We start from the raw sequence: 60,948 nt of genomic DNA, 5'->3' as shown, positions 1-60,948 counted from the left end.
ATGACAAGCGGCCCCCTTTGGGAGCTGTGCATGTGTCAGGCCTACCTCTAATTCTGTGACAACAGCAGAAACACAGAGTGAGCTCTGGCTCCTGCCCACTTTTTATCAAATTATTTAACTTACCATGACACTTCCCACTCAACCATGATGCAGACCTCTGCAGAGCTCTCAAACTCAACAAGCAGGCCTTACTAGATGCTCAACCACAAAGTAGATCTCAGAAGAGCTTCCCAACTGACAAACAGGCCCTACTAGATGCTCAACCATGATGCAGACCTCCATAGAGCTTTCCAACTTTACAAGCAGGACTTACTAAATGCTCGACCATAATGTAGATCTCCGTAGAGCTTTCCAGCTCTAAAACAGGCCTTACTAGATGCTCAACCATAACAGAGACCTCCGTAGAGCTTACAAACTCTACCACCAGGCCTTCCAAGATATCCCTAGATAACTTTCTGTTGCCCAGTCTCTCCACGGTATGTAAAAATACCCTTCAAATCACTACCACCCCACCCCACAGATAACCGGACTCCAACCTCACCTGCTTGTTCTTGTAAACAACATAACGCATCTCTGACAGTGGATGCAGACAACTTTGCTCAAAACTTTGTGATGGAAAGATTTATATTTGTTGTTCAGGTGAGTCTTCACCATACAAAAATATTCTAAATGAGACCATCAATCTGCACTCCAGAAGGAATACCACTTGCCACAAGGGGAACGGACACGTAGTGAAATGAGGAAATAACCAAAAAATAACGCTGCACTAACATGTGTGTGCGTGCCTGCGTGTGTCTCGGTGTTCAACCAAATGTGTGAACAAATGTTTACCATCTCAATCGATATGAAAGAAGACGTGACGGGATCAAATGAGTCAGAGAATTCGAAGTTTTATTTAGGCGGCTGATAAAGACACTCTAAGTTTTAAAAAAAAGAATTTTTAAAAAGAATCAAGACAAGCAAAAGTGATTTTTGTTCCAAAGCTCTAACAACCGTAACAGTAACATAACCGGGAAGAGAGGACAGTCCAAAAAGAACAAAAAAAATTAAAGGAAGAATTGAGAGAACGCTTTGTTTCTTCACCAGAGGGCTGAGGCGGCTTGCAGGCTAGCTAAATTAAATTTTTAACAGAATTAACAATATATGAACAGAAGCAAACGCTGGGAGAGACATGTGCACAGGAAGAGCAGAATTAACAGTTCAAACGGAGAGTGACTCCCATGAATACTACTATGAATTACAGCTACGTCAATAGATTTATTGTAATATTAAAAGAAAGAACTGGTATTAAAATCCAGGGAACACAAAGATTCACACCCACTTGTTTCACTCTACAGAGGCGAGCGATTCGTCCACCTAAGAAAAAAAAGCAAAAACTTAGCTAGCAAAAAATAAACCAAAAAAGGACAAGCAGTATCTAGAAGTCGGAACAGGTTTTTCGGCCGTTTCGATTTTTTTTAGAGGACTGTTTGTTTTGTTCGTTTTCGAGTTGCGTTTCGGTGTCGGAGCTTTATCCTATGAGGCGTTGCCGGTTCCCTTTTCGGTCGGGACGGGGCTGTGTTGTGATGCGGGTGGTCGATCGGGCGGGCGGTCGTTGCAATGTGTTTGGCTGGTTGGTCGGTCGGTCGATCTGCCCACCAGTTTGAGAGACAGCTCTGTCGTGTCGCTTAAACAGACAAAAAACCTCCCCAACCTCCTTAACTTATACCCCACCCAGCAGCACTGGGTCCTGACTCCAACACACTCACCACACACATGCCATGTATACCAAATCAAATACACACCCACGCCTCTCCAATCTGAACACTCGTTTCTTACAGGGCACGTATGAATCCTCCAAGGTATGGCTGGAGGGAGGGAGGACAGGCAGAGAAACACAGGGAGAAACATGACTTAGTGAATTTCTGTTGTGTTAAGACGGTTCAGAAAGGGAGGGTGGTAAGAGCTGGGGTTGGTTGAAAATAGTAATTATCATCTTACGTGCTACAGCTCCTCAGTCGACAGGCTTCGGGCAGGAGGCTATAAAAACAAGGAGCCACAAGGAAACCTCCCACGAGCAGCCACACCATTCAGCATCCATGTACCAAGAGTTAGTGCAACTGCCACCCTTCTAGCCAAATTTCCTTTCCCCTATTGTAACGTGACCATGTTATGCACGACCTCAACTATTGAAAAACCACTTCCAACTGGATACATTTTTCATGCCACGTATAAAAAATATTAATCTTACCCTAAATAGAGTCCCCTTCAACATCAATACAGTAAATAAGTCAAATATCCTCATTCGCTCCAAACTAGCATGCAAAGACACATTCTACAGCCTCATCTAGAAATAACATACTGAAAAATAAAAATTATCCAAAGGCTGATTTGGTCAGCAAAAAAACAACAAAAAAAAAACCTTTACATATGAAGTTAATGTGTGCTGTGTTTAACTCCTGATATCCTCCTTCTGCCCCTACAGCTTAATGAGAATCTACAGTATTAGTTTCATTACCTGTTATCCTAAAATGCTCTATTTACAATTACAAATTTTTAACCGTCGCTTTCCCTGCTCCACCCACCTTTTCCTGACATGCTGCCCTTTACCCTAAGCCCACCAACTGATTACCCCTCACACGGCCCTTCTCAAAAGGTGCTTTCAGTAGCCCCTGCTGAAACCGTTGCTGTACTTGTCGTCAAAGTAATCATCTTTGTCAAACCCTGACCCGAGGGAATAGCGCTGATGGTACAAGGAGGAGGAGGAGGATGAGGGTGGAGGAGGAGGGGGCACCATGCTGCCACTGCCACTTCGGGCGTAGCTGCGGGCATAGCTGGCAGAAGAAGGTGGTGGTGGAGGAGGGGGGAGGAGGGCCCGTCGGCTCCCCAAGGGGCTCCGCTCGCGGTAGTATCTGGCCGTGAGGGGTGGCGAGAGAGGGCGCTGGGGAGGTGGGGGCAGACGGCGGTCGTAGCCGTCCCGCTCGTAGTAGCGCGAGGAGGCGGCGTAAGGGTCATAGCGGACACCCCTCTCGTAGAGCTCACGCTCGTAGTAACCACGGGGAGGGGGGGGGAGGGAGAGGGGGAGGGGGAAGGCGCCCGCGGGGAGGGTAGTAGTCTCCAGGTGGGGGCCGAGGGGGCAGGTAGTGAGGGTGGTGGTGCGGGTGGGGTGGATAGTGCAGGGGAGGGGGCGGGAAGTCCTCCCCCCGGCCGTCTTTGGCCTGGTTGCTGCGGGACAGGGAGACGAAGATTTTCTGGCCTTCGATCTTTGAGTGGTTGAGCTCTGAGATGGCCTCCAGGGCCTCGTTCTCCCGCTGCATGTGGACGAAGGCATAGTTTTTGACAATGTCGCACTCCACCACCTTGCCGTACTGCTGGAACAGTTCCTTAATCTTGCTGGCAGTCACGCCCTCGGGCACGTTCCCCACGTAGATCTTGGTGGCATTGCGCACCTTGGTGGTGGCGTACTCCACGGTGATGCGGGACCCGTTGAGCTCGTGCTTGTGCAGGGCGGAGACCGCCTTCTGAGCCGCCTCCTCCTCCTCCATGTGCACAAAGCCATAGTTCTTCAGGATGTCGCAGTCCGACACCTCGCCATACTTCTCGAACAGTGCACGCAGCTCCTGCTCAGTGGTCGAGGAGTTCACGTTGCCCACAAAGATCTTCACCATCTCTGTCCCAGTTCTGATAACAAGGGGATGAGTGTGTGCGAGATAAAAGCGTGCAGTGTGATGTCCCGCTCTCTTCTCTCCCGGCTTATACCCCAAGGCCTGGGTGTGTGCTTTTTAAAAAAGTGTCCACAGCTCCTGCCAAGAGGAAAAATAAGAGAGACGTTTTGAACAATTATTTTTTACACCCAAATGCATCAATACAAGCATATTGTTTACAGCTAATCGTATTATGCATGCAACTTCTTCACTGCACTGAAATGAAACAAACTCAAAGTAAAAATACACAAAATATCTGCTGAATGAAGGCTAATGTCAGAATTCTAGTCAATATACTCCTCATAAATGTGTCTTTAGTCACTCAATATATTAACTAGTCTGCACTTTACAGAAATAAACTCATTATCTGTGACTTACCAGCACTGTAAAAATCATTCAAGATACTGGCCACACATTCAAGACCTTAAAACTTTTAATATAATTTAAACAGTGCCTATATAAACTCTTACTCAGATGACAAATAAAACTTAAAAAAAAAACAGCAGTTAAAAGCAACTTTCGCACGTTACTTAAAACATAAAGCTAGCTAACCTAAGTAGAGAGGTAGTTACATTTCTGTCAACTTAGCTAGCAAAGCAAGTAACTAGCTAGTTCGTGCTAACTAACTAGCTAACGTCAGCATTTATCATACTTTTCAAACAAGATGGCACAATGTCTGGTAGCTGTCAATCAACTTAGCCATCACCTAAATTCTAAACCCACCGCAAGAGCCGGGCGTGTTAAAGAAAATGAGCTTTAACGTTACAGCAAACATGCAGCGTAAAACGAAACCACTAACCTTAGCTAGCAAGACTAGCCATCTACCATTTGTCAGAAGCGAAACAAAAGTTGCCCGCCACCAATAAGTAGGTACTTCTTTATCTGACAGGCCAGCTTTTTATTTACATGTTCACAATTTGCAACAAAAACCAGTGTTCTGGCTACATGGCAAGTTTGTTAGCTAGCTAGCTACACCTCACAAATCTAAACACGTCATTCCGCATACACCACACCAGTCAGCTGGCCACCTTCACAACGTAGCTTGGTAACGTTAATACATGCGACGTGTCGCGAAAACAACACATTAGCATGAGACAGCTATTATGTTAGTTAGACAACTTACTATCATATTTGACCAAGCTAGCTAGCTATCTGGCTATCTCCCAAAACAGGGCAGAAGAACGTTTAACGTCATACTGTAACGTTAGGCCTCAGTGAGAATGAATGAAGTAAATGTATTGATAGTCAGGCTAGCTTGAGCTAGCAGGGTAGCTAGCCACCATAGCTTTGTCCATTACATTTCCGAGTTCACATTTTAGCTAGAGTCAGGTAACAATAACACAAAACTAAACAAAGGAGAGTGGTCCATTTTCTCTAGTTAGCAAGGTACATGATACAGCGTTAGCTCAGACTGTATATAAAATTGAGAACACAAATACAACGTCACCTCTTGTTAATTCAGTTTGGCCTGGCAATTTCCTGGAATCCTCTGTCAAAAAAAAAACTGAAACTCCCACAGAAGTCATCCGTTCAGCTCAATCGAACACACGCCATCATTTTGTTTCAAAGGGTAAGGCGGATCATAATCCTGGTCCATAAATGAAGCGGAGACGAAACATTTAATGCGTGCAATTTAATTGGTTATCAGCAGAGATGTATGGGTTTTCATTGGTTTTCACTGTGAGGATTCGAAACGTGTGGGTTGTCATCATGTTAGCATCTGATATTGAAGCCACAAGACGCCATATTTGAGGTTTCGCGGTGCTCTGTCTACAACATAGGTGTGCACGTAAATCAGTCAGCAGTTGGTCAAGTTCGCAGGGATGTTATTTATTGTACACCGCTTGTAATACAATTTATATGCTAAGTGGCATTTTTCCACGGTGTCTGCCAATATGGTGACGTAACCAGATTATACTCTCTAAACAAGACTGGTGATGTAGATGCAATGTTTTAATATTGTTATGAAAGTGATGCTTTCCATAAACATAAAGTGAAAATGTCAGTGAAATAGGAAACAGTTGACACAAAATAACTTTACAAATGGCTTGCAGCCACCTTGCAACTTTGATTGTTTTATACAAATTGGATATCATGTCATTTATACTGTAAATGCTATGTATTCTTCATGCCACCCTCTGACTATCCAAGAGAGGATAGTGTGGCACACATGTGACAAGCACATGGAGATCTCCTTGCATTACCTTTGTACATATGAAGTTAAATAATGTATCAAGCTAACTTGATACATTTCATTAGCTAGTTACATAGCTAACTAGCTAATGAAATTATAGAACTATGTTTTACAATATATCTGCACATACACTATATGGATAAAAGTATATGGACCATTACACCAACAGGGACTGTAATGACATTGTCTTCAAATACATATACTTTAATATGGAGTTGGTCCCCCTTTTGCAGCTATAACAGCTTCCACTCTTCTTGGAAGGCTTTCCACAAGATTTTGGAGTGTTTCTGTGGGAATTTGTGCCCATTCATTCTGTAGAGCATTTATGAGGTCAGGCACGGATGTTGGACGAGAAGGCCTGGCTCGCAATCTCCGTTCCAGTTCATCCCAAAGGTGCTCGATGGGGTTGAGGTCAGGGCTCTGTGCGGGCCAGTCAAGTTCTTCCACACCGAACTTATCAAACCATGTCTCTATAGTACCTGCGTGAAGTTGGCACCCCAAGTATTTAAAAAGTTTGAAATGGTATTATTGTTCGTTTGTGCTACGTTTGTGCCATAAAAATTTTCGTTTGTGCTGCTATGGTTTTTTAGATATAACAAATTATATTGCATGTGCTGTGACGTCACCCAGCACCCCAACCTCCTCCGAATTGCTCCAAAACGGTCTCGTTCGTTTGTGCTATGTTTGTGCCGGTTTGTGCCGTAAAAATTTTCGTTTGTGCTGCTATGGATTTGTAGATATGAACATTGCATTTTTGGGCGATGACGTCACCCAGCACCCCAACCTTCTCCGAATTGCTCCAAAATGGTCTCGTTCGTTTGTGCTACGTTTGTGCCGTAAAATTATTCATTTGTGCTGCTCTGGATTTGTAGATATAAACATTATATTTTTGTGCGATGACATCATCCAGCACCCCATGCTTCTCCGAATTGCTCCAAAATGGTCTCGTTCGTTTGTACTATGTAACTAACGTTAAGCAGCTAATTAGCAAATGCAACTCAGGCCTTGTAAGTAATTAGCTGGCTTAAAAAACAGCTACAAGTGCTTGTCATTTTTAAGTGTTGGATATTTCCAAATAGCGCTGCAACGTAAGTTTACTGGGATCCCATGTAATGTTATTGCTCTTGGCATTGAAGCGCTCTGTGTAGGCCTATCGGGAAATAATGTAATGTAAGTTTTTTCAGGGCACCAACCAGCAAAACGTTGAACAGTAGAACCCACTTTCTTCGTTATGGAGAAAGCAGTGTTCTGGAAGTTGTCACAGAATTTTTGCCATGAAGTACAGTGTTTATCCAAAGCATGACCACACGAACGAAAATTATCATGGCACAAACCGGCACAAACGTAGCAGAAACTAACGCGACCATTTAGGAGCAATTCGGACAAGGTTGGGGTGCTGGGTGACCTCATCGCCCAAAAATACAATGTTTATATCTACAAATCCATAGAAGCACAAACGAACGAGACCATTTTGGAGTAATTCGGAGAAGGTTGGGGTGCTGGGTGACGTCACAGCACATACAATATAATTTGTTGTATGTGCCTCCTGTGCTGTTGGGCCTTTTTGTAGACCCCGTCCGCATGTTGTGTGAAGGACAGGTGGTGGTCAATCTCAGCGCCCAGGTACTTAGAGATCTCGACCTGTTCCACCACCTGCCCCTCTAGCCTGAGTGGTCCAGAGAGAGGGTGTGGGGTGTCAGGTGCCCGGCGCCCCCCACAGCACAGCTCTTTGATCTTACTGATGTTCAGTTCCAGGGAGCTCTCCTGGAAGTAGAGGACCATAGTGTCCACATACTGCCAGTATGTTTGTGTTTACTGTATTAAAAGCAGATGAAAAGTCCATGAATAAAATCCTGACATATGAGTTTGGAGAGTCGAGGTGCCTAGCCACTGTATCTAGAAGAGTTAGGCTGCAATCCTCATCTCCCCATTTCGCCTTGTAGGCAAACTGGAGCGAGTCCAGACTCTCACCCACCGTGGTGGTGAGTGCCACAGGCCTGAAATCATTCATGGCTTTGGCATGGGGCTTTTTGGGAGCAGGGATGGTTGTCTCCTTCCATGCCCTGGGGATGAAGCTAGAGTTCAGGAACAGCTGGAAAAGCTGTGCCACCACACCTCCCAGCTGAGCTGCACACTCCTTCAGTACGTGGCCCTTGAGCCTGTCCGGTCCAGGAACTTTCCTCGGATGTAGCTTGGAGAGGATGGAAACGACCTTCCACTCCCCAACACTGATTGGTGCAGGGGCATAGCTGGTGTTGGTCGGGGTCCAGTCCTCCATAGGGTCAGTCCTATTGAACCTGGTGTAGAAGGTGTTCAACTGCTCTGCGAAGGAGGCGGGGGCTGGGCACTATATCTTGGCTGCTTTCTGAGCTCTGCCCATCATGCTGTTAAGACCTTGCCACACGTCCCTCGCATTTCCCCTGGTGAACCTCTCCTAATACATTTTCTGAAAGAAACCACTGCTTAACCGCTACAAGCATTGGACTTTCTTACTCAAAATGCTAACATGAAAATGAGGCATAATTACAGGCCAGAGAGTTAAAATGAGATAAGACAAGAAGCTCTGAGAGGATCAGATAATTGGTCCTTGGATTAAATCAAACTCAAAAGATTAAATCTTTTAATCATATTGCCTTCATGGTGCTTTACATATTTTTAGAGAAAACTTTAAATGTCATTTTGTATGTCTAAGTGATCATACTCAAGTTACTTTTTAAAAAATTTACCTCTAATTTTTAGGAATTTTGAAATGTTACCCATTTTCAGAGACGTACTGAACACATTCAACACAAACTACAGATTCCTATCATAAACACCCAGTTGAATTGGAGCATTCGGAGATGCCATAGGTATGCTGGCAGCCGGGGTAGCCATGCCCTGATTGGGGACGCAGTTCTGGGTCACTCCAAAGTTAAGAGCAGCACTTGGGCAGGTCATGGACGTGGTAAAATGTACAGTGACGCGTGGAAAATGTGAATTGTTATCACAGATTAATTGCGTGAGACCGGAGTACTAGTTGAATTGCAGTTGATTTCATGTAACACTAGAGGGAGCACCTGTGTCGGTTTTATGAGATGAGATGAGATAGAACGTTATTGATCCCACAGCGGAGAAATTCACATGTCACAGCAGCATTACGACAGAGGTAAAAAGGCAAGAGTGGCAAAGTGCAATAAGGTAAAAAATACAAAAGAAAATACAAAGAAATATATATATATATATATATATATATATATATATATATATATATATAGTCAAGAACCAATAAAATAGTAAATAAATGTACATTAAAAGTAAAAATGAGCACTGAACGCAACCTATATATTAGCAGGAAAGTAGAAAATTGAGAACTACAGGACACGTGTGCAACCAGAAAAGATGTGCAAAAAAAAGTGATGGTGTTTATTGCCCAATGGTATTATTAAACAGTCTGACTACAGTTGGGATGAATGACCTGCGGTAGCGTTCCTTCTTACACCGTTTTGCTGAAAGATAGTACTGTCTTCATACGTAGATAATGACCTTTAAACCAGTTTCAGTTCAACAGCAGGGTTATAGATAATAAAAACAACAAATTTAAAAGTGTAGTTCAAGAAACAATAGCTCTGTAATAGGTATTACAGAGAATATGAAGAGGTACACTTGAGGTAGTTCTGCCTGATCTCAAGAAATGTGATGCTTGTGCACAATCAAAGCCAGTAGCCAAAACCAGTAGCCTCAGTAACTCTGAGTCTGCTGCAACTTTTGAACACTTTGAAAATGACTGTACATGGCAATAGTCCCTTTAGATATCTGTTTTTTGGACTGTTACCCACATACTCTTAGAGAGATACGCAATATACTGATGAGGACATCACAGTATCACGGTCTGTTGCATGGCAGACAGAACATGTGGTGCTTCACTGATGCCACATACATATGTTTTTGTGTGTTTGCTCCAGATATATGAAGTGGTTTTGCTTTTGTCAATCCCCAGTTGTCCCACCACGGCAGCCGCTGCAGGAGCCCAATATTGTATACATTCAGAATATTTCCCATTTTTGTTCGGATGCTAATGCTAATCATTGGCTGCTCTGCTGTTGTTACTTGCAGTTTTGTCTTAGTTGGGAGTGAGACTGAAGTTTTCTTCTCCCTTATCAAATGTCTTCTTATACGCAAGATGTTTTCTTATTCACCATTGGCGTATTTGTCCAGGTCTTAGTCAAACACTTGCCGTTTATTTTCAGAATCATTATGGCATTGAGTTCTAAGATACAAATTAAACCCATGTAAACACTTAAGTCATGTAATTTGCATTTTTAACCAACTAACCGTTGATCACAAGAGGAAGTTGCAAAAGGAATTCTTTTTTCATAAAGTTGTATTTACAGTGCAATGTCACATATCAATTTATTAAATCATCTCCAAAGCACAAGTGTTAAAAATCAGGAACAATCAGGAAGGTATTCATTCAGACCTCTTGAATCCACTCCCATGGTCCAGTGCACATAGAGGGGAGAGTGATGTAGCTGGTCCCACCAACCCCTTTCACAGCTGGTTAATCTCATCACCTGCAAAAAGAACACAACAGGACCACATCATTGCAGTGGTAGACAGATCTTGTTATTAAACATTGTTAATTGCTCATGGGGGAAATTAGTTTCTCAAAACAGAACAAATATAAAAACTTGCAAGAACAGGAGAACAATAAACACAAGTCTGTAAATACAGTACAGCAGAAGGGCAGAGCAACCATGAGCACAGGACTAAAATACAATATAGTACAGTATAAATGACAACCAATTAAAGCATTGACCTTAATTGCATGAATGTATGTGTTCTTTGCCTTTACTAAGGTATGAATCCCCACAGAAAAGCCATTAATGTTTATTTATGAAACAACAAGGAAAGCTAATCTGATTTTTTTTGTTCATCTATGAAAGATGGCATACCAATCAAAGTGTCATACAAGATGCAGAATACTTTTTGCAGCCTCTGTCTCTTTGAATTTAACGACCTGACTGTGTGTACTGGGAAGTGAAGGCATACAGGAATTTAAACATGAAAGAGTTCAGAGATATCAAAAATGTGGATTTAAAAAAAAAACACAGGGAGTAGACAAAGAAATAGAGAGACCAAGTGAGCGAAATAACTAAATCGTGTTTCATTTTTAATATCAATACTGATTACCATGTTTCCACTTTAAAAGATGTTTTAAATCAACACTTTAATATGTGTGTTTTGAAAATAACATCTAACAGATTTTGAAATAAGTTAAATAGTTGGTGCCCAAATTGTATGGTGCATCAGTCACAGAAATGGTAGGATTATTTGATGTGTCAAGGAGAACGGTGTCGAAAGTCATGATGGCATCTTGTGGTAATCATGGAGTTTGATTATTAATCTGCATGGTAGAATTACGGTCGAGGAATACAAAGACCTTATAGACGACCAGATGGACCTTAAGGTACATTGTTTCCCCAACATGTTCCCATATTCCAACACAATAAAGCCCCCATACACACTGGTAAGCAGATTCAGATGTGGTTTTGTGAACACCAGGATGAAGTCAAGCACTTCTTCATATCCTCCCCAATCGCAAGATCTAAACATCAAGAACCTTTATGGGAAGCTCTGACACAGTGTTAGTGTGGAGTAGATTTCTACCTCCTTCACCTCTCATAAACCTGGAGGCTTTAGTTCGTGATGAATGGTCCAATATCCCAGTATAAATAGTTCAATACTTGTATTGAATACTTGAAGGAAAAGGGTAGCCAAACTTATTGTTAGTTAATAAACATTCATACATTATTTGGTGTTTCCATTATTTTGTCTATACTCTGCATATATAGAGTCATCACAAATAGTATGAGATGTGAGAAGCTTTGACAAATGTCACGGCATGTATTTTTTAATATTAATACAAGAAATCACATTTCTGTTTGTTTTTTTTTTGGACTTTAAACATTGTTACTGTATTACAAACACAAGCTATCCTAAATGACTTACATAATTCAGTTTATTATATAATGTATCCCATACATTATATATGTTTTATGTATTATAGTATAATGTATGGGTGTGGTGGTTGCATGCACATCCTGAGGTACTGAACATCTGACAGCCATTTCCTCTGCAGCAGCTGAAGCTGGCATTATATATGTTGTGCAGATGGTGAGTCATTGATGGAAGGCTGGACACTGGCCATTCAGTACTTACCCTGGGCACAGGGGGAGCTGTACTCACTCACCGCCTCATCAGCTAAAAATAAAGGAAAATGTCTCATTAGTAAAGGGTTCTGCCTTTTCCATACTGTGATGAACTCAAGAAGTAAGAGAATAGAACAATGTGATTAAACAACACAGCAGAAATTCACAATCATCTGGGTTTGACACTGAAAATTCTTGTTTGAAAAGCATTGCCAAGACGATCACATTTGAGGAGTATCCAATCAATTGACATGAACTTGCTCAAAGGAGTTTGTAACTAAAATATTTGTAGCTTGTGTGCAAGTGTATTTTATGAAGTTGAAGTTTTTCCGTCACATGAAAGACTACCTTGTTAGGAATAAGAAGTCATTGCAGGGTGTGCATGGTCTTAAATTATGCTCAGTCCTGTATGTAGGAAATGTTAGACAGTCAGTGTGAGTGTTAAAGCAGGAGAGCTGCAGGGAGTGCAGGTGCCGGTGTCTTACTTTTCTTGTAGTAGTCATAAACCTTCACCACAGCAGGCTTCAAGTTCCTCACCGGTACATCCTCCACTATGGTCAGATTATACTGCTTGGGCTCCATCCTCTTCAGCTGGGAGAAAGGCAAACACTATTAATCATTGTTCCCCAAAGCATACAATCAGTGGTGTTTAGTCATCAGACTCATTGAATTCAGTAACTGTAAATATCCCATTATTTTACTGAGATGGATCAAAAGGATATTGCACACTTTATTCAGATTGATGAGATACATGGGAAGACAGATGGCACAAATCTTGTGCTGTATCATGACTGGCTATTGTTAAGTGAGGAGGCTTTGGAACACAGTTTGGAAACTGGGTTCAGAATTCAGCAGTACTCACAGCACCGAATGAATGACATTACCAGATCACACTGCTTTGAGTTTGCAGACTTACCTCATCTAGATAGATGATCACATGGCCTTCTTCCTCTTCAACACGTTTGACAGCGGGATCAGCTTTCAGCTGCAGGAATGAACCACAGAAACATGGTTCAGTTATATGTCTGAGTGCATGCTCTTCAGACACTTCCCAGTACTTTCATCCCACTCATGATATTTCTTTTCTTCTCATTCCCTTAATGCTTCAGGACAACACCTGTCTTACTTACCTCACCTCTCAGCAAGGTGCTGCTGTATTTCTGGAATTCTTTGAATGATTACAGGGAAAAAGACATGAGTCTTCTAAATGTGTTAACAAACTTAATATCAAAGCCCAACTGTCTCCAATTGTAAGTTATATATTTAGTTTACAATATGGCATAAAATTGTGTATTTCAAAGAGGAAATGATGAATGCATCATAAAATATCTGCCATTTTTCCTATGTGTTGATACCTCTACACACACACCTATGTGTTGATACCTCTACACAAAGAGTGTTTCTCTGAGAGAGACTCACAGGGGTGAGAGAGCTCTTTTCCAGGAAAAATCCAGACAGGAGGCGGACGCTGATGATCACCATGTTGGTCTCTTCCCGCCTGCCGTTGTACCTGTTCCACAAAGTCAATTCTGCTGAATTCTCACTCTCTCATTTCTCATCTATTTATGTCTGCTTATATTTTTTCTATTTTTTCTATTTTATAACTTAAAGACAGTCACTCTGAAATGCAAAAGAGACACTGAAACATCTGACATCCGCATACACACGTAACCAAGACCGCTTATAAAGGTCCTGCACAATCTCAAAATACAGACACATCACAAAGCAAACCATACAAAGAAACTGACACACCTGACATCCGCATACAAACAGAACCAAAGCCCACCTGACAGCCACAGTCACCACCAGGGACGGCCTCCGTGTGCTGCTGCAGTTCCCTGCTGCTGTGGCCGTGATGGTGAAGGAGGAGGAGTCTGGAGGAGGGGGGATGTGGTAGCTCAGAGCGATCTGAAAGGCAGAGACATGTTTGAGGGACAATGAACCTACTGAGATGTCCTGTCTGTCACAACAGGCATGGGACACCTGAGACAGGAAGCTGCAGCTGTGAACTACTGACAGGATTAGTGACAGGCCTAGTCTAGTCTGAGGGAAATCTGGTGTGTTGGACACAGCACTGAGGATCAGGATGTGTGAGGTAACTGCAGTACAGGGTGGAGCCACCATACAGCTCAGTACTGACCTGCACAGACACACAGGACTCGCCCTCTGCCTTGATGCTGTAGACTCCAGGCACCTCCTGCAGCTGCTCTTCCTGGTACAGCAGCCTGTTGTGCTGATCCACACTGAACTGCTGCTTATAGCTGCCTGTAGAGGCCACTGTCACTGTGCTGGCACCTCCCAGACTGAAGGTGGCAGCACCGTACAGCGTCAGAGCCTGCAAAGCCACCACTGTGTCCTGAAGAAGGAAAGAGAGGATAAACAGAAAGAAAAAAACAGGCAATGGGGAAAAGAGGGAGGAAGAACGGGCAAATAATCAAAGTGAAACTCCTGTGTACTTTGAACTGAACAGCAGAGGAGATACAAAAAATGCAGAAACACTGCAAAAGACAGCCAGAGAATCCAGAGATTTGGAAACTTAAGCAAGTCAGCAGAAATGAGACACATTACGTGAAATGAGGTTCAGGTAAAGAAAGGGAGATGGACAAAAAGAGAGGTCTGGGGACCTGTGTGGAGGAGAAGCCTCCATAGGAGTTCTGCTGCTGGACCAGCCAGCGGACGATGGTGGAGGAGTAGCTCAGGTCAAATCCAGGGAGGGGAGGCCCAGTGAGGAGGGCCAGAAGAACATAGGAGGTCATCTCCACCGACAGTGAGTCTATCTCAGAAGCCTCAGTGTGCTCCCAGTGTTGTCCATCTCCTAAAACAGCAGACACAGGTAAAGCCACATCCATCTACTGTTCCCTCTCTGTACACATATCCCTTACACTCATACCTGAACACACAAACACACTGGTGTAAGCTCTGTAGTAACTACCAAACTTTTCATACTCTTCGTTTGTTCCCATTTTAGACATTACTTTGATTCAACTGTTTTTATGCTGCTCTTCCTTCTACAGTCCTTCTTGGAATCAGCAGTTGCACATTAGATTTCACTGCGACAACCTCTGTGGTTATGCAGGAACAGTGATACATCCACACACAAGCCAATGGCTGTTTTTCACAGGCACTACTCTGATGATGTTATCTAAACAACTCAAGTGCCTCTGTTGAACTGAACTCAAGTGCCTAACGAATCACAGTTTGCTTGAGAGTGCACTCTCAAGCAAACTTAGAGCACCGTGTCAGCTGAGCCAGCTGATTTTGAATGGGGAATGCAAACTGCACTCCACAGAAATTAGCTACAGGATTATAAGTATGGTGCATTCCTGATAATGTAACTGAACAATGATCTTCATAACTACAAAGAAATTAAAATTTGCAAATAACAATTAGCATGATTGTAAACAAAATTTCCTTTGCTCTCTGAAGCTATGAACTTTAATTATTCAAGTTGCAAAGGTGGTGAATTTTTAGATAATATCCATGTTTATGTTCTAGGTATGTGCATCTTTGAAAAGAGAACTGCAAAACAATAATCACAATTAGAAAGCAATGAAATATTAAAAGCAAGTGTTGGTGACTACTGAAAACATTGAAATACTGTTAGCTGTAATTCTCATAAGCAGAGCTACCTGTGGTCTTGGCCACTCTGTCCAGCTGGCCAATCAGACGCATCTTCATATCATGGTCTCCGGCCAGGGAGAAGGTGTAGGAGAGCAGGGCAGTGGCGTAGGTGCTGTTGAGCTGATCTGAGGCCAGTTTCAGACATGACAGGCTCCTCCGCACCATGGGGTCCTGATACACACAGGATATGTACCACACAATAAAAAATAACATGACTAAATATAATGGAAAATGTATGATGCCACATATACTGCTATACCATTGTATATAAAGATATACATACGGAAGTATATAGATATAGAGCATATGTTTGACAATATATGGATCATTGCTGATTTCATTAAATAAATAAATCTCTATATACATATATCAGGACTAAAATCCATGATACATATTTAATACATTTCTCTGCCCACATTTTTAAATATGTTATATTTTACACTTACAGCAAGTATAAAGGATACGCTATGTAGTGTATACGACCTGACTCACACCACTCCTGTGCCACTGTTCATAGAACCGGGTTCGTAGAACCTTGTGCATACTAATATTTAAAAGAAAAGTTCTGTTCTAGAAATCTGATCATTTGATTTATATACAGCCTCATTATCTTGGTCCAGGTGAGAGCCATAGACACTGGAGACCCTCAGTAAACTGTGGTTGCCATGTCGATGGTTTCTTGTGTGTACTCACTGTGACATTCCTGTCCAGCTCAAGGAGAGCCGCTGTGACATAGGCGGTCAACATCACCTCATCACTGACTCCGCCCTGTCAACACAGTTTCCATAGAAACATATCATTAAGTACGATCCAAGGAATATTTCAGAATGGACAGATTCTACATGTATAGCTGAATGACACAAGAAGTGAGATGTCAAAAAATTATGTCTATTTCACGTCTGTATGATTACTTTGTCTTTATATACATTATGTTGAACAAATCCTTGTCTGCAATCTTGTACAGTTAATAAACAACAATAAACCTTACAAAATCACAACCAGGAAGCATATCTGACGCACCAAGCAGATGATATCAAGCCTAAGTTATGCCTTATGAGGGTTCAGCAAACACAGGATTTCAGTAAGAGGTCAGATGTGTACAGGAGACACATGCAGAGAGGCTAAACATGATGAGGCTGCTCACAGAGGTTTGTAAAGGAACTAAAGACTTGTCTGTGTGTGTGTGTGTGTGTGTGTGTGTCTGTGTGTGTGTGTGTGTGTGTGAGAGTGTGTGAGTGTGTGAGTGTATGTATGTCTATGTCTGCTCATCTGTTCCCTCTCACCTTCATCCCATTGTGGAAGAGTTTCCCCACAGACCTGATGCAGCCATCCGGCTTTTGATGACGGCTGAGCCATGCTTTGGCGCTGGTGATGTGTTCTGGGTCGATAAAGATGTACGGCCTCGCGCCTCCAAAAGACTTCATCACAAACGCGGTCAGCCTGGACACACAGGCACAGGATCTCAGGCCTAAATCCCCTGGCTGAGGCGGCAGGTTTGAGTAGAGTTTTTGGCTGCCTGAGGGGCTGGGAAATGGCTGAAAAATCCACTGCCGGTTTTTCAATCCCCCTCCCTTTTTGGACCACCATGTTTGGTATCGCTAGTTGCACATGAGGCATGTCTGACTGGGATAACCTCTGCTGTCTCACTGGAGATCTGAAGGTAATGAACGCAATCCCTCCAATACAGTCACATGCCTGCAGCAACTATTTTTAATCTCTTAGTGGACCACTGCAAGGGAAATGCCAATTAGATGATAGACAGGTATTCATTAATGTTCATGATCTAAGCCACTCATAGGGAAATACAGGTGTGATGTGGTGCAACAATGGTGGTGTCACAGTGAAGGGTTCAGTGAAGTCTCCTCGCATCTCTTAGTACAGGTGAGGATGCAGGTGAGGAGCAGTGAAGATTATCCATCCTCTGGGTGGGGGGAGGAGTGAGACAGCAGGACACTCAGACTGACCAGGTGTTCCCTGAGGGGTCACCCTGTCCAAAGGCACTGTAGGAGCCGTCTCTGTGCTTGTAGTTCAGCTCCCGCTGATAACCTGCAGGAGAAGGTGAGCACAGAGAAAGTGGAACCTCCCTTTGACATACAGTATAGAGGCAGGAGGGCATCTGCCAACACTGCCGATGTAGTTGTAGCACAGCTGCGTTTTCTCAAAGGGAACCAGCCAATTTCAATTCTTACATTAAATATGCATGAGTTACAAATACAAATTCTGAGAACTTGTGTGTGTGAACATTTCCTGTACAACCTTAATGAAAAAAAAAAGTGTAAAATCTGTAACTAAGATGCAACTCTAGTGATCCCTCACCCATACAATAGCCCAGGGGTGGCCAACCCTCTCCTGGAAAGCCACATGTCCTGTATGTTTTAGATCTCTCCCTGCTCCAACACAGCTGATTCAAATGATCAGTTTGTTATTCACGAGCTTCAGGAGTTCATAACAAGTTGATCATTTGATCCAGGAGAGGGTTGGCCACCCCTGCAATAGCCAATGAGATGCCTGCTCTCTGGCCCCACCCCCTACTCACCACTCTCCAGGAAGGTGATGGCTTTGGCCCTGATCTCCGGTGTCAGTTGTCCGGTGCTCTCCAGGTATCTGAGGATGAAGATGTTGGGGGCGAAGCGCAGCATGTTCTGCTCTCCACAGCCGTACGGCATGGCCAACAAGCCATCCAGGTTCCTCATAGCGCGCCCCATCAGGTCTCCTGTTTGAGAGGCCACAACCACAATCAACACACACAGTGACTACAACACTGTTAGCACGTACACAGTGCCAACAAAACTCTATTTATGTCTGGTACTTATCCTTCTGGTATTTATCACTTCTACACCTTAGCAGCTTCACTAATCCAGATCTGATTGTGCATATGTGGAAATAGGCCTTGATTAAAAAACCAGGAGGAAGAAGAGATTTCTCACCCAATACTGAGAGAAAGGCCTTGGCAGAGCCCTCCACAAAGACTTCTGGAGCTCCAGAGAAATGACCTTCTCCACAGCGCCCTCTGGAGGACACAGGGATGACAGGCAGACTGAACAATGCCCATTTCCACATTAACTAATGTATTGTAGGACAACAGAGCCTGTAACAACAGCAGGAAACTAATGGTCTTCATTACAGGGTGATTCCATTAATGATAAAAACCCTGTGGCCTCATTAACTTTCAGTAAAACAATCCAAGGCAGTGAATCACAAAGGAAACAGATTTTGAAGTTTAAATTGCATTTTATACTTCTACATTTCACAGTGCATATGAAAAAAATCAAATACAAAAATGCCAAGTGGCAATTTTTTTCTAATGGTCAATATATTTTGACAAACAATAAAACTTGAAAATGTCCCTAATGTGTTATATTGCATTACTGGGTGAGGGAGAGGAAAGAGGTGTGACCTTTAGGGCACAGCAGGGCATTGTGGCTGATGGTCTGCTCTGTGCCCTCAGGCTGAAACAGAGAGAGATCAGTTATAATGAACTCTATCAAACAGTAACATGGACAAATATGAAACCCCAGATATAAGGAATATATTCTTCATATGGGTTGGAACCTCACAACATACTGTATTTCAGTTTTACAATATTTTGCCCATATCTATAAAACTGGCATTTAGTGATTAATATGTATGTAAAGCATGCAGCCTCCAGCTGATTACCTTGCTTAACCAAGTGCACTGCTGCCTCCATTACATAAGCAGATAAATGGCTGTGTAGTGCAACAGGGTGGCCTCTCACCTCCACCAGCAGCTTTCGGACCACAGTGTCGATTTGTCCCCTCTCAGGCACAGTGACCACCTCATTGCCACACAGGTCCTCGGTACTCAGGGCCCCTGCACTGGCTTTAATGCTCAACCTCACCTTGGAGAGCACAGACACAGCCTCACTTACAAACACACACGGCACCTCTCACTCACATCACTTCTGTTGGAAGATAAAGATTTCTGTGTTTAGAGGTAATATAAAAGCTGGCTGAGATGTTACAGAGGGTGAATGTTCCCCCAATGTGCCATGCTGGGGGGTCATACAGTACAGGGGGGCTCAGTGACTCACCCAGAGCGGTTGGGGTGAGGACCCAGCTGAATGTGTCACTCTCCTCTCCACAGAGACACCGCCTGTACTGGCAGCCATCACATGGCTGAGCTGTGAACTGCGCGATTCCGCCAGGACTGATCGCACCTGAGAACACAGATACACACACGCTTTACTACATAAGTCAACACCAGACTTGAGAGACCAACTGACAACTTGTGCAATTGTTTTTATGAGGTATTCAAATGAAGGCATTAGCATGCACATGGTCAAAAAAGAGAGGTGTAGTAAAGCTCAAGGGAAACAGGAGGAATATGTGAGAGGTGAACTTCAGGAAGCCAGGCCTCTTCTTCCAGATCTCAAACTCATTGTTCCCTCGCTTTAATGCAATGTCATTAAACAGAGTCATGCGGTTTCTTTCATAGTCAAAATAAAATTGGGATTTTACAAAGTTGATGTGATCCTGGGAATTGCATCCTGCCTGATGACAGTCACCTGAGATTCGATCCTTACTAGGACACATGAGATGAACTTTTCACACCTGGACAACTCAACGTTTCAGACATTTTTTACTGAGTACCTTAGGATGACTATTGAAGGGAATGGTGGCAGCGAACTGAGCAGTGTCTCACCATGATGCATTTGGAGAGGTAGTTGAAGACCGTGGCCTTCAGTGTGAACACCTCCCCACGGATGATGGAGTACGGCAGTGTCAGGCTCAGGAAGAAAGGCTGGAAGGCCGTGAGGCCCGTGTTGGCGGCCAGGCCGAATCCAGCTGAGGAGGTGCAGAATGCGTTTGCCACCCATTTAGTGATGGTGTCTGGGACAGTGTGCTCCACCCTCACTGAGCCCGAATCTCTGCATGGAGGAAGAAGAGGGGAACCCAGTGTATCAGGAAATACAGATCATAGCAGACAGGACTTTAACACTGTCAAGAAACAAACTACAAGTACCATGAGCTAATGTGCTAACTTCCCACAGAACAGCAACTATGAAAACCTTAGGCATGTTTAGATCTACTTTGCTACTTTAGTTCTGAATAGATTCACTGATCGTCTTAAACTATACACATTTAGGTCCCAATGCATTTACCAGTGCTGTGTGTGTGTATGCGTGAAAATCCCTTTTTAAGCTTTTTCTGCTGTTGTTTATGGAGCAGTACTGCTTTATGGAGCAGTATCTGCTGAAAATAACTTGTTATTCAGTGAGAAGAGTTAGACTCAGGTGAAAATATTTTAGAGTGGATCAAAATATTTTAGAGCTCTGTGCAAATGTCTGTCCTGGGGCCTGTCTGATTAAATTTAGGAGAGATGAAGTGTTTGCGATATTCACCCCACTGGTACCAGCTCCCAGATCCATGTCTCGGGGAAGAAGGTACGAATGGTTTCCTTTGGCAGCTCATTCCAGATACCTGGAGCTGCAGCTTCTCCTATGACCAATCAGTCAATCCACACATCCATTGATCAAATAATCCATCAAGACTTCTTGATTTCTATTGCTAAATGGATGTCAATGACAGATCAATAAACCTGCGTTTAGAACTGCCATTGAATTAATGACAAAACATTTGTGGGCAGTCTCAGAAAAGGGAAAAAAAAACAACCGTCAGATTTGGGGCTTTTGTAAAAAATAAACCTGAAACCTGACTCTAGGACTGAGGCCACACAAACAGTCATGCACCAGCAAAACCACAGTAGCAGTGTACATTTTCAATGCTGCTATAGTAAGCACAACTACATGCCACTAACGTTGATGGCTTTCTTTTTTAAAGTATTAGTGGTTAACTCAATCATTTTAAAACTATAGACCAAAACCTACAAGGTAAAGCTAAAATAAACTACTCTGATGGTGTTTCTAAACAGGTGTTTGGGGGACATTAACAGAATCCATTTCTCATTAAAATCAATGGTATGGGACAAGAGGATCTGAATAAAAACATGACATTAAAAGGATGGCGAGATTTTATCTGTAATCATCTATGCATTTGTGTTACAGTTTATATTTGCTTAAAGTTAAAAACGGATATACTACCTTTTGGAGCACGGCATTTTTTGATATCTAAATTGGTCAGGGTCTTAATGCCAACTGCCTGAAATACAAGGATGACAAAAGCAAAATTTATGACTACAATGGATGATGAAAAGTGTTGTTTTTATGGAGATCAGGTTGTACAGTAGTCAACTACAGGTATCAATGACCTCTTTAAAATAGGTTATAAATAGTCTGAGCAGGTCAGGTTATGCATCAGGAGTCACCTTTGACTCAACCACTGACAGCAAGAAAGGTCACCACTGTTGATTAAACTCTCCCTGTCATTCTGTAAACCTCATATGACACAAATATCAGCCTAATTCAAAGGATTTAATTCCAGTCACTCAAGTGGGGATAATTTCCTAATCCAAAGGATTTAAAGAGAACCAAATGAACATGTTTTGCCTGTCTTTACATCTTTCTGTTTAGCAGCCCTCTCCTGGGTGACTGATGCCAGGTTTACAGAGCTGCATTCCTTATACTCACAGCTGCATGATTCTTGCAGTCTTTCTATTTTTGACAAGTTACAAGCTACACAGCAGTGTTTGTGTCATGTTTTCCTTCTTTTAATGGCACAAAATGCTGTAAAATTGAACATTAGGGATGCAAAGTGTGCAAAGTGATCTTGAGACTCATATTCATATAAACCAAAGATAACCATTGTTGAAACTGGGCCCATACCATAAAGACGGTGTGGACATCATCTTTCAATTCCTCATTGTTATAACTCCGTTTCTTCCTTACTCCTGCTGGACCTTCTTCCTCAGGCCTCAGCCTGGAATGGCAGTCAAAGTAGTTCCATTCAAGCACCTGATATGGGTAGCCCTGTAGCCTCTGGACAGGCAGTTTGTCATACACCTGAGGGGTGGAGAGTACCAGAAGACGGGGAGTAATATTTATACACTAATTATTATACGTTTGTATAGTAAAATAAAGCTGTGTATGTGTAAAGTTCGTTTTGTGAAGCTTGTGTAGTCACAGTAACACACATCCATCTTGGGTGCATTTGCTTGTCTGTTATTCACTAAATCATCTATGTTATGATGTAAGAGAGATTTCCTTAAACAGGATAACTGAAAAGTAAAGCGAGAGAGTGGGGCACACTCCTTCCCTTATGACTACAGTTTTGCTTCTGTCGCTGTTACACAAGTTGGGTCAACACTCCATGATGAGGTGAAAAGGCACAAACAGCAGGTCTCTTTGGGAAGTATCCCAGGTTGTGGCAGTGATTGAGCGGGGCCGCTCGGGGTCTAGTCTCACCGCCTTTGCGTTGAGCTCCTCCTCTGGCTTCTTCAGGAGGACGCTCTGGTCGATGGCCCTCAGGGAGCACAGAGACCCCGGCTGGGCCTGCAGCTCCAGGGACGTCTTCTCCCCAGGGAGCTGCTGGGGGGAGGAGAACTGGAGAGACACCTGCAACAAAACCATCAAACGGTTATTAAGCCCCATATAGGACCTGTGGATAAAACAAGAATGAAGCAGTACTGTTTAACAGCTGTGACTGCTATACTGCCATTTTCAGACCTTAGTGGTAAAAGGTCGTTACCACCATTACTTTGGTGAATAGCTGGTCAGTGGGTAAGTGACTAAGAAAGGAGTACTATCATTTCTACAACCCCTGACTTAAGAGAGCAAACCAGGAACTGTGTAGGTTCTACCGCTACATTCCTGGGACATTGCCATCAAGTGGCAAAATACGGTACTGCTAGTATTTAGAGGGAGCTGGTGAGGGAGTGACTGAATGAATGATAGACTCTTCCAATTCCTGTGCTGCTTCTTCACATCACAAAAAAGTAAAATGTGTGTGACAGTAGTTTCATGTTGTGTGAAACAAGTTAAAAGGAACTACAGCAGGCAGCTGACAGCTAGGCAACGTTACAAATGTCACCCACCCACACTGTCCACATTTCACAATACCCTGCTCCTGTCTCACCCTACTGTCCCACCAAAAATCAGTGCATCAGCAAACAGAGAATGGTAGACATGGCAGGGCGGCCTCAATGTTCTGTTATAAAATGTATCTACAGCTCAGGGTTTTTCACCTTCTTAGTAGCAGTGACTTTTGATCTATTCTCAGTGCTGTGATGCAACTTTCCCACTCTCCCTGCAGAGGAAGTGCTGGTTACCTTGTTCCTGAAGCACAACTGGATGGGGAAGTCGGAGCTGTCTGCCACAATCTCACCCACAGGCAACACCGTGTACACCACCACCTGGGCATAAGGGACCAGCTCTGCCATCTGCTGCAGTGTTAAGGACAGCTCCCCTTTCTTTACTGAAACAAACACCACCAGCACAAATAATTAGTGTATGGAGTTAGACCTCTAGCCAACTACCACATCAACAACTTCCTTTCACAATGTGTGTGCATAATGGAAAATTGCTGCTTTATGCATCTCAGAAACACATTGTAGCCAAAGAGCACATTTGTTTTCCAGAGTGTGTCACCTTCTCCATCGGTCAATGTCACTGTAGAACGGCCATGCTGCACCATGCTCCCTTTGGACAGGACCTGGGTAACAAAGGAGGGCTCACCTGGAGTCAGGTAAACTGCTCCCCATTTATAGAGGTCTAAGAATGTCCTGACACCTTCGAAAACAACTTTATTTCTATATGTGACAGTGTGACATGTGCATGGAGGTCAATTAATTTAAAAGCAGATACAAAAATGAAGGAATAACTTTACTACATGACTGCCTAGTCCTGCTTCAAACTACTTTGCATGTCAGTGCAAATGAGTACTGCAGCAGCAATGGCAGTAAGCTTACCACAAACCAGCCTCTACACATTTAGTCTTGGCTCTGCCTTTCAGAAGGGGCTCACACTGAGGTTCAGTGTAAGGCACACACTGGAGATGAGAACTCACCAGGTAGAAAAAGTCCAGGTTTTTCTGCTCACTAAGCTCTTCCTCTCGAATGACATAATGCACCAGGAGCTGACCATCCTCATCACATGGAAGCTTCTCTTTTGCCTGCTTGATCTTCAGAAAGCTCTTACTCCTTGAATAAAATGCTCTAGCCATATGGAACGTAGACCTTGACCTCAGTAAATCGTATACATAATCCGATGCTCTCGGTGGCCAGTCTTCATCATAACGTGCCTGTACTCAAGAGGAGCACAAATAGAGGAAGACACTCATTCACAAAAGACCAGTCCACAATGCACCAGGACACCATTTGTTCTCATCTACAACGTAAACCATGAAAGCAAAGGACTGACATGAAGATGGATAAATTCAATCCCTGAAGGAATTTTCTCCAGTGAGAAGTGGGCCACACCCTCGTTGTCAGTTGTCACTGTCAATTTTTTGTTGTGATGTCCGTAACTCACAAAGAGGTACACAGGTTTGTTGGGGACAGGGGAGTCTGCATTTTTTACAATGATCTGAAAGAAATGTCACACACATATAGACAGAGAGAAGCCATTCAGAGTCAAGTGACACTATATCTGTCACTGTGTGATTTCCCTCCCATTCAGTAGGGAAGTACAATCAAAACCCATAATGTGGGATGATGTCACCTCATCAAGAGAGGGAGGACACTTGGATCAACATTTGTGCAATGCTAAACAACAGCAGATTACAGTTCACTGCATTAAAATGAGTATGAACATGAAATCAATCCCAGCATGTTGGCCCTGGTGAAGAAATCAAATGAACTGCTAAAGGATTACGCATACCATTAACAACAAAAAAGTATCTAAGAGTATAAAAACACTTAAAAACAGTTAATGGAGTACAATATAACATTTTTGCATTAAAGCACACAATTTAAAACATCTGAACAACCAAAACCCAGTTTTATAATACACTGTTATACATAATAAATTATGATGAGACCCTAAGTATGTTACGCTAAGCTTGGATGAAACAAAGTAAAATATGTTTGCATGTAGGCTACTACAACCGCTGGGAAAAGCGGTATATTCAAATATAGGTATATTATCAAACTAAAACTTCCTGATTCCTGTTAGGTTCAAACCTGAGGCGCACATTGTAGTATTTGCTGTTTTTGGCACTTTTCTTCAATTCATTATTGGGATCCAGAATCTAGAAAAGTCTTCTCACAAAACACTCTCAGGATACACTGTTAATTACAGTATTCTGTGGATATTTCCCCTGCATCAGACAACTGCAACCACCTGAATTTCACCTTCCATGAGAGTGAGTAATGGTTTCCAAGTCCATTCTTGTTTGCTGGCAGTGCAACATACTTACTTTAATTCTGCTTTTAACTAGTTACTATGTGGAGAAGCCTCCAACTTTATTGTAATTGCACACATGATGTCATAAAGCTAACATCATGCTCACATATGAACTCTGAAAGAGAACTGTGTAAGATTTATATAGATTGTGTGAGAGTATCAAAAAATACCAGAAACCGCCTGATGGTGCCTGATATTTGTCAGACAGCCAGAGATCGTCTCTTGCAGAAAGTTAGGAAGTTAACTGGCACATATATTGGTGTACACATTAATGGGACATACTGCAGTAAGAAGACTTTCTTTACCTTTCCCCCGTATTCTTCTCCTGGCCTGAAAGATGAAGGGGCATCAAGAAACTCAACAGAAATTGTCTTTGTTGTAAGTTTTATACCACCACTGCTCTTCGAAACGACACCTAAAAATGAAACAGCCACCGAGGTCACTAGCCTCAGCTCATCACTGGCCTCAGCTCATCATTTCACATCTATGTCCTTTTTTGATAGTTAAGGAAGATATTTCATCTTTCAATTATTTTTTGTTTGTTCATCAAGAGTAATAGTGAGATATCCTTAAATCTCAGAAAGATCATTAAGAGCTTTTTCACCTAAACATGTTTGTTCAGTGAAGAAAGGCTTTGATGTCTTTATGGGAAATAGTGTGTTTGGTTAATTACCAACAATTAGTTATGGGTTGTAGATTGGGCTACAGGAAAGCACATATTCAGAATTGAATTCAAGTGAATAAACTCCATCAACACTCACCTGTCCCATCTTCTTCTATCTCAGCCTCTATGGTATAGCGGTCAGGACGATGTGAATGCCAATGAAACTGTGTCACATTGATAGTTGTCATAGCACATCCTGTCTTGTCAGTCTGGATCAAAAAATCACAAACTGGCAGGAGTCAGACAGGTTCAGTCAAAAAAAATCTAAAGATACAGCCTGCAATTCAGTATGTGTCTGGATAGGAGGCAGTCCCGGACCTGTCCAAATAGTGCACTTGTGCATGGTAAACAGACATGAGCATAGAATTTTTTAAGTTGAAGACTGGCTTGCAAAAACTGCTGCAATTAACTGAACCACACACAAAATATAGCTTGGAGCAACATGTATTCATAAGGTAACTAAACATGACAGTCTATACAAACTCATTTAAGGGGACTCCTCCTCATTTAGGTTCATGACACTGAAAGGGTTCATTCAGCTTCATGGCAGCGTATCTTAAACTATTGCTGCACAACATTAAGCTTGAAATGTGCAAATTTAGACTATTATTGTACAACATTGAGCCTAAACTATGCAAAACTATTACTCGGCAGCATTAGGCTTAAACCACCCAATCCTCAACTATGGCTCTACAGCATTAGACTTAGTGCAATGCATTGCAATGACTTAAATCAGTGCAAGGAAAGACCTACAATAGCAATGCTGTTACTGCAGTATACATTTGGTCAATTCATGGGGCACCCTTATCACCTTGTGATCCTGTCCCTTATATATGGTAAAACCATGAATGGGATTAATTTACTGCTTGGGTTAAATAAATAAATATTTGGATTTTAAAATGTTGCATATGCTACTTCTAAGGTTAAGGTAGTGATGCAGGCATCATGCTTTCTTCCAAAGAATGGCCATCATCATAAAACATCACACCCACTTGCAATGACCTTCTCACCCTTGTGGTACTGTGCTCCATGCAAACAGTAGTGAAATCCTGATATGGCCAGAGGACGTGAAAAAAAGGCGTCCAGCACACCTTTGCCCTCACTGAGCCCAGGACAGGCTTCCCGTAGGTGTACCTGGTCAGAAACATAAAACCACCAACCTGAGAGCTATGATACTATTTACATACCTGGACAACCATGCGGGGCGGTTCTGAGAGAACACCGAGGCAAGCATATGACTGGACTTACTGTAACAAGCATTGACTAATGAGCATTGTGAAGGCCATCAACCTGGCCTGTACTATACCTAATCACATTCTTGGGGGAGGATTTTCAAGTACAGTAATAAGGCTCAACATTCTGGAATCAGTAAAGATCTCTGGCTGCTGAAATATTGAAAATGGTTTATTTAGAAGGCATGTTTCGACCTGTGGGCATATTGGGCATATAGAGAAAGTCTTCTAACCATTATTGTTTTTTTTTCCTGGATCCTGTGTCTTCTCTGTTTGAAATATCAGTACCTGTTTAGACCCCCTTATGGACGAGCCTTTGAACACTTAACATCACTTACTTCCCACAAATCTTTGCTGTCACTTCTATATCCAAAGCAGTTATCATATCAGGGAGGTGGACTTTCACCTCAAACTTGGGTAGGACTAAAAGAAAGAGGATAAAAACAATAAGCCTCAGTGCTTTCCATGACCAAAATATATCTGTTCAGGGAAATCATTTTGAACATGTATGGAACATGGAAAAAAGCAATGTTTGCTGTGTGACAATCATAATCCCAACCATCAAGCCCTATGACTGGAGTTAAAAAATGTGAAATAATACGGGGCTGGTTGACATCAAAACACCAGGTGACATTTTAAGCTTCTGCAAATCATTGAGTACATCTGTTCCAGCAAAACTCAGTGGAGGTCACACAAAACTGTGTCCTAACCATATTCTATGATCTCAAAAGTGTGGGTAGTTTTATGGCCCCTCTCAGGCCAGGTGGTGATGGTGTAAACACCCTGCTTGGCCTCAGTGGTTGTGGGGTGGGACAGGTCCAGAATGCCACTGGTGGTGGACTGGTTCAACCACTGGGCGATGCGGTTCCTTTCAGGGCCCTGTAATAGGATGAGAGAGAGGCAGAGATGCAAGGATTTGGTAAGCGCATAAAAAACATAAAGACTCTTTACACATTGTTTACTGTTGTACCAGACTTCTAGGTGTTGAAAGCATGCATGTCAAAAGGATGTACAAAGGTGTAGACTGAAAATTACTGAAGATACTTTACCTGCAACTCCAAAGTCCAATACTGTGAAGAAAAGGAAATAAATGTTTTACTGTTTTACCATTCAGATTCATGCTTGTCACAAAGACCTTGATGTATTTGTTCAGAGGTTCTGACCAAACAGGGTCTGTCTGACTGAACTCTGACCACCAGCACAATTGCTGAGGAAGACATTTTATAACAGTGAGACAAATGACATTTTTTTTTTTAAATTTACACATACTCTGAGTTTTGCTAAATATCTGTCATGACTTTACTGTTGCCATACTATCGTTGTTGGACCCCATGCCCTGCCTCTGTTTCTTCACACACAACCTTACCATCTGATTGTGAGACACTAAGCTGGAATCCAGAGAGACGACACGGAACCGGACTGCCGAAAAAGACAAACAGAGTAAAGTCTACTGTGGAGGAAGTTTTCACTCCATTTGTACAAATAACACGGAAAATATGTGTAAAAATATGTAAGAAAAAGACAGAATACATAACTTAATGTGACTGTTCCATGTGTTTTTTTTTCCTAATTACACTCAAACAGCACTCAAATTTGTCATCATAATATTTCATGCACTCTGCATCAGGGTAGTGCCATCTGCTGAATTACTTGCAAAGTGATAGTTGATTTTATTATCAATCTGTTTTTGATAGTGGTCTACTCTAAAGAACTGTCTGAACAAAAGAGTTTCTCTGACAGTAATCAAGTGCTAACAGAGAGATCAACGGTTGAAAATGACCTGTCTGTCCTGGGTTGTAGATGGGCTTGTCTGTTTGTATAATGGTGAGGTAGACAGGTGGTTTGATCAAGATTTTGGTGTCCTTGCTCAGAGCCTTCTCCCCCCAATGGAGGGCAGCATGAATTGTTGCGACGGTAGCAGTGACAACAGGGGGAACCTGGGAGGGAGGGAGAGGGGAAATGTAATGGGGGGTGGGGTATTCAGAGAGCTGGGTCAATTTCAGATTCATAATAATAATAATAATAAAACCAGAAGCCATTACGTTATAAATCCAGTTCTTGTATGCTACACTGCCAGACACAATAAAAGCTGGCAAAATGCACCTCAGTCATATCTCTGTCACACCACACCAGCTGCCTCCAGCTACGCCTATGTGTCTCTTCTGTGTCAAAGGCTGAAGGCAAATTGAGTGGATCTGAACGACTGAAAATTAATAGTCTGAGACAGTGGGAAAATTATTTGGATAATTTAATCTAATTTCCTGTATATGAATCCGCTTCCTAATTTACATTGAAAGAGTCCTGAAATTCAAGGCAAGCAATACAAGACCAAGAAGCAAACCTGGAACTGCACGCAACGATGGAACTTTTCTGTGACCGATTCCTTCAAAAGAGTGATGTTGTCAGCACCCTTCATTTCCAGAGTAACTATAAAGGTGAGGGGTTCCTTCATAAAATGGATTTGCGCACATAATGTCTCAGTGCTGCCCCCTACTGCTTGGGAGGTCAGTGTCACCAGATAAATACTAGAATGAAAAGAAAGAGACAGCAAGGAGGGTAAGGTGCAGGGAAGTATACACATATCCCCACACGAGTGAAATTTTCCTAGATGAACCAAAAAATAATTATCAGATCTCAAAACCCTGTCAGGACAATAAAAAGGAAGAATTATGCACTACACAATTTTACCAGTTGTGAACAGCAGTTTCCTTTCTAGCTAAAGCAGCCTTGTTTTAGACAGGTGAAATGAATTCAAAAACACTGTATTAGTGAAGGGGTTCTGTAGCTAAATATGTGCTGCATCCAAAAATAGAAGAATTTGTTGCTTGCTTGATAGTTTACAGTCAAAGACACACTATGTTTGTATTTGCCCTGAGCTGTTAACTGCCAAGCTAGACCTCCATGTTAATGTTCTGAGTTTGTAATTTGAGTACTTAAACATCACAAAACCCACACCTAGTTAATTTAAATGAGAAAGGCTTTCAACTATTTTGGCATTGCAAGTGAAAAAACATGAATGTGTGTCTCTTGAAAACAGATCTAGCCAACAATAATATCATTATCATTGTTACATTCCTTGTGTTCCTCAGTGTAATTATTATGAGTAGTGGTTGCAGTATTGATGTCAATGTAAGCACCAAAGAAACAGCACCATAAACCACACTGTGGCTACCTTCGTCTACATGGCAAAAGATCAGTTAACAAAGCAAACTGAGTTAACCAGGCCCTGGCTAATGGATCCACTTACGGTTTATCAGCACCTCTGGACGTGGCACTGTGAAGAAGCAGGCAGGCAGTTAACAGCAGACACAGCATGCTGAGGACCTGGGATCAGCCACAGATGGAGGTGTAGTGATGGACCTCTACCTGTCCTCCACCATCTCTCAGTTTCTCTCTCTCTCTGTCACGAGAGAGGGACGGGCAAATGGCTGCGCATATGTATAATTTATACTGTCAGAAAGGCCCACCTCAGTGTCGCATGACACCTACAGATTTGGTGAGGTATTAATTGAGAAAAAATGTCAAGATAGAGATAGAGAGAAGGAGGGGTGGTGTTTCCAGTCACTCGTAATGAGCTACAGCAAGGCTGTTCCCACAAATAAACACTCAGATGAGATGTTCTGGAGAGAGCAAACCTGTGAAATATTTTACCAACTGCAGCCCCAGCTAGCCAAGGTATTAACCAACTATGAACCTTAAACTGTAAACACAGATTAAATCAAACCATTAAACTGCAGTGTTCTGGAGTGTGTTGAATTATAATCATGAACTTACTTGTATTTGTACATCTAGCATATATTTTATAATTCAATATTGTGCAATATGTATTTGGTAACAATTACTAGTGTTCTACTAGATCAAGTGAGTTTCATTCTTGATAGCTTCAACTACTGTTAACACTAATTGGCTAATACTCGCATTATCTTGTGCCTTGCCACTATAGCTTGTAGCTTTTTACGTTGTTTGGTAACCTCTATTTGTTTGTTGTGTGTGCTGTGTATTTATTCATTGAACATCATGCCTCTCATTTTAAATGATTTAGAAATGCCTTTCATTTGTTTTGCCAGTGAAGAAAAGACTTTTCATGGCCCACTTTTACATTCACCCCCTTCACTGCCAAATGTGGATGCACATTATCCCAAACATTCACACAGATCATGACTGGGTGTGGTATTAACTGTGTGAAAGTGTATGTATTGGAAGTTATTCCAATAAATAAACACTCATGTTTTTAAAGCAATGCTCTGAAGAGAGCAGACATGAGATGCACTTTATCCTTGCAGTGCCAGCTTATCACAGTGGTGTCACCCTCTAAATGGTGAATACATATTATACAGTGCCTGCAGTGTTCCAGAGTGAATTCAATAACAGTCATTAATTTATCCCCTTGGCGCATGTTATCGCTGACTTGTGTGAGGAAACCATGTTTTCATTTTGCTACTTTGTATAATAAAAAAAAAAACACTTCATGTGCTTTAAAATGTCTGTGCTGCAAAGTAAATACTTACTTTGTGATATGAGAAATTGATTGAGTTTACTCCCCCCCCCGCTCCAAAATAAACCCTTTACACAACTTTTATAAATTGTGCCTCATTTTCCAGTCACTTCTGTCCAGGTGAACTTTGGTTACATTTTATGTTCCTCCCAAGCTAAAAGCACCTCACGATACTGATCCATAAAATATTTGACTGTTAACTCATACCTACGCTGTAGCCACTGAACTGCAGTTGACTGTGCCTGATGGAAATGGAGCATTACAGTACTGGCAGCTGCCACCTCTGTTTATCCATTAATCAAAGCATGTCCCTTTCAGACAGTTTTAATTTTGAAGAGTGCTGGAGAGTAAAAACTTCAGGAATAACTACGCAATGAAGTTTAAAAAAAAAAAACAAAAAAAAACTGACAGTAAAATTCAGGCATGAGGAAGTGGGAGAAACAGTGCATGTGCCATTTACTCACATTGTGAAATTTAACACCTGCACTCCCTCCTACCCATAATGCACCCCTCAGGGCAACAACTGTAATACAAGTGAGCTTCCCCAAATCACTTAGAAATGTGCCAGCTATTGGGAGACAATGCAGATGACTGTGCCAATGAAATTTGAAAACTTGTGAACCTCAGACATCCATTGATCTCAATTTTTGTGAAATAACCTAGGAAGGTGTACTTGGGTTGGAGCTGATTCAGCAGCATGTTCTAAAGGTTATTGCTGGGGGATGGCAGCTGTTGACAGTTGGATTTTCTAGGTTACTCACTTAGATAAAATGAAAAAATAAAACTGAGCAGAGGGAACCGCTCAGTCCACTACAATTATCCATTAATTAGTCCATTCATTTACAGTTATACAGCAGAGACCTGCCTGCCAGATCATCCCACATTCAGAAGGCTTAACCAGATATGAACATTCTCAAGTAATTTCATTTCATTTAAAGCTGTGGTTAGAAAGTTAGCCTAATTGCTTGCCACAGTAGTCTCATATGGAGTAAGATAATGACCTAATTATCTTAATAATCTCGCAATAAAGTAACACTCTCATTCTATCCAGATGTTGATGTTAACTTTTGTGCTACCTATGGTTACTTTGGCGAAAGATCACACAGAAACTAGCATATGTTGGCCTCTACAGTCGATTCAAACTATGTCAGGTGTGAAGTTAGAGACATGCAATTTCTAGTCATCTGTAATGTTAACTTAGCCGGCTGTAGACCACCTAGCTAGCAGTTAACTAGCAGCATATTCAGTTTATGTAGCTAGGAATTAGCTCTAACCAGTTAACTGTAATTCAGAGGGCTTCCCTTTCACGAGATGTTGAACTATGCAAATTATGGAAATACTGGCACTTAAGTACAGCATGCAATGTGGACGTTTCAGGATTTTCTCCTTATTCTCTATGCATTTGTAAAGTCTCGAATGAGCTTTGTCCATTGATTTTGCTATGACAGGAGCAGAAGTACCATTTCCATCACTCAGGTTTTGGGAGCTTGGCCTGGTGACATCATCACTCTTCGAAAGAGGAAAGAACTGGACATGTGCCAGTTTGTTAGAATACCAATGACTGCATTGACAAAAGGTTTCCATTCCTCAAAGTTTTATTAAACTTTTTCAGCAGATTCATTAAATTTTTGTTCATGGACAACGAAAGGAGATGTAGCCGTGCATGTCGTCCCCACTTGCAGCTAGTTTGCCTTGTCACCTGCAATCAGAACACAGCAGGGCCACGTCACTGCAGAGGAAATTCACTTCTCACACTCAGTGAATACAGTAGAGCAGGAGTTTTCATGACCAGTGGAAATAAAAATAAAAATTGCACTGTAGTTGACTTATTTTCACTGGCTCCATTTAACTTTGGATATGTGTGAAATTTTAGATTTACTGGATAGAGCCCCTTTATTAAACCAGAGTAAACAAGTGTTATGAACAGTTAGGATTTTTGCCAGTTATACACTGCCAGTTAAGAGCTGCATGCACATCCTGGAGGTACTGAACATCTGACAGCCATTTCCTCTGCAGCAGCTGAAGCTGGTATTATCTTTGCTCATGTTACACAGATGCTGAGTCATTGATGGAAGGCTGGACACTGGCCATTCAGTACTTACCCTGGGCACAGGGGGAGCTGTACTCACTCACCGCCTCGTCACCTAGAAATCAAGAAAAATGTCTCATCAGTAAGTAGTAAGAGATTACAACAATGTGATCAAACACAGCAGAAAGTTACAATCAACCGGGTTTGTCACTGGAAATTCCTGTTTGAAAAGTTTGCCTTGGCATTGCCAAGATTCACATTTGAGGAGTGTCCAATCAATTGACATGAACTGATCAAAGCAGTTTGTAACTAAAATATTTGCAGCTTGTGTGCAAGCGTGCTTTATGAAGTTCAGGTTTTTCCATCATATGAACAACTGCCTTGTTAGAAGTCAGAGGACATTGCAGAGCATGTACTGTCTTAAATTATGCTCAGTTCTGAATGTAGGAAATGTTAGACAGTCAGTGTGAGTGTTAAAGCAGGAGAGCTGCAGGGAGTGCAGGTGCCGGTGTCTTACTTTTCTTGTAGTAGTCATAAACCTTCACCACAGCGGGCTTCAAGTTCCTCACTGGTACATCCTCCACTATAATCAGATTATACATTTTGGGCTCCATCCTCTTCAGCTGGGAGAAAGGCAAACACTATTAATCATTGTACCCCAAAGCATACAAATCAGTGGTGTTTAGTCATCAAACTGATTGAATTCAGTAACTGTAAATATCCCATTATTTTACTGAGATGGATCAAAAGGATATTGCACACTTTATTCAGATTAATGAGATACATGGGAAGACAGATGGCACAAATCTTATGCTGTATCATGATTGGCTATTGTTGTTAAGTGAGGAGGCTGTGGAACACAGTTTGGAAACTGGGTTCAGAATTCAGCAGTACTCACAGCACCGAATGAATGAATTGAATTCCCTTACCAGATCACACTGCTTTGAGTTTGCAGACTTACCTCATCCAGATAGATGATCACATGACCTTCTTTCTCTTCAACCCATTTGACAGTGGGATCAGCTTTCAGCTGCAGGAATGAACCACAGAAGCATGGTTCAGATATATGTATGAGTGCATGCTCTTCAGCCACATCAGACACTCTGCTTCACAACTGTCTTCTCTCACCCTACCTCTCAGGATGGAGCCGCTGTATTTTTGACATTCTTTGATTATGGGGAAAGATATGAGTCTTCAAGAATGTGTTAATTCACTTAACATATCAAAGCCCAAGTGCATCCACTTTCAGTTTATACACACACACACACACACACACACACACACACACACACACACACACACACACACACACACACACACACAATATATATATATATATATATAATATATACTGTATATAATTACACTTTAGTTTTTAATAAGTGTGTGTAATATAAATAATTACACATTTTACATTCAAAGCATAACAGTGTGTTTTTTAAAGAGGAAACAGTGAATGCATTGTAAGATATCTGCCAAATATTTTATTTGTAGATACTTCTGCATGCGTGCACACACACACAGACATGTCTGGCATTGAAAAGCAATACGAGACATTACAACAGACAAGTGTGTTTCTCAGAGAGACTCACAGGGGTGAGAGAGCTCTTTTCCAGGAGAAATCCAGACAGGAGGCGGACGCTGATGATCACCATGTTGGTCTCCTCCCGCTTGCCATTGTACCTGTTCCAAAAAGTCAATTCTGCTGAATTCCCACAGACATTCTAAGTTCCTTAGAGGACACAGACACTGACTCTGATCATTATATACATGAATTATGCCAAGTTTGACTGGCTGCATACTGTACAACACTTCTACTTCTGTGTATTTATCTATATACGTAACACCAAGACCACTTATAAAGGCATTAAGTCAGGTCCTACACAATCTCATAATACAGACACATCACAAAGCGAACCACACAAAGAAACTGACACACCTGACATCCGCATACAAACAGAACCAAAGCCCACCTGACATCCACAGTCACCACCAGGGACGGCCTCCGTGTGCTGCTGCAGTTCCCTGCTGCTGTGGCCGTGATGGTGAAGGAGGAGGAGTCTGGAGGAGGGGGGATGTTGTAGCTCAGAGCGATCTGAAAGGCAGAGACACGTTTGAGGGTCACTGAACCTACTGAGATGTCCTGTCTGTCACAACAGTCATGGGACACCTGAGACAGGAAGCTGCAGCTGTAAACTACTAACAGGATTAGTGACAGGTCTGTTCTCATCTGACGGAAATCTGGTGTGTTGGACACAGCACTGAGGATCAGGATGTGTGAGGTAACTGCAGTGCAGGGTAGAGCCACCATACAGCTCAGTACTGACCTGCACAAACACACAGGACTCGCCCTCCGCCTTGATGCTGTAGACTCCAGGCACCTCCTGCAGCTGCTCTTCCTGGTACAGCAGCCTGTTGTGCTGATCCACACTGAACTGCTGCTTATAGCTGCCTGTAGAGGCCACTGTCACTGTGCTGGCACCTCCCGGACTGAAGGTGGCAGCACCGTACAGCGTCAGAGCCTGCAAAGCCACCACTGTGTCCTGAAGTGGAGAAAAACAGAGATGGAGACTAAACATGTATGAAGACCACAAAAGACATCTGCAGCTGACTAATGAAATCAAATGAATTGGAACCTTAAGCAAGTCAGCAGAAATGACATGCAAATAAAATGAGGTTCAGATAAAGAAAGGGAGAAAGACAAAAAGAGAGGTCTAGGGACCTGTGTGGAGGAGAAGCCACCGTAGGGGTTCTGCTGCTGGGCCAGCCAGTGGACAATAGCGGAGGAGTAGCTCAGGTTGAATCCAGGAAGGGGAGGCCCAGAGAGGAGGGCCAGGAGCACATAGGAGGTCATCTCCACCGACAGTGAGTCTATCCCACAAGTCTCAGCCTGTTCCCAGTGTCGGCCTTCTCCTAAAGCACCAGGGACAGGTATGCAGGTATGCATGTATATCACAACTACGAAGCAATGAAATCTTAAAGGCAAATGTTGGTGACTACTGAAAACATTGAAATATTATTCGCTATAATTCTCATAAGAATATATAAGTAGAGCTACCTTTGGTCTTGGCCACTCTGTCCAGCTGGCCAATGAGATGCGTCCTCATATCATGGTCTCCGGCCAGGGAGAAGGTGTAGGAGAGCAGGGCAGTGGCGTAGATGCTGTTGAGCTGATCTGAAGCCAGTTTCAGACACGACAGGCTCTTTTGCACCATGGGGTCCTGATACACACAGGAAAGGAGCCACACAAAGAGTAATATGAGTAAATACGGGATATGCAAGATGTCAAATACAGAATGCATGTATATCTGCATGACTGAGTCTCTGATTTTACAGTATATTGATTTATTTTACAATTATGAGAAGTTGCTAAAGCGTGCAGCTGGGATGAGAAAAGGAAGCAAAGGATTCTGGAAGATATCCATGTTCCTGTGATGTCACATAACCTGATTAATACCACACTCACACAATTTAAGATGATCTGCAATTGGATTATCAATATTTATGGATAAAAGGCAGGAACATCTCCTGGGTGGCTGTAGTTTGCTAATGGCATGGCCTCCATTTGGTCCAGGCAAGAACTATAGAAACCCTCCTGGTAAACAAGAGATTCCTGTGTTGATGGTTCCTTTAAAAACTTACTTTTGTGATCAGAACAGTGATATTTTGAAATATTATTATTGAAAGGCGAGCGCTTCCACCAGGATATACTGGACTTTGAACGCCGCTACCAAGGAGCATATAATGAGAACATGATGGGAGACTATATTTGGTTGATGATTCGTGAAAGTGATTTACAGTATAATCGCAAATCTCGAAAAACTACTCACTTCTAAATCCTTTGTGGTCACTTTTGTATAAGTTACATAAACTTATAAGATCTTAACTGTCCTGGTCACAAAAGTAAAGTTTGAAGGGAATAATAGCCATTTTCTATACTTTTTAGGCATAAGCAATTAGGAAATAACACTTCCTACCCAGGAACAAAAAAGAAAATTTGTTACACGGTGTAGTTTAATGTAATGTAGGGACCCTCCTCATAAGCAGAGGTTGTCATGACAACAGTTTCTGCTGTGTACTCACAGTGACGTTCCTGTCCAGTTCAAGGAGAGCTGCCGTGACATAGGCGGTCAACATCACCTCATCACTGACTCCGCCCTGTAAACGGTTTCCGGAAACACATCATTAACTACAATACAAAGAATATTTCAGAATGAGCAGATTCTACATGTACAGCTGAATGACACAGGAACATTTTGTTCTTTCATGTTGGTATGATTACTTTGTCCTTATGCAGTATATTGACCAAATCCTTGTACAATTTAATAAACATTACAAGATCACAACCAGGGAGCGTATGTGATGTATCAAGCACCAACATATCAAGCCTACATTATGCCTTAGAAGTATTCAGTGGACACTCAGTAAGAAGTGAGATGTGTACAGGAGACACATGCAGAGAGGCTAAACATGATGAGGCTGCTCACAGAGATTTGTAAAGGAAACAAAGACTTGTGTGTGTCTGTGTGTGTGTGTGTGTCTGTCTATGTCCGCTCATCTGTTCCCTCTCACCTTCATCTCATTGTGAAAGAGTTTCCCCACAGACCTGATGCAGCCATCCGGATTTTGATGACGGCTGAGCCATGCTTTGGCGCTGGTGATGTGTTCTGGGTCGATAAAGATGTACGGCCTCGCGCCTCCAAAAGACTTCATCACAAACGCAGTCAGCCTGGACATACAGACACAGGATCTCAGGCCTAAATCCCCTGGCTGAGGCGGCAGGTTTGAGTAGAGCTCATTTTGCTGCCTGAGGGGCTGGGAAATGGCTGAAAAATCCAATGCCAGTTTTTCAATCCCACTCCCTCTTTGGACCACCATGTTTGGTATCGCTAGTTGCACGAGGCATGTCTGACTGGGATAATCTCTGCTGTCTCACTGGAGATCTGAAGGTAATGAACGCAATCCCTCCAATAAAGTCACATGCCTGCAGCAACTATTTTTAATCTCTTAGTGGACCACTGCAAGGGAAATGCCAATTAGATGATAGACAGGTAATCATTAATGTTCATGATATAAGCCTCTCATAGGTAAATACAAGCGTAATGTGGTGCAACAATGGTGGTGTCACAGTGAAGGGTTCAGTGACGTCTCCTCGCATCTCTTAGCACAGGTGAGGCTGCAGGTGAGGAGCAGTGAATATTATCCTTCCTCTGTGTGGGGGGAGGAGTGAGACAGCAGGATACTCAGACTGACCAGGTGTTTCCTGAAGGGTCCCTCTGTCCAAAGGCACTGTAGGAGCCGTCTCTGTGCTTGTAGTTCAGCTCCCGCTGATAACCTGCAGGAGAAGGTGAGCACAGCGAAAGTGGAACCTCCCTTTGACATACAGTATAGAGGCAGGAGGGCATCTGCCAACAGGGCCTACATGCTCAGAACAGCCAACAATGCTGCACCTACCTGCCTGAATGCTCTACTGCAAGCTTATGTTCCCTCCCGACCACTATGCCCTGCTACAGAACAGCATCTGATGGTCCCATCACCAAATCACTACCCAGAACTTTCTCTACCGTTGTCCCCCGATGGTGGAATGACCTTCCACACTTCATCTATTCTGCTGAATCCCTCACGAGTGACACAGCTCTTCCGCACTCACCTGATCACCTGAATAGCTACCACCTGAAGTACTCTCATGTGCTAAACTTTTTTTTTTTTTTAAGGAGAACACATTAACAGTTTAATGCACTTGTGCTTCTACCAGCTAGCTTGTACCTTGTCTGGCCAACTATTGAAAATTGGTTATGCAGCACTTCTAATATTGTGACTCCATGTATGGCTTTTGCTTGCCTTACCTCATTTGTAAGTTGCTCTGGATAAAAGCGTTTGCCAAATGAATAAATGATTGCATCACAGCTACATTAACAAATGCAAAACCGTTTCAAACTTTACATTATTTTTCCTTTTTAAAGACAGTAACAAATGAAATTATTTGTTACTACCATGGGTTCTCTCTCTCCTCTTTCTTGGTCTCTACATCTAGTGACCAAATCTTCAAGTTGGTGACAGTGGTGATCTGTCCCCCGTACAATAGCCAATGAGATGCCTGCTCTCTGGCCCCACCCCCTACTCACCACTCTCCAGGAAGGTGATGGCTTTGGCCCTGATCTCCGGTGTCAGTTGTCCGGTGCTCTCCAGGTATCTGAGGATGAAGATGTTGGGGGCGAAGCGCAGCATGTTCTGCTCTCCACAGCCGTACGGCATGGCCAACAAGCCATCCAGGTTCCTCATAGCGCGCCCCATCAGGTCTCCTGTGGGAGGGGCCACACCCATGATCAACACAATCACACTCACGCCACCAGCACACAACCTTCCATAGAAGTCCAAGTCAAAACACACATGTGCATGTACACGCACTCATGTGCACTGCCACTGCATTGTCAGAATACACTACCCCTGCCAAAAAAAAAACCATGAGGAGAAAGATTTCTCACCCAGTACTGAGACAGAGGCCTTGGCAGAGCCCTCCACAGTGCCCTCTGGCAGCGTTAGAGAAACAGCTTCCTCCACTGCACCCTCTAGAGGACACAGAGGCAACAGTCAGGCAGGCTGAGTAAAACCCAGTTCCACTGCAACTACCTCAATTTACGGCAATATGATGTGAAACAATCAGGCTCAGCAGGAAACTAACGGTCTTCATTTAAGGGACAATTCAATTAATGAGCAAAACCATTTGGCCTCTAACTTTCAGTAAAGAATTCAAAGCAGTGACCTTTCACAACTTCCAGTTTTTTAAAGATGAATTTCAGTCATAGGTTTCACAATATATTACCAAAACAAATTACATGGTACAAAGTACCATGATGAACCATAACCAAAGTACCATAATGAACTAATTTATAATGAAATGCATAATAGAAAAGTAAACAGTTAAAAAAAAAAAAAAAAAAGGTCCCAAATGTGTTACATTAACCTTTTGGGCACATCAGGGCATTGTAGCTGAAGGTCTGCTCTATACCCTCAGGCTGAAACAGAGAGAGAGAGAGAGAGAGAGAGAGAGAGAGAGAGAGAGAGAGAGAGAGAGAGAGAGAGAGAGAGAGAGAGAGAGAGAGAGAGAGAGAGAGAGAGAGAGAGCGAGAGAGAGAGCGAGAGAGAGAGAGAGAGAGAGAGAGAGAGAGAGAGAGCGAGAGAGAGAGAGAGAGAGAGAGAGAGTCAGTCCTCTTCACACAAACACCCAAGATACATTATACTGTACTACTCACACCTGTCTGTACAGTCAAAATGTGAAATTATAGCAGACACTGCAAAACATGTTCACAATACAGTACAAAACATGTAATCACTGTGTTTAATGTAATACATGTGACATACGTGTTCTCAAATATTCTGGATTATAAAAACCCCTCAGCAAAGAGGCTCCCGTGTGTGTATATGACATTAAATGTCATCTTATATGTTGTCTACGCAGCATTACATTATTTATATTGTAAGACAGGGGGGTCTGTCAAACATTTTGTTCCTCTCACCTCCACCAGCAGCTTTCGGACCACAGTGTCGATTTGTCCCCTCTCAGGCACAGTGACCACCTCATTGCCACACAGGTCCTCGGTACTCAGGGCCTCTGCACTGGCTTTAATGCTCACCTCACCTTGGAGAGCACAGACACAGCCTCACTTACAAACACACACGGCACCTCTCACTCACATCACTTCTGTTGGAAGCTAAAGATTTCTGTGTTTAGAGGCAATATAAAAGCTGGCTGAGATGTTACAGAGGGTGAATGTTCCCCCAATGTGCCATGCTGGGGGGTCATACAGTACAGGGGGGCTCAGTGACTCACCCAGAGCGGTTGGGGTGAGGACCCAGCTGAATGTGTCACTCTCCTCTCCACAGAGACACCGCCTGTACTGGCAGCCATGACACGGCTGAGCTGTGAACTGCGCCGATTCCGCCAGACTGACCTGAACCTGAGGAAGCAGGAAATGGACACACATCCATGCAAACACATTGAAATACCTGGGCTGACAACAGGTGCTGTCCAAATGCGACTGAAATTCTCCTTGTGAAATGAAAGTACATGTTTTCAGTCAAAGCCAAAATTCCATGGCAAACCACCTCATATTCATTGTCACCTCACTATAATGCAGTAATATTAACAGCAGGGTTGTGGTACAGGTCAAAGGTCAATGGGAAAAATGAATGTTTATGGGAAAACAAGGAAAGGGGCTCTTTCTCTGAATTTTCCTCTGGGTAAGAATCTCAGGTTCATGATTCTTACATTAATATACTGGCATGAAACAAATGTACACAATTTAAATTTGATGAGAGGGATCACAGAAATCTGACCCCGTTTGTTGGTAATGGCCTAAGATTCAACCAACACTGGTGGGTATAGATGAACTTTTCACCATTTGACAGCTCAATGTTTCAGACATTCTTTAGTGAGGACCATGTGATGACCGTTGAAGGGGACCATGATGTGATGGTGGCAGGGAACTGAGCAGTGTCTCACCATGATGCATTTGGAGAGGTAGTTGAAGACCGTGGCCTTCAGTGTGAACACCTCCCCACGGATGATGGAGTACGGCAGTGTCAGGCTCAAGAAGAAAGGCTGGAAGGCCGTGAGGCCCGTGTTGGCGGCCAGGCCGAATCCAGCTGAGGAGGTGCAGAATGCGTTTGCCACCCATTTAGTGATGGTGTCTGGGACAGTCTTCTCCACCCTCACTGAGCCCGAATCTCTGCATGGAGGGAGAAGGAGAGAGCTCGGTGCATCAGGAAACGCAGACTACAGCATAATCAGAAAGGATTTTAACCCTGTCAAGAAAAAAAAAAAAAAAACTACAAGTACCATGAGCTAATGTGCTAACTTCGTACAGATCAGCAACTGTGACAACCTAGAACTTTTCTGTTATTCTTCTATTATATACAAGGCCAAATTAGAAACAAGTGCTGGGCAGCCGTCTGTCCTGGGGCCTGTCTGTGGTTAAATGCTCCCCAGGAGAGATGCAGTGTTTGTGATATTCACCCCACTGGTACCAGCTCCCAGATCCACGTCTCAGGGAAGAAGGTACGAATGGTTTCCTTTGATGGCTGTACAGCAACGGAGGGAGATGCGAATAGCATTGGTTGTGCCACTCCTTCTGGTAATGAAAAGAATTTTTATTTGTACATGTTCAATATTCATCCATATACATAAAAGCAAACAATAAAGAACAGTACAATACATTAAATTATACTTCTGCAGTTGGGAAAAAAACCCCTACACACCTCGAGGAAAATGCGAATGTGGATTACATTCTTTTATCTCCAAGTTAGTCAGGACCTTAATGCCAACTGCCTGAAATCAAAGGATAAAAAAAATAAATAATCAGTACACTGTAATGAGAAATCTCCACAAAATGGTCTGTATTCATTTAATGCCTGAGAATTACTCCTAAGAGTCCAGATAATAGCACTTACAAAAAAAAAAAAAAAACAAAAAAAACCACAGAGTAAGCAATGGCAGTTATTTACAATGCCTTCTGCTCCTACTGTCAGATGTGATGATTTTTACAAGATGAAGTGCAGCAGTGATTAGATTTCCCTCACAGTTCCTCCCATACGTTGACAAAATTACCGAAAAACGCCACCTACCAATGTCCACCTGTCCAATGTTTCCCAATTGTTGTTTCCAAATGTTTCCAATTCAGCCACACTGCTGGGAATGTGACCCCTTACCTCAAACACGCCGTAGACATCAGATTTCAGCTGAGGAGGGCCAAAGAAAACACTCCTTTTCCTCCGCTTTTGGGGTGGAGTCGGTTCGATCACAGGAATTTCCTCACAAGGTTCCACATTAGACAGCTCTGTGGGTGGTGGGGGGATGCAGAGATGGTCCATTTCTCTAACCTGAGATGGGTAGCCCTGCAGCCTCTGAACAGGCAGTCTGTCATACACCTTAGGGATGGAGATGGAAAGAGACAGAAGAGTGAATTTTCAATCTCATTCTGATGCATTTATAAAACGAGAAATCTGTTTGCATTATGCATGATGATTGGATACGCACAGTAAGCATCCCTCATGTGCTTGTGATGCAAGAAAAATGGTGTTACAAAAGTGTGACATGAGAACAAGTGAGACCGACTAGTCGCATTTATTTAAAGCCAACCGCAAAACTCAATACCATTCAAATATCATTCATCAATGTAAAACAGACAAAATTAACAAAAATGGGGGGAACAAGAAATCAAATCCAAACAGGAACAAATAAAACCACAAACCTCCAGGGGGGACACAAATTAAGTTTCAGTGACCCATCCTCTGTCACCCAACAAATGATGAAGATGGTGTTCTGGAGCCAAACCTTAGAAGACCTATCCTGATGCTCAGAGTTCAGAGCCTCTACAGGCAAGACAGGGTTATAAAACAGTGGCTCCTCCCCTACCCACGGTGTCAGAGCAAGACCCGCCATCTCTCGACACTGAGAGCAGTCCACAACTGGAAAACTGTCTGATAAAAAGGTGTCAGACTGGACAGGTCAATATCTACTTTCATTGAAAACAAGTGACAGGACAGTCCTAAATGCCCAGCCCCCCTAAAGATTGCACAGGCAACACCTGCATAAGCCAGGTGCTTTCTGTAGAGCAGTCTCTGTGCAACCTGCACCCTGAAAGCAGCAGCTCTCCACCCAGTGACCATGAGCTGCTACCCACCCTGTTGGACTGGCAGGTAAAGGACAGTCTGTCTGGGCCAATGCTGCCCTGATCAAAAGTCACACTCACAAGGTTCTCCTGGACCTCCTTGATAAAGTTTGCTGGAGGATCTAGGAAAGATGTCATATACCACACAGAGTAGACAACACGAAGTGTGAGAGCTGGGGAAGCAACCATTTCTCTGCAGACAACCCGGCACACACCCACCCCACTGTGCCCTCCCAGCTGCCACTCCCAACAGCAAAACGTCATACACCACTAAATGCCTAAACTGGGAAGGAGTAAGGAGAAGGGGGGGGGGGGGGGGGGAGAGAGAGAGTGAAAAATACAGGTTAAAGTCTAAGGAAAGAGGTCCCATCTCACCGACTTTGCGTTGAGCTCCTCCTCTGGCTTCTTCAGGAGGACGCTCTGGTCGATGGCCCTCAGGGAGCACAGAGACCCCGGCTGGGCCTGCAGCTCCAGGGACGTCTTCTCCCCAGGGAGCTGCTGGGGGGAGGAGAACTGAAGAGACACCTGCAACAAACCAAACACTTGTTGAAGTCAGATGCTACGGTCAGATAAGATTTTGTCTGAGTTTCTGGCTACAACAAGGTTTAATGGACATTTGAAAGTAAAAAAAAAAAAAAAAAAAATTACATGTTTATATTATATTATATTATATATATATATATATATATATATATAGCAGAAAATACATAATATAATAACAGCATCAGCATTAGATTGGTTTGCCATTAGGATAAGGACTTCACCTTGAACAGCATCTGAGCTAAGTATTAAATTATGTAAATGGCTAAATGTAAATAGAACATTTCTTTAGGTCTGTGTAGTAGTGGATATCCAAGTATGAAAGTAATGAACGGCTCCACTGAGTGAAAAGCCCACCACTCACAGTACAGGGCTACCATTTTTTCTGCACTGGCCCCATGACCAAAGACGACATGTTTCTGACTGGGAGGAATGATGCGTCCCGGTGAGCACAGATGTCATTTCGCCCAAAACGAAATGGGGGCTGTACCCTCACCGACAGGTGGTGCTCACCTAAATATCGTCAGCCCAAACGTAATTGTGATGTAAACATTGTTTGAAATCTGACTCCAGCTGCTCTCTGAAATCTACATATTAACTGCCACTTTATATACATTTTCACAAAAATGGGTACATTAACTAGGCAGTGCACTGAAGCACATCAATATACGCAAGTTAGGGTATGAAAAAAAAAAAAAAAAAGTAGGATTTTTACTGGCACCCAACAGGTATTCAACAGGTAAGGTGTGGGATTTAGAACAGGAAAAGAACAAGCACTGTTGAACAGGAGAATGGAGGCCTTTTTAGCCTTTCTTGTGATAAAAGTGCATTACTGGAGAGAGTGGGTGAGAGAATGAGTTACACAATGAGGAAAGTATACCTAGTGGTCTGTGATGCAACATTCCCACTTTCCCTGTAGAGCAGGTGCCTTGGTTACCTTGTTCCTGAAGCACAACTGGATGGGGAAGTCGGAGCTGTCTGCCACAATCTCACCCATAGGCAACACCGTGTACACCACCACCTGGGCATAAGGGACCAGCTCTTCTACCCGCTCCAGCGTTAAGGACAGCTTCCCTATCTTAACTGAAACAAACACCAGCCAGCAATTTCAGCAGGATAACTTGCTGTAAGGCATCAGACTGTTGCATATGGTAGCCTGCCAGAGGCCTCCAAGATTTTGCTGTTCTGTGAATTTCAGAATTACAAGAAAGAGGAAAATAATGACCTTCTCCTTCGTCATCTCCATCAGTCAGTGTCACGGGAGAATACCCATGCTCCACCATTTTCCCTTTGGATAGGACCTGGTTAACAAAGGAGGAGTCACCCGGCTAGTTTGTTACCTTCATTACCATTTCAATGAAATGGTACTTGCAGGTCAACATCACTACCAAGTTTTGGTCTATACTTTACTAGTTGCCTTATAATGAAATTGAGGAGAACTAAATGCAATGGCAGAAAATTCACCACAAAGCCATGTTGCTTTTTGGCACAAATCAGGCTCCATTTAGTCTTGGCTTTACTCTTCACAAAGCACCACTTCAGAAAGCCGCTACTGTAGTAACCACCTGCAGGTATGTTACGTACTCACTACTTCCCCTAGCTCGTTTTGTCGATATGGCGTTGTGAGAAGTACGAGCGTAACCTGGCGTGTGCAAAGGTAGAAGAAAAGGAAACAAAATAAAATGGCACCAGACGGACCTCGAAAAGGATGGGCCCTACCTGCTGCCTGGGTCTCCTTGGTGCTTGTTGGGCCAGCCCATCCTCGCCTGCCTCGGTGGCCAGCTCTGCGGACTCGGGGAGTGTCCCGTATTTTGTTCGTTCAGGTTTTTTTTCCTTTTTGTATTTTTCTTAAAACACCCGTGACACCCGTGTAAGTCCCTCTTCCCGTGGACTTGTGGATGGCGTCAGCGACCAAACCTTTTTCTAGTTAGCGTTAGGTAAATGGTTCGGCTGAATTTATTCTAAACTTATATGCGCATACCTCAACTACTTTTCACCATTAGCCATTTCCTTCGCTTGCTGCAGCCAGAACCCACGAGGTGATCAGTCTCGCATCATCCTTTCTCTGTGGAGGCAACCAAATGCTCAACTCCTGGTGGCTGTTGCTGTCGCCATTACCCGCCAGTTTTCCGCCACCTCCATTTGATCACCTGGAGCTCCGTATAGCAATCAAATGACAGGTAGCCCCACCTTCCAAGGAACCGTCAGCTGCATGATGACATCAGCAGCAGGTGCCAAAAGAAAATAAATAAATAAACCCAAAACACTGTGTGTGTCTGTGTGTATGGGAGTCTACCCACTCGTAACAGGTATGAAAGCTTCCACTAATCTTTTGCTAAGCTATGACAAAAGGCCCATAGAAGTGAGATGCGCTGCTCTTAGTGCCACCCGGGTTTGACCTACACCGTTTGCATTGGCATCATGAGCATCTTAGCGTTTCGGATGTTCTTGCACTCAAGCAAGAACATCCGAAACGCTCAAGTGTGAACTCACTTGAGGTTAACAAAAACCCTGCTGGGTCAGGGATGAGAACTCACCAGGTAGAAAAAGTCCAGTGTTTTCTGCCCATTAAGCTCCTCTTCATAGATGGTGGAATCAACCAGTACATTAACTTCCTCATCACATGGGAGCTTCCCTTGTGCTTGCTTGATCATCAAAAAGCTCTTGCTTTTTGAATAAAATTTGTACACGGAATGGTAAGCAGCTTCATAGTTTACGTAACCCTTGGAGTCCCCCTGTGGTGAACCTTTAAAACACCGTGCCTGTGTACAGAGAAGCAGAAGTAAAAGAGAACATCAATAAAAAAAATAAAAAAAAAACACAAAAGTTCACAACAACCCACCAGGACACGGTCTTCCACCCTGGAACAAAACAATGCAGTTTCTGAGCCACCCACTAGATGCTTCACCTTGAGGTATGCAGACTGACCTCTAAGGAGACAGATCCCATCTCCCAGGAACTAGTGTCCAATAAGAAGCTGGCCACACCATTGCTGTCAGTCGTCAGTGTCCTGTTCATTGTGTTTGGGCCGTTATACTCATACAGGTAGATGGACTTGTTGGGCATGGGGGAGGAGTCTGCTCCTTTCACAATGATCTAAAACATAGGAAAACGCATGTCACACGTCCAAGACATTAGTCCTACACAGATTTCACATGGGTTTCCTCCCATTCAAAAGATGACTTCATTCCTCAGGCCCCAAACCCCCCCAGTCACTTTCAAAGCACATACTTATACATCTGCACTTGACATAACATCTAAATGAAAGACTTACAGAGCACACTGCTTATAAAAGTCACATCTGCCCAGGATCTGATTCTTAATGAGCTCCAAATGAGGGGATAATTTTTCTCTTACTGACAAACATCCTCTGCTGAGCTCTTCAAACATGGAACAGAATGCATTTTACATCCATTTTTTAACAGTCCTTTTCTAAATAAAAATAACTCCCAGTATTTGAATGTTACAGTACAAATTTCTAATGCTGTGCTACCGTAGCACAGTTGATGTCCTTAACTAAATTGAAATATAAAACGATCTGGGCCACGTTACTAATTTTGGAGCATTGTGCCTTTCCTGTTTGCATCATTTTTTCACGATTTGACACCTCCCTATTGAATATAATTTTAGTGTAGGCTGTGAAATACTCAGTTTATTAAATGGATTTCTTTCACTAGTTCTGGGACAATTGTAAGACATTCCATTTTCCCCCCCCCCATCTGTAGAAAGTGCTTTATTCCTGCCACATTGTCCAGCATCCAGGCGCCAGGAAAAACTGCACAATATTTTATATAGGGGGATATGGACACAGTCATGGTTTTGGTAGCAAATATTACAATACTTACTTTCAGCATCCTCAAAATGTATGGTATATCGCCATGCCCTCCTGGTAAGGAGAGGATTATGTTCTGCATGACCCCTCACCCTTCTCTGGCCATAAAACAATACTGTACCATTTGTAAATGGACTTTGTCTTACATCAAGAGAAGCATTACAAACATTCTGGTGCAGCCCTGCATGTATTACATTGTAGGTAACCCCTCTGAGCCATCTGGCACTTCAAAGGTGAGCTCCAACAGGGATCACCCAGAGTTTGCTTCTGCTTCAGCATCTACATAGGCTTCCACTGTCCAATCATATCGTGTGGCAATTGGAAGGACAAATTTTCTACCAGTGACTAAACTGTGTGCCCACATGGACTATAGCTTTAGAAGTGGCCTTATATAAGTGTGGCAAGAACAATGTCTGTGGTCCCCTGGGTACCTTAGCCCTCCTCTGCTGTTCCTCTCATCTCCTCTGCTAGGGGACCCCTACTTGTTCCCCTACTTGCCCCCTGCAACAAATGCTCCTAATTTTTTTACGCAGCTAGCTCTGGAAGGGGAAGAACCCTCAACCACTCATCTCCAGTGCTGGATGACCAAGCTCTTTCCAACACATTCCATTATGAATCCACAACCAGCTCTGGAAGCAACAATCAATGAACCCCTGGAAACCAAAATGCTAACAGGCTTAGGACCTCATTTTATATTTGCCGAGTTGTTAACGATCCTCACCAAATGACTGGTGTCTCTATGGGGATAGTTATGTCCCCCTGGTTTCCCATGTGAGGAAGTCTAAAACCGCTACATTTATGTGCTGGGTGCTTCAGTAATTAGCACAAGATAAGGATGCACTACTGTCAAACTGAAGGCACTTCATTAATTATGGAACACTGTACCCCACTGTGTCCCATTTTACATATTAGTGAGCCCACTTATATGCAGACCACATGATCCTTTCAACTGTAGTTTTTAAACAGTGTCAGCACAGAACTGATTCATTCCCACTGTTTGATCACGATGTGGATGATTTACCAGCAGTTCCTATAAGCACAAAGCACTGCACAAGAATTACATTTGTCAGACAACATCCATTGCCTGACACACTGGAATCTTAATATTGCAGTGAGGCAGGCAACAATTAAAATTGTTTTTAAAAATACAGAAATGAATTCCACAGAAGTGTATGCAGTATTAAAACATGGGCTAGACAAGGCGCTGTTACCTTTCCCTCATAGTTCATTCCTGGTTTGAAGGTTGAGGGGGCATCTCGAAACTCAACTGAAATGGTCCTTCCAGTGAACTTTGTACTACCACTTCCCTCCAAAACGACACCTAAAAAAGAAAGTAATGGGGTTCACTAGCCTACTGCAACCTGTCAGCAAAATGTCTCTGCAATGGAAACACCTGACAATTTTTTAACAATTTTCCAAGTCAATTTTTCCACATATAAAGTACATATTAAAATAACCATGGCCAAATTCAATTTCAGTGTATTTAGCACACAGTTTTCTCCTTTTAAAAATGTACACTGTTCATTCACAAGAGGCATATCTTCAGTTTATTTCATTAAATACACACACACACACTGAAATCAGATGTGTTCAGTTCATTTCCAGCATTTAGTTTTTGAAGACAAATTGGATTCTATCCACTGTAAATGCTTATTCAAATTTGAATGAAAGTCAAATATTAAGATAAAAATCACAGAATTCTTACCAGTTCCATCTTCCTCCAACTTACTCTTCACCAAAAATCGGCCATTATTATAATTTACTGTTGACATTATGTCAGTCACGTTGATAGTTTTGGTGACACATCCGGTCTTATCGGTCTAGGTCAAACAATTAAAGGATTACAGCATTAGAGATTCCAGTTATTTGGCAGAAAAGGCCTCGCATCCACTCTGAAGCATTTAGTCTGTCACTTCATGAGACAAATAGGCCCAACTGTCCTGAGCTCTGCAACAAGTCCAATTGAAGATTAACACACAAAAACACAAGGCACATGATGAAACTAGGCATGTCACGATACCAGAAGTTTAGTAGTTGATACCAAATCAGTGGCGGCGGGTGAGCTGGAAACAGCCCAAACATTACCTTTAAATCCATCATTGCTTTGAACCTGTTCCCCTTTATCCTCCTTGATTAACAATAAAACAAATATTTCATAGAATAATTGACACCAATCGCGTGAACAGAGTAAATTGAGTAAAAAGAGTAGATTATGCTCGCGAAACAGCGCAGATTAGCTGTAGTTTGTGTGCTTGCGAAAGCTACAACGCGAGATTGTTTAATTAACAGGGATGGCAATTTGAATAAGTGGCAAGTAATCCCAAAGCTTTCTCTTAATTGTTTCACATTATACCTTTCTTGTGTTACAAAATTCAAATGACAAAACGGAGCTAAATTTAGTTAAATCGATTTAAATGACTGAGAATAAACTTTTTAGGTTGAGTGCGATGAACAATAACGTTTAGAACACAGACATCACAAAAGTTGTGATGTGGCATGAGCATTTAACGTAATTTAAATCGATAAATGCCATCCTTGTTAATTAAACAATCTCACGTTGTAGCTTTCGCAAGCACACAAACTACAGACAATCTGCACTGGATTTAAAAGGTAATGTTCGGCCTTCCCTTGTTTCCAGCTCACCTGCCGCCACTGATTGGTATCAACTACTAAATTTCTGGTATTGTGACATGCCTAGATGAAACCTACCATTTACACAGCGGAAATAAATTTTGGCTTTTACTTTATGACTTACTTTGTAAAGGTAATGCAAGATTTCAAGCCATCTTCCAAAGATGTGGCACTAATGCGTTACACTCATGTGCCAGGAAATCCTCACCCTCATATTGACATTCCTTCTGCACATGACAGGACCTCTGGGATACGGCCCCCACATCCCAAAAAAATCAGGTTGGGTGCACATCTCTGCTGTCACTGACCCCAGGACTGGCTTCCCATAGGTGTATCTGGGCACAAACACACAAGCACTGACTTGAGAACCAACAGCACAATTTATGTGACTGGACATCAAAAGGCATGTAGGATGATTATGCACCAAATAAAAGCCTGGGAAAATGTTTGGTTGGACAAACTATCCAAAACATTTATCAGCTTTGTAAGGACCATCAATGTGGTCCTCACCACTTTATTGTGTAATTAAGGGAATAACCCACCATAACAGAAAAAACAGTGTGCAAGTGCCAATGAACACTTTCCAGGGACTGGACCAGTTAGGGCTAAGATGATTCTGTTCTCTCCAGAAACACAACTGCATACACAGATACTGTGATACACCTGTCAATGTGGCTACTGTATGTTACTGACAAGCACCTGTGAGCCTCTTAACACTTACTTCCCACAGATCTTCACTGTCACCTCTGTATCCGAAATTATGCTGTCAGGAAGGTGAACTTTCAACTCAAACTTGGGTAGAACTGAAAGGGAAAATAATTCAGTGATCTCCATGAATGAAATTTCTATTCAGAAGATCATTAAACGCTTCAAACACAAATAAAACAGAAACGTGCTGATGCAACTGTCAAACTCAAACCACTAGGAGTAGAACTACAAAAATCTACAATAATCCAGGGCTGGATGACATCCAAATCAGATGACACCCTCAGTTTCAAGTAGAGAGTTTGTCTGCATCAGCAAAAACTCTGTAGTGGCCACACAAAAATGTGCCCTGACCATATTCTATGATTTCAAAGATGTGGAAGGTTTGTTCGCCCATCTCAGTCCAGGTGGTGATCGTGTAAACACCCTGCTTGGCCTCAGTGGTTGTGGGGTGGGACAGGTCCAGAATGCCACTGGTGGTCGACTGGTTCAACCACTGGGCAATACGGTTCATGTCAGGGTCCTTAAAAAAAAGGAGAGGAAAAAAAAAGGTTATAAAGAGGGTAAAAATGGGATGCGGTTGCAGTTAAGATGCGATCCTGAATTCAACAAAAAAGACCCAGGAATGAGTGGTTTCCCTCCCATTCAGAAAGACAGACAAGACCACCAGAGACAGAAGATAGATAGTACTAGCCCCTGCAGGAAAAGAAAAAGAATGGAAAGAAACACTAATAAAAGGTACCAAATTAAAAAAAAAGAAATTGTGTGTGTATGTGTATGTGTGTATGTGTGTGTGTGTGGACATCTTTTCATAGAAAATAAAGTATCAAAATGAAAATTACATTAATAGTAATAAAAAACAAAATAATACAAAAGACAAAAGGTAAGCCTCTTTCAAATTAGCAATGAACACAGAAAAAAAAAAAAAGGGGCTAAAGAGGATGAGGATCTAGACTCCGGATATACCAAACCAACACAATGCTTTGCAATTTTAATTTGAATATGCAAGAGGTTAGAGGGATAGCAAAAAGGTGACGTATCCCCAAGAGAGACAGGGTTAGACTGACAGAGACACACAAACCAATTAGGTTTACTGGCTTTCTCAAAACCTGAAACACATTTACGTACCGTATATCCATTTTTTTTTTTTTGGTAAAACATTTCTAATTATTTAAAGCATGCACTTCAAGAGACGCAGGTTAGTCACTGAAAACTGCTGCCAGTGTTCAACATGGCTCACCTGCAGCTCCACAGTGCGGTACTGCAAAAGAGAAACAAAAGAAATCCAATCAGATTCAATTCAACAGCATTTCCTGTTTCTTCCTCATTGCATCACCACTGCAGGGAAACACCCCTGTTCTTCCGCTTGCTGCAAAGGCCTTGATCTTTTTCTCAGAGATACCGATCAAACAAAATCTGCCTGCATGAACTCTCTGACCATCAGCATGTTGCTTCCAATAAACCACCACCGCACCCCCTCGAAAAAATTCATTTAAATAACTTAATTGTACAATTCATATATGGCTGTAACACAGTGCTTTACAGAAGCACTACAAACACATGCAGAAAAGGACAAAAAAAAAAGTTTTGAAGTGATTTAATAAACACCCTACCCCCAATAAAAAAAAAAAAAAAATGTATCGATTGTCAGTTTCCAAAGCACCACTATTGAGGCAGACATCTACAGTGAGGGTGTTAACATTTTTACACATGGCATGAGATCTAAACATCCGTCTTTACTGTCCACATAGTAGCATTGTTGTCTCCCTGCCTCAGTCTGTTCACACACAATGATTTCTTACCACTTGGCTGTAAGACGCTAAACTGGAATCCAGAGAGACAACACGGAACTGGACTGGAGCAAAAGACAAAGATTAAATTTCCACTGTGTGAAACATTTTCAATCACATTTATGATCCCCAAAAAGGTAAAAATAGACAACACAAATACAGGTCTGCTAAACAGAACTATAAATCAGAAATTATACTGATCATTGTCCTGGATACAGTCACCAGCTAAGGTATTTATCAAGTGATTATCAATTTTAACAGCAATGTCTCATCAGCTATTGTGTGCAAGTGGCTATTATACCATAAGCAGTGTCTTATTAACAGCAATCAAGGAAATAAAGAATGAACAACAGTTGAAAATTACCAGTCTGTCCTGGTTTGTAGATGGGCTTATCTGTTTGAATCAGGGTGATGTGGGCGCTGGGTTTGATCAGGATTTTGGTTTTCTTCCTCAGATACCTTCCCCCCCATGTGACAGCAGAATGAATGGTTGCCACAGTATCAATGAGCACAGGAGGAACCTGGGATTGAGGGATGGGGGAAAATAATTATGAAAATATCATGTGGATTTGTACAGTAAGATGTTTAAATGAAGCAAATGAGAGTTCTCCCTAAATTAACAAACAACCCAAAATCAATACACTATAAACACTGTTCCTCTATGCTTCACTGCCATCTCTACTGACAGACGAAATTAAATTAGGCAAAACTCAACTCAGTCATATTGTTGTCACACCAAACCAGCTACCTTCAGCTAGGCCTGTACATCTCTTGCCTTTAAGGCTAAAGCTGAATTCAGTGGCACTGAATAGGCCAATCCAATTTAGAAAAAGCCGAGCAGGTTTGTGATTGCAGACATTTGCCTACTGGTCCAATATGTAACTGCATGTGCCGTTCTTAAGTTCAACAGCATTGCCTGTGAATTAAAAAACACTCTTACCCACTTAAGACCCACTCTGTGACTGTCCTGAATGAGAAGCATGCGAAACACATTCAAGAAGCAAACCTGGAACTGGACACAGAGATGGAACTCTGCCGAGACCAACTGCTGCAACACAGTGATCTTGCTGGCACCTTCCACTTCCAGGGTAACCAGCAAGTTGAGGGGCTCCTTTAGAAGGTGGATTTGTGCACATAGCGTCTCAGTGCTGCCACCAACTGTTTGCGAAGTCACAGTCACCATATAAATTCTTAAAAAAAAAAAAAAAAATGTGTCATCAAATATTAGTATGCTCAAGAGCATCTCACATTGCATATCACACCTAACTTGATGTTTGCAACTGTACTCTGAGCACACCATTTTCCTTTCTCTCCAGTTTCCCTCTCCATACCACTGAAGGTGGTCTTTTTTAAAAAAAAAATGCAATTATGAATTGCTTATTTCAGTATCTTTCCATCATATTAGCAGTTTACACAAGTGATTTTGTTGCCAAGTAAATATAAATTGTACATTGGGAAGATAACTTAGCAGCCTTTGACTGTTGGTGCCCTAGGAAATGCCTGTGGCTGTTTCACAAACATTGTATCAGTTTTCTGTCTAAAAATCAACAATGTCGGCAAGAACGCGTCAAGATCGAGATCACGGCAAAACTTAAATTAACAGACACACAACCTGTAAAGCTACCGCGACACAGCTACCTCTGATCTTGATTAGCATGTTCCTTCTTAGTGCGTTTCCTCCCAAAAACATGCTGCAATTTGGGGCAAATGAATGTAAGCATACAAGTTCAATTGCTTACCAGGTGCATTTTAGATTCATTTTCATATTTCTTTGCAGGATGCCAACGTAAATCCCGCAATGTAATTTTAAGTCTAGAAAAGTCCTTGGTCCTTGGAATGAGTGCCTGTACAGAATGCTTTGACGAGTCAGTGTCACGGTTTGTAAAATCCGGTCAAACAAGACAAGAGACAATTCGATTGACATTTTGTGGTGAAAAGGGGTAGAGAGAGATACTCAGAGCCGCAACTGTGGTTAAAATACAGTCACGTTGTTCTGCTTCTGCAGCAAGTTAACCAGGCCCTGGCTATTGCAAGTAACCCACTTACGGTTCATCCTCGTTGAGGGACATGGCGCTCTGCAGAAACAGGCAGGTGGTTAACAGCACACCCAGCATACTGAGGAGCCGGGATCAGCAACAAATGGAGAAATCTATCGATGAACGTCCACCTGATGTCTCCTCCACACTTCTCTTCTTAGTCAGACCCACGGTTATCTACCAGGTGGTTCTGAGGTATAGCATGATTTATACTCAAACGAAAAGGCCTCCATGCCAATCACACTATTCCAGAGGTGTGGCCACCGTGGGGGCTGCACCTGCGTTACCACCTCCTATCGTATTCCAATTTTGGATGCGTCTGTTGTAGAGTGAAACAGAACGAGTAATTAACATCTTTTCCGGCGTGATTTTTTCTTGTTCTGCTTGCCACGTTACAGTAATCCATGAATCGCTGGAAAAAAAAATTAGCGGAAAGTAAAACTCATCGTTGCTGCGTTGTTGTCTTCATTCTGGTAAAGTACAGAATAATGCCATTTTTGGTGTCCGCCACCTAGCTACTCTGGTTTGCTACCACCATGGTCTGACTAACTAAACCTCCTCGCCATAAGACAGAATATAAATTATTCCTAATTATCCCTCATAATAATGTTAGTCTACTACATTAGAATGAAAATAATTAACTTTTTGCCCAGCAATTTGTTTTGTTTGTAAATTGTCAAAGACCCTACCTAATTTAACTGTGATTGTGAGACTGCAGCATACGTAGGCTACACCTTGACCCAACTGATGTCTACCAAGGCATCGAGTGACGGTTTCATTCTGCTCTTTTCGAGAAGCGATTCGAATAAAGTTGCTTAGGTCTAACATTCGACCTGAAAGATTTCATGTTCTCAGCAAGGCCGACAGTTAGCAGCGACAGTTATAAATCAGTGGCAGAGAGGGGTGTAATGGCTGAGGAAACATATCGCAGGAAATTTTCAGATACCGACGTGCTCTGCGTTTATTTGCCTTCCTTACATGCTGACCATGTATCATGACTTAAATCTGTTGTCTCCCGCATTTCCCCTGTAACATTGACAGCTTGCTTGTTGGGCTTATTGACGGTTTATTCATTAATAAAACGCCTGAGATAAAAATACAAACATTGACTGCACTGTCTCTAACCAAAAAAAGTCTTATTTTCGAAATTCTATGATTACACTCTGCCATTTGGCAGTTCTACTAACCTTGTGCATTATAGAAACATTCCACTGGTGTGACAGACATTTTGATTTGTGAGTGAATTTCATTATTAGACGGAAGTGTTTTCGGAGTGCATGAAAACAGGCACTATAAAAAATTATTTTGTTGCTGTTGGTACAACCTCAGCATCCTGGCCCATTGGGGCAGGGTAAAATGCTTTAAAACAATCTTTTAGTAGTAGAAATTGATTGTCACTGCATCCTGAATAGTGTTTATACAACAACTTACAATTTACTGCCCTTTTGTTGCACTCTTCGTTTGTTTATTAATAATTATGCAGTAGCCTACGTTTATAGTTTCATTCCGTTGTTATTTGGACACCATTACAAATGAAGGAATACTTTGGAAATAACGACGTAATACCATATGTTAAATAATTGTAAGGTTCTGGCAGAAAGCGCTCATGCAGACTGTAAAGGGTGGCAAAACGTTTTCTGCATCCTGGGTGTAGCAGAGAGGCGTCCGTTACGAACAGTGATGTCACCCTCAGTCACCCTCAGAAAACAGTGATTAGTCCCTGAGCGAAACAACTGGGTCATCTGTACATCATGTCACGTGATTTCGAAGGACGCTGGTTCCATCTGTGCTCAGATCACACTGGCGAAGTGTTTCAGAATGACGCATAACTATGAGTCGAGATTTCTCGTTTGCGCGTTTAAGGGATGGTGTTGCAGATTGGTGTGTGCCTGAGTCAGTACAGACGGTGACGTTATTCCATTGGGGTCATAACAGGAGCTGATCAATATCCTAGATACAGTATGTTAAAGAACTGCAAGCTTTTGTGCGGCTGGCAAATTTGTCCACTTGCTCTGTTGGGGCTTGTGCCATATCTGGTTGCAACACTTGCAGGGTTGGTCCAAGTGCCCTTAGCAGCTGATCCCAGATCAGAGTTTTATTTTATGCTAAATGATTTAGGGTTAGGATCTGGGGTCATTCAGCTGAGTAGCAGGATTTTTAAATTTTTGCTAAGACCTGTTTATGTTGAATTGATAATCCACCACTGAATGTATATTTACCATGACTATAATGAACAGTGGAGAGTTTTTCCCTACATTCGCATTTTTCAGCAAATATTGAAATGTGTTCCATTTTCCTCTTCTCTTTGGGTGCCAGAATCATGACTAAATGACTACCTGTTTATTGTGCTGGTTCCAAGCAAAACACCCAAAATATGTCCATACATGCAATCATATAGGCACACAAGATATAGAAGGACATGTCAGAGGCTTTTTGGGCTAATAAATGCACTTTGTTAACTCCATTGTTGGATTTATGAGGTAATATGTAATATGATAATAAGTATAATTTAAGATTCCCCAAGAGTAAATTCTAAGGAGCCTAAAATGGATGAAAGCACCTCAAATGGTTTAAAAGTCAGACACAATGAATGGCACCTGGTGGATTTGTGTGTGTGTGTGTGTGTATGTGTGTGTGTGTGTGTGTGAGGGGGGTGGCAGAAACCTAATTTGATTCCAGGCAAGAACCCTGTGAATCCATGAGCTGACCTCTGTGCTGCCTGTGTGGAGGCTGCTTCACTCATTGTGCTTGTGTTAATCATCTCACACCTGCGAAAGCCCAAGAAAATCTCACTGCACCCAGAAAATATTTGTCCTGTGTACCATACCACCCACGTGTTGCCATAGTAATGCTTCAGCAACAATTTTTTTTCCGTTCATACTTGTTTAGCTAATTATACTTAGCACTGAGTATGAATGGAAGTGAATCATACCAGTATACTCCATTATGCTGGTTACAGGGATAGGTTTACTGTTTTCTTGACAGTTTATTTTCCATGACTCCTGCTGCAGCCCAGATATCTTCCTCTGACACCCTGCCTCAGGGTCTGATGAAGGGGGCCAAAGCACGTTACCATCATCGAGCCAAAACACATGCATACTGTAGCACACTGAATCTGCTTGTTTACATTAACTTTTGCGTAAAACTGTTAAGATTAATCTCCAAGGGTAACTCCTATCTCTCACACAGAGGCTGAAGGACAGCTCAGCATGACATTTCAACCTTAACGCTTATTGTTTATTTGCTAATCAAAAACCCTTATTCAAGGAGAATTGCATATCTGATATGTGTACTTACACAGAGCAGCAGTGTGATGTAGAGGTTAGAGACCCTGAGACATTACATTACGAGTCCTCGGTGGGGTACTACTCTTGTAATGGCATGGTATGCATAACTTGGGCTTCTGTCAATGTGCCCAGCTATATAAAGACAATAAAATGTAAAATGTGTGCCATGTATGTTGTCCTGGATACAATTCTTACAGCTTTATACCTCAGTGAAACAAGACAAATCTCTGCCAGTATGAATGACTACACATCTATTGACAGTCACTTCTGCCAAACAAGGGTCTGCGATGGGGTGATTCAATGAAGGGCTTTCTTAAGTCGGAAAGTAGAAAGTAGCTAGAATTATTTTCCCAGCGTTAGATCATGATCTGTCTGCGGATACTCCTGTCGAAATATATCCAGAGTGGCCATATTCTGCTTTCAAATATAGCAAGAAACATGTCCATGTCTTTTTCTCATCATAGGTGGACTGTTGAAATGCATTAATGTGTGTCAGGTACAAACTGTATTTGTTTTGCACACAATGCTGCAGGGATTTGAACAAAATAGCAATATTTACACTATTATATCTACTGGATGCCAACAATGTAAATGTAATGTTACATACTCATGTGTATCACTCTGGACAAAAAGTAAAAGTGAATGTAAATTGTGAATGCTTCTCTTTACCCTTGCAGTCTTAGGCAGCTGTCCACCTGCTAATCACCAAGATTTCTGAACTACAAACCAGTGGCAAAGCATATGGCTGCTGGACCCCAAACACTATGGAATTGTTTGCCTACTCACATGCAAGAGTCAAAGACTATATAAAAATTCCACCTCTTTTGCTTTGCTTATGGTTACAGAAATTCCCTCTCCCTACTGCAAAGACTGTTTTAAACATAGTCATAGGGCCCGAGTGAAACTGCTGCTTAGATTACTGCATGTCACCTACTAGTACTACTATTACTACTGCTATTGCTACTACTACTGATAATAATAATAATACTAAAAAAATAATAATATTATATAGTGTTATATAAAGTTTTATTATTATTATTATTATTATTATTACTTATACCATTTAACTACATATAGCACTATATGGCACTGT

At 42.3% G+C, this 60,948-nt stretch overlaps 2 protein-coding genes and 1 pseudogene across 2 annotated transcripts; all 3 read right to left on the bottom strand.

The window, feature by feature from the left end:
• Nucleotides 1-792: 792 nt before the first annotated feature.
• Nucleotides 793-5,278, bottom strand: zgc:77262 (uncharacterized protein LOC402952 homolog). Its single transcript, XM_036524932.1, is given in 3 exon segments — nucleotides 793-3,049; nucleotides 3,051-3,782; nucleotides 5,131-5,278. Coding segments are annotated over 2 exon segments (1,005 nt in total). The 5' UTR covers nucleotides 3,648-3,782; nucleotides 5,131-5,278; the 3' UTR covers nucleotides 793-2,641.
• A 4,974-nt stretch (nucleotides 5,279-10,252) lies between these two features.
• On the bottom strand, nucleotides 10,253-31,420 carry LOC118775179 (annotated as a pseudogene).
• Nucleotides 31,421-34,017: 2,597 nt separating this feature from the next.
• LOC118774404 (alpha-2-macroglobulin-like) lies at nucleotides 34,018-56,601 on the bottom strand. The gene is made up of 33 exons (XM_036523751.1): nucleotides 56,579-56,601; nucleotides 55,539-55,722; nucleotides 54,897-55,053; nucleotides 54,545-54,597; nucleotides 53,983-54,003; nucleotides 53,097-53,265; nucleotides 52,759-52,840; nucleotides 52,246-52,372; nucleotides 48,503-48,670; nucleotides 48,112-48,336; nucleotides 46,800-46,875; nucleotides 46,512-46,657; nucleotides 45,410-45,559; nucleotides 44,244-44,291; nucleotides 43,381-43,445; nucleotides 42,868-43,093; nucleotides 42,196-42,322; nucleotides 41,882-42,003; nucleotides 41,329-41,380; nucleotides 40,850-40,933; nucleotides 40,490-40,666; nucleotides 39,618-39,699; nucleotides 38,937-39,093; nucleotides 38,448-38,522; nucleotides 37,423-37,585; nucleotides 37,087-37,277; nucleotides 36,692-36,907; nucleotides 36,338-36,459; nucleotides 35,957-36,047; nucleotides 35,326-35,394; nucleotides 34,882-34,987; nucleotides 34,438-34,479; nucleotides 34,018-34,034 (listed from the first exon to the last, which is right to left on the bottom strand). The coding sequence occupies exons 1-33, from the start codon at nucleotides 56,599-56,601 to the stop codon at nucleotides 34,018-34,020; spliced, it is 3,813 nt and encodes a 1,270-aa protein (XP_036379644.1).
• Nucleotides 56,602-60,948: the final 4,347 nt, after the last annotated feature.

The sequence above is a fragment of the Megalops cyprinoides genome, chromosome 3 (genome assembly GCF_013368585.1).
Source record: "Megalops cyprinoides isolate fMegCyp1 chromosome 3, fMegCyp1.pri, whole genome shotgun sequence".
In the NCBI taxonomy this organism is placed as follows: domain Eukaryota; kingdom Metazoa; phylum Chordata; class Actinopteri; order Elopiformes; family Megalopidae; genus Megalops; species Megalops cyprinoides.
This window is presented reverse-complemented; position numbering and strand designations above follow the sequence as displayed.

Excerpts from the sequence above, each read along its gene's own strand:
- LOC118774404 (XM_036523751.1), bottom strand. The coding sequence starts at position 56,601 with ATGTCCCTCAACGAGGATGAACC. Across the intron at positions 52,373-52,758 it reads ACAGTGAAGATCTGTGGGAA|ATACACCTATGGGAAGCCAG; the intron begins GTAAGTGTTAAG and ends GTTTGTGCCCAG. Across the intron at positions 37,586-38,447 it reads AACTGGACAGGAACGTCACT|GACCCCATGGTGCAAAAGAG; the intron begins GTGAGTACACAG and ends TGTGTGTATCAG.